The sequence below is a fragment of the Schistocerca gregaria genome, unplaced genomic scaffold, assembly GCF_023897955.1.
Source record: "Schistocerca gregaria isolate iqSchGreg1 unplaced genomic scaffold, iqSchGreg1.2 ptg000198l, whole genome shotgun sequence".
Lineage (NCBI taxonomy): Eukaryota > Metazoa > Arthropoda > Insecta > Orthoptera > Acrididae > Schistocerca > Schistocerca gregaria.
The window spans coordinates 398,394-470,482 of NW_026061736.1; positions in this window are offsets into that span (position 1 = coordinate 398,394).

The window sequence follows — 72,089 nt, forward strand, 5'->3', positions numbered from 1 at the left end:
AACACAGATGAAGCTTCTAAGTTGATGTAATAGCCAGTAAGAAGTAGTACAATTCAAGTTTTAGGTATCGATTATTGACTTTTTAGCTGGCTTTAGTGACTTGGACATGAGCTAGGGCCTTAACATTCTGCATGAAAGGAGGACTAGCAGCCGATTTGCACGGGAGAATGTGAAAAGTCTTTACATGTAGTAAAAACCCGAGAAATCCGTCCGTATTCGTCATTTTTTATCGAATCGACTTAAAGCCAGATCGTCATATTGGCCGCTCTTCTCTCTGAAACGGTTGTACTTATCGACTGCAAACCTATGTCGCATGCTGCGGTATGCGGAGACACTAAAAGCACCATAGTAGAACACAGATGAAGCTTCTAAGTTGATGTAATAGCCAGTAAGAAGTAGTACAATTCAAGTTTTAGGTATTGAATATTGAATTTTTAGCTGGCTTTGGTGCCTTGGACATGAGCTAGGACCTTAATATTCTGCATGAAAGGAGGACTAGCATCCGAGTTGCACGGGAGAATGAGAAAAGTGTTCAAATGTAGTAAAAACCTGAGAAATCCGTCCGTTTGCGTCATTTGTTATCGAGACGACTTAAAGCCTGATCGTCACATTGGCCGCTCTTCTCTCTGAAACGGTTGTACTTATCGTCTGCAAAGCTATGTCACGTGCTGCGGTATGCGGAGACACTAAAATCACCATAGTAGAACACAGATGAAGCTTCTAAGTTGATGTAATAGTCAGTAAGAAGTAGTACAATTCAAGTTTTAGGTATCGATTATTGACTTTTTAGCTATCTTTGGTGCCTTGCACATGAGCTAGGACCTTAAGAATCTGCATGAACGGAGGATTAGCAGCGGAGTTGCACGGGAGAATGTGAAAAGTGTTCATATGTAGTAAAAACCTGAGAAATCCGTCCGTTTTCGTCATTTGTTATCGAATCAACTTAAAGCTAGATCGTCACATTGGCCGCTCTTCTCTCTGAAAGGGTTGTACTTATCGTCTGCAAAGCTATGTCGCGTGCTGCGGTATGCTGAGACACTATGAGCACCATAGTAGAACACAGATGAAGCTTCTAAGTTGATGTAATTTTCAGTAAGAAGTAGTACAATTCAAGTTTTAGGTATTCAATATTGAATTTTTAGCTGGCTTTGGTGCCTTGGACATGAGCTAGGACGTTAAGATTCTGCATGAAAGGAGGACTAGCAGCCCTGTTGCACGGGAGAATGTGAAAAGTGTTCATATGTAGTAAAAACCTGAGAAGTCCGTCCGTTTTCGTCATTTGTTATCGAATCGACGTAAAGCCAGATCGTCACATTGGCCGCTCTTCTCTCTGAAACGGTTGTACTTATCGTCTGCAAAGCTATGTCGCGTGCTGCGGTATGCTGAGACACTAAAATCACCATAGTAGAACACAGATGAAGCTTCTAAGTTGATGTAATAGCCAGTAAGAAGTAGTACAATTCAAGTTTTAGGTATCGATTATTGACGTTTTAGCTGGCTTTGGTGCCTTGGCCATGAGCTGGGACCTTAACATTCTGCATGAAAGGAGGAGTAGCAGCCCTGTTGCACGGGAGAATGTGAAAAGTGTTCATATGTACTAAAAACCTGAGAAATCGGTCCGTTTTCGTCATTTGTTATCGAATCGACTTAAAGCCAGATCGTCACATTGGCCGCTCTTCTCTCTGAAACGGTTGTACTTATCGTCTGCAATGCTATGTCGCGTGCTGCGGTATGCTGAGACACTATGAGCACCATAGTAGGACACAGATGAAGCTTCTAAGTTGATGTAATAGCCAGTAAGAAGTAGTACAATACAAGTTTTAGTTATCGATTATTGACGTTTTAGCTGGCTTTGGTGCCTTGGACATGAGCTAGGACCTTAAGATTCTGCATGAAAGGAGGACTAGCAGCCGATTTGCACGAGAGAATGTGAAAAGTCTTCACATGTAGTAAAAACCCGAGAAATCCGTCCGTATTCGTCATTTGTTATCGAATCGACTTAAAGCCAGATCGTCACATTGGCCGCTCTTCTCTCTGAAACGGTTTAATTTATCGTCTGCAAAGCTATGTCGCGTGCTGCGGCATGCGGAGACACTAAAAGCACCATAGTAGAACACAGATGAAGCTTCTAAGTTGATGTAATAGCCAGTAAGAAGTAGTACAATTCAAATTTTAGGTATCGATTATTGACTTTTTACCCTTCTTTGGTGCCTTGGACATCAGCTAGGAAATTAAGATTTTGCATGAAAGGAGGACTAGCAGCCGAGTTGCACGGGAGAATGTGAATAGTGTTCATATGTAGTAAAAACCTGAGACATCCGTCCGTTTTCGTCATTTGTTATCGAATCGACTTAAAGCCAGATCGTCACATTGACCGCTCTTCTCTCTGAAACGCTCGTAGTTATCGTCTGCAAAGCTATGTCGCGTGCTGCGGTATGCGGAGACACTAAAAGCACCATAGTAGAACACAGATGAAGCTTCTAAGTTGATGTAATACAAAGGAAGAAGTAGTACAATTCAAGTTTTAGGTATCGATTAATGACTTTTTAGCTGGCTTTGGTGCCTTGGACATGAGCTAGGACCTTAACATTCTGCATGAAAGGAGGACTAGCAGCCGATTTGCACGAGAGAATGTGAAAAGTCTTCACATGTAGTAAAAACCCGAGAAATCCGTCCGTATTCGTCATTTGTTATCGAATCGACTTAAAGCCAGATCGTCACATTGGCCGCTCTTCTCTCTGAAACGGTTGTACTTATCGACTGCAAAACTATGTCGCATGCTGCGGTATGCGGAGACACTAAAAGCACCATAGTAGAACACAGATGAAGCTTCTAAGTTGATGTAATAGCCAGTAAGACGTAGTACAATTAAAGTTTTAGGTATTCAATATTGAATTTTTAGCTGGCTTTGGTGCCTTGGACATGAGCTAGGACCTTAAGATTCTGCATGAAAGGAGGACTAGCATCCGAGTTGCACGGGAGAATGTGAAAAGTGTTCAAATGTAGTAAAAACCTAAGAAATCCGTCCGTTTTCGTCATTTGTTATCGAATCGACTTAAAGCCTGATCGTCACATTGGCCGCTCTTCTCTCTGAAACGGTTGCACTTATCGTCTGCAAAGCTATGTCGCGTGCTGCGGTATGCGGAGACACTAAAAGCACCATAGTAGAACACAGATGAAGCTTCTAAGTTGATGTAATAGCCAGTAAGAAGAAGTACAATTCAAGTTTTAGGTATCGATTATTGACTTTTTAGCTATCTTTGGTGCCTTGCACATGAGCTAGGACCTTAAGATTCTGCACGAACGGAGGATTAGCAGCGGAGTTGCACGGGAGAATGTGAAAAGTGTTCATATGTAGTAAAAACCTGAGAAATCCGTCCGTTTTCGTCATTTGTTATCGAATCAACTTAAAGCTAGATCGTCACATTAGCCGCTCTTCTCTCTGAAACGGTTGTACTTATCGTCTGCAAAGCTATGTCGCGTGCTGCGGTATGCTGAGACACTATGAGCACCATAGTAGAGCACAGATGAAGCTTCTAAGTTGATGTAATTTTCAGTAAGAAGTAGTACAATTCAAGTTTTAGGTATTCAATATTGAATCTTTAGCTGGCTTTGGTGCCTTGGAGATGAGCTAGGACCTTAAGATTCTGCATGAAAGGAGGACTAGCAGCCCTGTTGCACGGGAGAATGTGAAAAGTGTTCATATGTAGTAAAAACCTGAGAAATCCGTCCGTTTTCGTCATTTGTTATCGAATCGACTTAAAGCCAGATCGTCACATTGGCCGCTCTTCTCTCTGAAACGGTTGTACTTATCGTCTGCAAAGCTATGTCGCGTGCTGCGGTATGCTGAGACACTAAAATCACCATAGTAGAACACAGATGAAGCTTCTAAGTTGATGTAATAGCCAGTAAGAAGTAGTACAATTCAAGTTTTAGGTATCGATTATTGACTTTTTAGCTGGCTTTGGTGCCTTGGACATGAGCTAGGACCTTAACATTCTGCATGAAAGGAGGACTAGCAGCCGATTTGCACGGGAGAATGTGAAAAGTCTTAACATGTAGTAAAAACCCGAGAAATCCGTCCGTTTTCGTCATTTGTTATCGAATCGACTTAAAGCCAGATCGTCAGATTGGCCGCTCTGCTCTCTGAAACGGTTGTACTTATCGATTGCAAAGCTATGTCGCGTGCTGCGGTATGCGGAGACACTAAAAGCACCATAGTAGAACACAGATGAAGCTTCTAAGTTGATGTAATAGCCAGTAAGAAGTAGTACAATTCAAGTTTTAGGTATTCGATATTGAATTTTTAGCTGGCTTTGGTGCCTTGGATATGAGCTAGGACCTTAAGATTCTGCATGAAAGGAGGACTAGCAGCCCTGTTGCACGGGAGAATGTGAAAAGTGTTCATATGTAGTAAAAACCTGAGAAATCGGTCCGTTTTCGTCATTTGTTATCGAATCGACTTAAAGCCAGATCGTCACATTGGCCGCTCTTCTCTCCGAAACACTTGTACTTATCGTCTGCAAAGCTATGTCGCGTGCTACGGTATGCTGATACACTAAACGCACCATAGTAGAACACAGATGAAGCTTCTATGTTGATGTAATAGCCAGGAAGAAGTAGTTCAATTCAAGTTTTAGGGATCGATTATTGACCTTTTAGCTGGCTTTGGTGCCTTGGACATGAGCTAGGAACTTAACATTCTGCATGAAAATAGGAATAGCAGCCGATTTGCACGGGAGAATGTGAAAAGTGTTCATATGTAGTAAAAACCTGAGAAATCCGTCCGTTTTCGTCATTTGTTATCAAATCGACTTAAAGCCAGATCGTCACATTGGCCGCTCTTCTCTCTGAAACGGTTGTACTTATCGATTGCAAAGCTATGTCGCGTGCTGCGGTATGCGGAGACACTAAAAGCACCATAGTAGAACACAGATGAAACTTCTAAGTTGATGTAATAGCCAGTAAGAAGTAGTACAATACAAGTTTTAGTTATCGATTATTGACGTTTTAGCTGGCTTTGGTGCCTTGGACATGAGCTAGGACCTTAAGATTCTGCATGAAAGGAGGACTAGCAGACGAGTTGCACGGGAAAATGTGAAAAGTGTTCAAATGTAGTAAAAACCTGAGAAATCCGTCCGTTTTCGTCATTTGTTATCGAATCGACTTAAAGTCATATCGTCACATTGGCCGCTCTTCTCTCTGAAACGGTTGTACTTATCGTCTGCAAAGATATGTCGCGTGCTGCGGTATGCGGAGACACTAAAAGCACCATAGTAGAACACAGATGAAGCTTCTAAGTTGATGTAATAGCCAGTAAGAAGTAGTACAATTCAAGTTTTAGGTATCGGTTATTGACTTTTTACCCTTCTTTGGTGCCTTGGACATCAGCTAGGAAATTAAGATTTTGCATGAAAGGAGGACTAGCAGCCGAGTTGCACGGGAGAATGTGAATAGTGTTCATATGTAGTAAAAACCTGAGACATCCGTCCGTTTTCGTCATTTGTTATCGAATCGACTTAAAGCCAGATCGTCACATTGACCGCTCTTCTCTCTGAAACGCTCGTACTTATCGTCTGCAAAGCTATGTCGCGTGCTGCGGTATGCGGAGACACTAAAAGCACCATAGCAGAACACAGATGAAGCTTCTAAGTTGATGTAATACAAAGGAAGAAGTAGTACAATTCAAGTTTTAGGTATCGATTATTGACTTTTTAGCTGGCTTTAGTGACTTGGACATGAGCTAGGGCCTTAACATTCTGCATGAAAGGAGGACTAGCAGCCGATTTGCACGGGAGAATGTGAAAAGTCTTTACATGTAGTAAAAACCCGAGAAATCCGTCCGTATTCGTCATTTTTTATCGAATCGACTTAAAGCCTGATCGTCACATTGGCCGCTCTTCTCTCTGAAACGGTTGTACTTATCGTCTGCAAAGCTATGTCACGTGCTGCGGTATGCGGAGACACTAAAATCACCATAGTAGAACACAGATGAAGCTTCTAAGTTGATGTAATAGTCAGTAAGAAGTAGTACAATTCAAGTTTTAGGTATCGATTATTGACTTTTTAGCTATCTTTGGTGCCTTGCACATGAGCTAGGACCTTAAGAATCTGCATGAACGGAGGATTAGCAGCGGAGTTGCACGGGAGAATGTGAAAAGTGTTCATATGTAGTAAAAACCTGAGAAATCCGTCCGTTTTCGTCATTTGTTATCGAATCAACTTAAAGCTAGATCGTCACATTGGCCGCTCTTCTCTCTGAAAGGGTTGTACTTATCGTCTGCAAAGCTATGTCGCGTGCTGCGGTATGCTGAGACACTATGAGCACCATAGTAGAACACAGATGAAGCTTCTAAGTTGATGTAATTTTCAGTAAGAAGTAGTACAATTCAAGTTTTAGGTATTCAATATTGAATTTTTAGCTGGCTTTGGTGCCTTGGACATGAGCTAGGACGTTAAGATTCTGCATGAAAGGAGGACTAGCAGCCCTGTTGCACGGGAGAATGTGAAAAGTGTTCATATGTAGTAAAAACCTGAGAAGTCCGTCCGTTTTCGTCATTTGTTATCGAATCGACGTAAAGCCAGATCGTCACATTGGCCGCTCTTCTCTCTGAAACGGTTGTACTTATCGTCTGCAAAGCTATGTCGCGTGCTGCGGTATGCTGAGACACTAAAATCACCATAGTAGAACACAGATGAAGCTTCTAAGTTGATGTAATAGCCAGTAAGAAGTAGTACAATTCAAGTTTTAGGTATCGATTATTGACGTTTTAGCTGGCTTTGGTGCCTTGGCCATGAGCTGGGACCTTAACATTCTGCATGAAAGGAGGACTAGCAGCCGATTTGCACGGGAGTATGTGAAAAGTCTTAACATGTAGTAAAAACCCGAGAAATCCGTCCGTTTTCGTCATTTGTCATCGAATCGACTTAAAGCCAGATCGTCACATTGGCCGCTCTTCTCTCTGAAACGGTTGTACTTATCGATTGCAAAGCTATGTCGCGTGCTGCGGTATGCGGAGACACTAAAAGCACCATAGTAGAACACAGATGAAGCTTCTAAGTTGATGTAATAGAAAGTAAGAAGTAGTACAATTCAAGTTTTAGGTATTCAATACTGAATTTTTAGCTGGCTTTGGTGCCTTGGACATGAGCTAGGACCTTAAGATTCTGCATGAAAGGAGGAGTAGCAGCCCTGTTGCACGGGAGAATGTGAAAAGTGTTCATATGTACTAAAAACCTGAGAAATCGGTCCGTTTTCGTCATTTGTTATCGAATCGACTTAAAGCCAGATCGTCACATTGGCCGCTCTTCTCTCTGAAACGGTTGTACTTATCGTCTGCAATGCTATGTCGCGTGCTGCGGTATGCTGAGACACTATGAGCACCATAGTAGGACACAGATGAAGCTTCTAAGTTGATGTAATAGCCAGTAAGAAGTAGTAAAATTCAAGTTTTAGGGATCGATTATTGACCTTTTAGCTGGCTTTGGTGCCTTGGACATGAGCTAGGAACTTAACATTCTGCATGAAAATAGGAATAGCAGCCGATTTGCACGGGAGAATGTGAAAAGTGTTCATATGTAGTAAAAACCTGAGAAATCCGTCCGTTTTCGTCATTTGTTATCAAATCGACTTAAAGCCAGATCGTCACATTGGCCGCTCTTCTCTCTGAAACGGTTGTACTTATCGATTGCAAAGCTATGTCGCGTGCTGCGGTATGCGGAGACACTAAAAGCACCATAGTAGAACACAGATGAAACTTCTAAGTTGATGTAATAGCCAGTAAGAAGTAGTACAATACAAGTTTTAGTTATCGATTATTGACGTTTTAGCTGGCTTTGGTGCCTTGGACATGAGCTAGGACCTTAAGATTCTGCATGAAAGGAGGACTAGCAGACGAGTTGCACGGGAAAATGTGAAAAGTGTTCAAATGTAGTAAAAACCTGAGAAATCCGTCCGTTTTCGTCATTTGTTATCGAATCGACTTAAAGTCATATCGTCACATTGGCCGCTCTTCTCTCTGAAACGGTTGTACTTATCGTCTGCAAAGATATGTCGCGTGCTGCGGTATGCGGAGACACTAAAAGCACCATAGTAGAACACAGAAGAAGCTTCTAAGTTGATGTAATAGCCAGTAAGAAGTAGTACAATTCAAGTTTTAGGTATCGGTTATTGACTTTTTACCCTTCTTTGGTGCCTTGGACATCAGCTAGGAAATTAAGATTTTGCATGAAAGGAGGACTAGCAGCCGAGTTGCACGGGAGAATGTGAATAGTGTTCATATGTAGTAAAAACCTGAGACATCCGTCCGTTTTCGTCATTTGTTATCGAATCGACTTAAAGCCAGATCGTCACATTGACCGCTCTTCTCTCTGAAACGCTCGTACTTATCGTCTGCAAAGCTATGTCGCGTGCTGCGGTATGCGGAGACACTAAAAGCACCATAGCAGAACACAGATGAAGCTTCTAAGTTGATGTAATACAAAGGAAGAAGTAGTACAATTCAAGTTTTAGGTATCGATTATTGACTTTTTAGCTGGCTTTAGTGACTTGGACATGAGCTAGGGCCTTAACATTCTGCATGAAAGGAGGACTAGCAGCCGATTTGCACGGGAGAATGTGAAAAGTCTTTACATGTAGTAAAAACCCGAGAAATCCGTCCGTATTCGTAATTTTTTATCGAATCGACTTAAAGCCAGATCGTCATATTGGCCGCTCTTCTCTCTGAAACGGTTGTACTTATCGACTGCAAACCTATGTCGCATGCTGCGGTATGCGGAGACACTAAAAGCACCATAGTAGAACACAGATGAAGCTTCTAAGTTGATGTAATAGCCAGTAAGAAGTAGTACAATTCAAGTTTTAGGTATTGAATATTGAATTTTTAGCTGGCTTTGGTGCCTTGGACATGAGCTAGGACCTTAATATTCTGCATGAAAGGAGGACTAGCATCCGAGTTGCACGGGAGAATGAGAAAAGTGTTCAAATGTAGTAAAAACCTGAGAAATCCGTCCGTTTGCGTCATTTGTTATCGAATCGACTTAAAGCCTGATCGTCACATTGGCCGCTCTTCTCTCTGAAACGGTTGTACTTATCGTCTGCAAAGCTATGTCACGTGCTGCGGTATGCGGAGACACTAAAATCACCATAGTAGAACACAGATGAAGCTTCTAAGTTGATGTAATAGTCAGTAAGAAGTAGTACAATTCAAGTTTTAGGTATCGATTATTGACTTTTTAGCTATCTTTGGTGCCTTGCACATGAGCTAGGACCTTAAGAATCTGCATGAACGGAGGATTAGCAGCGGAGTTGCACGGGAGAATGTGAAAAGTGTTCATATGTAGTAAAAACCTGAGAAATCCGTCCGTTTTCGTCATTTGTTATCGAATCGACTTAAAGCCAGATCGTCATATTGGCCGCTCTTCTCTCTGAAACGGTTGTACTTATCGACTGCAAACCTATGTCGCATGCTGCGGTATGCGGAGACACTAAAAGCACCATAGTAGAACACAGATGAAGCTTCTAAGTTGATGTAATAGAAAGTAAGAAGTAGTACAATTCAAGTTTTAGGTATTCAATATTGAATTTTTAGCTGGCTTTGGTGCCTTGGACATGAGCTAGGACCTTAAGATTCTGCATGAAAGGAGGAGTAGCAGCCCTGTTGCACGGGAGAATGTGAAAAGTGTTCATATGTAGTAAAAACCTGAGAAATCGGTCCGTTTTCGTCATTTGTTATCGAATCGACTTAAAGCCAGATCGTCACATTGGCCGCTCTTCTCTCTGAAACGGTTGTACTTATCGTCTGCAATGCTATGTCGCGTGCTGCGGTATGCTGAGACACTATGAGCACCATAGTAGGACACAGATGAAGCTTCTAAGTTGATGTAATAGCCAGTAAGAAGTAGTAAAATTCAAGTTTTAGGTATCGATTATTGACTTATTAGCTGGCTTTGGTGCCTTGGACATGAGCTAGGACCTTAACATTCTGCATGAAAGGAGGACTAGCAGCCGATTTGCACGGGAGAATGTGAAAAGTCTTCACATGTAGTAAAAACCCGAGAAATCCGTCCGTATTCGTCATTTGTTATCGAATCGACTTAAAGCCAGATCGTCACATTGGCCGCTCTTCTCTCTGAAACGGTTGTACTTATCGACTGCAAAACTATGTCGCGTGCTGCGGTATGCGGAGACACTAAAAGCACCATAGTAGAACACAGATGAAGCTTCTAAGTTGATGTAATAGCCAGTAAGAAGTAGTACAATTCAAGTTTTAGGTATTGAATATTGAATTTTTAGCTGGCTTTGGTGCCTTGGACATGAGCTAGGACCTTAAGATTCTGCATGAAAGGAGGACTAGCATCCGAGTTGCACGGGAGAATGTGAAAAGTCTTCAAATGTAGTAAAAACCTGAGAAATCCGTCCGTTTTAGTCATTTGTTATCGAATCGACTTAAAGCTAGATCGTCACATTGGCCGCTCTTCTCTCTGAAACGGTTGTACTTATCGTCTGCAAAGCTATGTCGCGTGCTGCGGTATGCTGAGACACTATGAGCACCATAGTAGAACACAGATGAAGCTTCAAAGTTGATGTAAATTCCAGTAAGAAGTAGTACAATTCAAGTTTTAGGTATTCAATATTGAATTTTTAGCTGGCTTTGGTGCTTTGGACATGAGCTAGGACCTTAATATTCTGCATGAGAGGAGGACTAGCAGCCGATTTGCACGGGAGAATGTGAAAAGTCTTAACATGTAGTAAAAACCCGAGAAGTACGTCCGTTTTCGTCATTTGTTATCGAATCGACTTAAAGCCAGATTGTAACATTGGCCGCACTTCTCTCTGAAACGTTTGTACTTATCGATTGCAAAGCTATGTCGCGTGCTGCGGTATGCGGAGACACTAAAAGCACCATAGTAGAACACAGATGTAGCTTCTAAGTTGATGTAATAGTCAGTAAGAAGTAGTACAATTCAAATTTTAGGTATTCAATATTGAATTTTTAGCTGGCTTTGGTGCCTTGGACATGAGCTAGGACCTTAATATTCTGCATGAAAGGAGGACTAGCAGCCCTGTTGCACGGGAGAATGTGAAAAGTGTTCAAATGTAGTAAAAACCTGAGAAATCGGTCCGTTTTCGTCATTTGTTATCGAATCTACTTAAAGCCAGATCGTCACATTGGCCGCTCTTCTCTCTGAAACGGTTGTACTTATCGTCTGCAATGCTATGTCGCGTGCTGCGGTATGCTGAGACACTATGAGCACCATAGTAGGACACAGATGAAGCTTCTAAGTTGATGTAATAGCCAGTAAGAAGTAGTAAAATTCAAGTTTTAGGTATCGATTATTGACTTTTTAGCTGGCTTTGGTGCCTTGGACATGAGCTAGGACCTTAACATTCTGCATGAAAGGAGGACTAGCAGCCGATTTGCACAGGAGAATGTGAAAAGTCTTCACATGTAGTAAAAACCCGAGAAATCCGTACGTATTCGTCATTTGTTATCGAATCGACTTAAAGCCAGATCGTCACATTGGCCGCTCTTCTCTCTGAAACGGTTGTACTTATCGACTGCAAAACTATTGCGTGCTGCGGTATGCGGAGACACTAAAAGCACCATAGTAGAACACAGATGAAGCTTCCAAGTTGATGTAATTGCCAGTAAGAAGTAGTACAATTCAAGTTTTAGGTATTGAATATTGAATTTTTAGCTGGCTTTGGTGCCTTGGACATGAGCTAGGACCTTAATATTCTGCATGAAAGGAGGACTAGCAGCCCTGTTGCACGGGAGAATGTGAAAAGTGTTCAAATGTAGTAAAAACCTGAGAAATACGTCCGTTTTCGTCATTTGTTATCGAATCGACTTAAAGCTAGATCGTCGCATTGGCCGCTCTTCTCTCTGAAACGGTTGTACTTATCGTCTGCAAAGCTATGTCGCGTGCTGCGGTATGCTGAGACACTATGAGCACCATAGTACAACACAGATGAAGCTTCTAAGTTGATGTAATTTCCAGTAAGAAGTAGTACAATTCAAGTTTTAGGTATTCAATATTGAATTTTTAGCTGGCTTTGGTGCTTTGGACATGAGCTAGGACCTTAATATTCTGCATGAAAGGAGGACTAGCATCCGAGTTGCACGGGAGAATGTGAAAAGTGTTCAAATGTAGTAAAAACCTGAGAAATCCGTCCGTTTTCGTCATTTGTTATTGAATCGACTTAAAGCCAGATCGTCACATTGGCCGCTCTTCTCTCTGAAACGCTTGTACTTATCGTCTGCAAAGCTATGTCGCGTGCTGCGGTATGCTGAGACACTAAAAGCACCATAGTAGAACACAGATGAAGCTTCTAAGTTGATGTAATAGAAAGGAAGAAGTAGTACAATTCAAGTTTTAGGTATCAATTACTGACTTTTTAGCTGACTTTCGTGCCTTGGACATGAGCTAGGACCTTAACATTCTGCATGAAAGGAGGACTAGCAGCCGATTTGCACGGGAGAATGTGAAAAGTTTTCACATGTAGTAAAAACCCGAGAAATCCGTCCGGTTTCGTCATTTGTTATCGAATCGACTTAAAGCCAGATCGTCTCATTGGCCGCTCTTCTCTCTGAAACGGTTGTACTTATCGTCTGCAAAGCTATGTCGCGTGCTGCGGTATGCGGAGACACAATAATCACCATAGTAGAACACAGATGAAGCTTCTAAGTTGATGTAATAGCCAGTAAGAAGTAGTACAATTCAAGTTTTAGGTATCGATTATTGACTTTTTAGCTGGCATTGGTGCTTTGGACATGAGCTAAGACCTTAACATTCTGCATGAAAGGAGGACTAGCAGCCGATTTGCACGGGAGAATGTGAAAAGTCTTCACATGTAGTAAAAACCCGAGAAATCCGTCCGTTTTCGTCATTTGTTATCGAATCGACTTAAAGCCAGATCGTCACATTGGCCGCTCTTCTCTCTGAAACGGTTGTACTTATCCATTGCAAAGCTATGTCGCGTGCTGCGGTATGCGGAGACACTAAAAGCACCATAGTAGAACACAGATGAAGCTTCTAAGTTGATGTAATAGCCAGAAAGAAGTAGTACAATTCTAGTTTTAGGTATTCAATATTGAATTTTTAGCTGGCTTTGGTGACTTGGACATGAGCTAGGACCTTAAGATTCTGCATGAAAGGAGGACTAGCAGCCCTGTTGCACGGGAGAATGTGAAAAATGTTCATATGTAGTAAAAACCTGAGAAATCTGTCCGTTTTCGTCATTTGTTACCGAATCGACTTAAAGCCAGATCGTCACATTGGCCGGTCTTCTCTCTGAAACACTTGTACTTATCGTCTGCAAAGCTATGTCGCGTGCTGTGGTATGCGGAGACACTCAAAGCACCATAGTAGAACACAGATGAAGCTTCTAAGTCGATGTAATAGCCAGTAAGAAGTAGTACAATTCAAGTTTTAGGTATCGATTATTGACTTTTTTGCTGGCTTTGGTGCCTTGGACATGAGCTAGGACCTTAACGTTCTGCATGAAAGGAGGACTAGCAGCCGATTTGCACGGGAGAATGTGAAAAGTCTTCACATGTAGTAAAAACCCGAGAAATCCGTCCGTTTTCGTCATTAGTTATCGAATCGACTTAAAGCCAGATCGTCACATTGGCCGCTTTTCTCTCTGAAACGGTGGTACTTATCGTCTGCAAAGGTATGTCGCGTGCTGCGGTATACTGAGACACTAAAAGCACCATAGTAGAACACAGATGAAGCTGCTAAGTTGATGTAATAGCCAGTAAGAAGTAGTACAATTCAAGTTTTAGGTATCGATTATTGACTTCTTAGCTGGCTTTGGTGCCTTGGACATGAGCTAGGACCTTAAGATTCTGCATGAAAGGAGGACTAGCAGCCCTGTTGCACGGGAGAATGTGAAAAATGTTCATATGTAGTAAAAACCTGAGAAATCTGTCCGTTTTCGTCATTTGTTACCGAATCGACTTAAAGCCAGATCGTCACATTGGCCGGTCTTCTCTCTGAAACACTTGTACTTATCGTCTGCAAAGCTATGTCGCGTGCTGTGGTATGCGGAGACACTAAAAGCACCATAGTAGAACACAGATCAAGCTTCTAAGTTGATGTAATAGCCAGTAAGAAGTAGTACAATTCAAGTTTTAGGTATTCAGTATTGAATTTTTAGCTGGCTTTGGTGCCTTGGACATGAGCTAGGACCTTAAGATTCTGCATGAAAGGAGGATTAGCAGCGGAGTTGCACGGGAGAATATGAAAAGTGTTCATATGTAGTAAAAACCTGAGGAATCCGTCCGTTTTCGTCATTTGTTATCGAATCGACTTAAAGCCAGATCGTCACATTGGCCGCTCTTATCTCTGAAACGCTTGTACTTATCGTCTGCAAAGCTATATCGCGTGCTGCGGTATGCGGAGACACTAAAAGCACCATAGTAGAACACAGATGAAGCTGCTAAGTTGATGTAATAGCCAGTAAGAAGTAGTACAATTCAAGTTTTAGGTATCGATTATTGACTTCTTAGCTGGCTTTGGTGCCTTGGACATGAGCTAGGACCTTAAGATTCTGCATGAAAGGAGGATTAGCAGCGGAGTTGCACGGGAGAATGTGAAAAGTGTTCATATGTAGTAAAAACCTGTGACATCCGTCCGTTTTCGTCATTTGTTATCGAATCGACTTAAAGCCAGATCGTCACATTGGCCGCTCTTCTCTCTGAAACGCTTGTACTTATCGTCTGCAAAGCTATGTCGCGTGCTGCGGTATGCGGAGACAGTAAAAGCACCATAGTAGAACACAGATGAAGCTTCTATATTGATGTAATAGCCAGTAAGATATAGTACAATTCAAGATTTATGTATCGATTATTGACTTTTTAGCTGGCATTGGTGCCTTGGACATGAGCTAGGACCTAAAGATTCTGCATGAAAGGAGGACTAGCAGCCGTGTTGCACGGGAGAATGTGAAAAGTGTTCATATGTAGTAAAAACCTGAGAAATCCGTCCGTTTTCGTCATTTGTTATCTAATCGACTTAAAGCCAGATCGTCACATTGGCCGCTCTTCTCTCTGAAACGGTTGTACTTATCGTCTGCAAAGCTATGTCGCGTGCTGCGGTATGCGGAGACACTAAAATCACCATAGTAGAACACAGATGAAGCTTCTAAGTTGATGTAATAGCCAGTAAGAAGTAGTACAATTCAAGTTTTAGGTATCGATTATTGACTTTTTAGCTGGCTTTGGTGCCTTGGACATGAGCTAGGACCTTAACATTCTGCATGAAAGGAGGACTAGCAGCCGATTTGCACGGGAGAATGTGAAAAGTCTTAACATGTAGTAAAAACCCGAGAAATCCGTCCGTTTTCGTCATTTGTTATCGAATCGACTTAAAGCCAGATCGTCAGATTGGCCGCTCTGCTCTATGAAACGGTTGTACTTATCGATTGCAAAGCTATGTCGCGTGCTGCGGTATGCGGAGACACTAAAAGCACCATAGTAGAACACAGATGAAGCTTCTAAGTTGATGTAATAGCCAGTAAGAAGTAGTACAATTCAAATTTTAGGTATTCAATATTGAATTTTTAGCTGGCTTTGGTGCCTTGGACATGAGCTAGGACCTTAAGATTCTGCATGAAAGGAGGACTAGCAGCCCTGTTGCACGGGAGAATGTGAAAAGTGTTCATATGTAGTAAAAACCTGAGAAATCGGTCCGTTTTCGTCATTTGTTATCGAATCGACTTAAAGCCAGATCGTCACATTGGCCGCTCCTCTCTCTGAAACGGTTGTACTTATCGTCTGCAAAGCTATGTCGCGTGCTGCGGTATGCGGAGACACTAAAATCAACATAGTAGAACACAGATGAAGCTTCTAAGTTGATGTAATAGCCAGTAAGAAGTAGTACAATTCAAGTTTTAGGTATCGATTATTGACTTTTTAGCTATCTTTGGTGCCTTGGACATGAGCTAGGACCTTAAGATTCTGCATGAACGGAGGATTAGCAGCGGAGTTGCACGGGAGAATGTGAAAGGTGTTCATATGTAGTAAAAACCTGAGACACCCGTCCGTTTTCGTCATTTGTTATCGAATCGACTAAAGCCAGATCGTCACATTGGCCGCTCTTCTCTCTGAAACGGTGGTACTTATCGTCTGCAAAGCTATGACGCGTGCTGCGGTATGCTGAGACACTAAAAGCACCATAGTAGAACACAGATGAAGCTTCTAAGTTGATGTAATAGCCAGTAAGAAGTAGTACAATTCAAGTTTTAGGTATTGAATATTGAATTTTTAGCTTGCTTTGGTGCCTTGGACATGAGCTAGGACCTTAATATTCTGCATGAAAGGAGGACTAGCAGCCGAGTTGCATGGGAGAATGTGAAAAGTCTTCAAATGTAGTAAAAACCTGAGAAACCCATCCGTTTTCGTCATTTGTTATCGAATCGACTTAAAGCCAGATCGTCACATTGGCCGCTCTTCTCTCTGAAACGGTTGTACTTATCGATTGCAAAGCTATGTCGCGTGCTGCGGTATGCGGAGACACTAAAAGCACCATAGTAGAACACAGATGAAGCTTCTAAGTTGATGTAATAGCCAGTAAGAAGTAGTACAATTCAAGTTTTAGGTATTCAATATTGAATTTTTAGCTGGCTTTGGTGCTTGGACATGAGCTAGGACGTTAAGATTCTGCATGAAAGGAGGACTAGCAGCCGAGTTGCCCAGGAGAATGTGAAAAGTGTTCATATGTAAAAAAATACCTGAGATATCCGTCCGTTTTCGTCATTTGTTATCGAATCGACTTAAAGCCAGATCGTCACATTGGCCGCTCTTCTCTCTGAAACGGTTGTACATATCGTCTGCAAAGCTATGTCGCGTGCTGCGGTATGCGGAGACAGTAAAAGCACCATAGTAGAACACAGATGAAGCTTCTAAGTTGATGTAATAGCCAGTAAGATATAGTACAATTCAAGTTTTGGGTATCGATTATTTACTTTTTAGCTGGCTTTGGTGCCTTGGACTTGAGCTAGGACCATAACATACTGCATAAAAGGAGGACGAGCAGCCGAGTTGCACGGGAGAATGTGAAAAGTGTTCATATGTAGTAAAAACCTGAGAAATCGGTCCGTTTTCGTCTTTTGTTATCGAACCGACTTAAAGCCAGATCGTCACATTGGCCGCTCATCTCTCTGAAACGGTTGTACTTATCGTCTACAAAGCAATGTCGCGTGCTGCGGTGTGCGGAGACACTAAAATCACCGTAGTAGAACACAGATGAGGCTTCTAAGTTGATGCAATATCCAGTAAGAAGTAGTAAAATTAAAGTTTTAGGTATCGATTATTGACTTTTTAGCTGGCTTTGGTGCCTTGGACACAAGCTAGGACCTTAACATTCTGCATGAAAGGAGGACTAGCAGCCGAGTTGCACGGGAGAATGTGAAAAGTGTTCATATGTAGTTATAACCTGAGAAATCCGTCCGTTTTCCTTATTTGTTATCGAATCGACATAAAGCCAGATCGTCACATTAGCCGCACTTCTGTCTGAAACGGTTACATTTATCGTCTGCAAAGCTATATCTCGTGCTGCGGTATGCGGAGACACTAAAAGCACCATCGTAGAACACAGATGAAGCTTCTAAGTTGATGTAATAGCCAGTAAGAAGTAGTACAATTCAAGTTTAAGGTATCGATTATTGACTTTTTAGCTGGCTTTGGTGCCTTGGACATGAGCTAGGTCCTTAAGATTCTGCATGAAAGGAGGATTAGCAGCGGAGTTGGACGGGAGAATATGAAAAGTGTTCATATGTGGTAAAAACCTAGCCATCCGTCCGTTTTCGTCATTTGGTATCGAATCGACTTAAAGCCAGATCGTCACATTGGCCGCTCTTCTCTCTGAAACGGTTGTACTTATCGTCTGCAAAGCTATGTCGCGTGCTGCGGTATGCTGATACACTAAAAGCACCATAGTAGAACACAGATGAAGCTTCTAAGTTGATGTAATAGCCAGTAAGAAGTAGTAAAATTCGAGTTTTAGTTATTGAATATTGAATTTTTTGCTGGATTTTGTGCCTTGGACATGAGCTAGGACCTTAATATTCAGCATGAAAGGAGGACTAGCAGCCGAGTTGCACGGGAGAATGTGAAAAGTGTTCAAATGTAGTAAAAACCTGAGAAATCCGTCCGTTTTCGTCATTTGTTATCGAATCGACTTAAAGCCAGATCGTCACATTGGCCGCTCTTCTCTCTGAAACACTTGTACTTATCGTCTGCAAAGCTATGTCGCGTGCTGCCGTATGCTGAGACACTAAAAGCACCATATTAGAACACAGATCAAGCTTCTAAGTTGATGTAATAGCCAGTAAGAAGTAATACAATTCGAGTTTTAGGTATTGAATATTGAATTTTTATCTGGATTTTGTGCCTTGGACATTAACCGGGAACTTAAGACTTTGCATGAAGGAGGACTAGCAGCCGAGTTGCACTGGAGAATGTGAAAAGTGTTCATATGTAGTAAAAACCCGAGAAATCCTTCCATTTTCGTCATTTGTTATCGAATCGACTTAAAGCCAGATCGTCACATTGGCCGCTCTTCTCTCTGAAACGGTTGTACTTATCGTCTGCAGAACTATGTCGCCTGCTGCGGTATGCGGAGAAACTAAAAGCACCGTAGTAGAACACAGATGAAGCTTCTAAGTTGATGTAATAGCCAGTAAGAAGTAGTACAATTCAAGTTTTAGGTATCGATTATTGACTTTTTAGCTGGCTTTGGTGCCTTGGACATGAGCTAGGACCTTATGATTCTGCATGAAAGGAGGACTAGCAGCCGAGTTGCACGGGAGAATGAGAAAAGTGTTCATATGTAGTAAAAACCTGAGAAATCCGTCCGCTTTCGTCATTTGTTATCGAAACGACTTAAAGCAAGATCGTCACATTGGCCGCTCTTCTCTCTGAAACGGTTGTACTTCTCGTGTGCAAAACTATGTCGCGTGCTGCGGTATGCGGAGACACTAAAAGCACAATAGTAGAACACAGATGAAGCTTCTAAGTTGATGTAATACCCAGTAATAAGTAGTACAATTCAAGTTTTAGGTATCGATTATTTACTTTTTAGCTGGCTTTGGTGCCTTGGACATGAGCTAGGACCTCAAGATTCTGCATGAAAGGAGGACTAGCAGCCGAGTTGCACGGGAGAATGTGAAAATTGTTCATATGTAGTAAAAACCTGAGAAATCCGTCCGTTTTCGTCATTTGTTATCGAATCGACTTAAAGCCAGATCGTCACATTGGCCGCTCTGCTCTCGGGAACGGTTGTACTTATCGTCTGCAAAGCTATGTCGCGTGTTGCCGTAGGCGGAAACAGGAAAAGCACCATAGTAGAACACACATGAAGCTTCTAAGTTGATGTAATAGCCAGTAAGAAGTAGTACAATTCAAGTTTTAGGTATCGATTAATGACTTTTTAGCTGGCTTTGGTGCTTTGGACATAAACTAGGACTTTAAGATTCTGCATAAGAGGAGGACTAGCAGCCCAGTTGCACGGGAGAATGTGAAAAGTGTTCATATGTAGTAAAAACCTGAGACATCCGTCCGTTTTCGTCATTTGTTATCGAATCGACTTAAAGCCAGATCGTCACATTGGCCGCTCTTCTCTCTGAAACGGTTGTACTTATCGTCTGCAAAGCTATGTCGCGTGCTGCGGTATGCGGAGACACTAAAAGCACCATAGTAGAACACAGATGAAGCTTCTAAGTTGATGTAATAGCCAGTAAGAAGTATTACAATTCAAGTTTTAGGTATCGATTATTGACTTTTTAACTGGCTTTGGTGCCTTGGACATGAGCTAGGACCTTACGATTCTGCATGAAAGGAGGACTAGCAGCCGAGTTGCACGGGAGAATGAGAAAAGTGTTCATATGTAGTAAAAACCTGAGAAATCCGTCCGCTTTCGTCATTTGTTATCGAATCGACTTAAAGCAAGATCGTCACATTGGCCGCTCTTCTCTCTGAAACGGTTGTACTTCTCGTGTGCAAAGCTATGTCGCGTGCTGCGGTATGCGGAGACACTAAAAGCACAATAGTAGAACACAGATGAATCTTCTAAGTTGATGTAATACCCAGTAATAAGTAGTACAATTCAAGTTTTAGGTATCGATTATTTACTTTTTAGCTGGCTTTGGTGCCTTGGACATGAGCTAGGACCTCAAGATTCTGCATGAAAGGAGGACTAGCAGCCGAGTTGCACGGGAGAATGTGAAAATTGTTCATATGTAGTAAAAACCTGAGAAATCCGTCCGTTTTCGTCATTTGTTATCGAATCGACTTAAAGCCAGATCGTCACATTGGCCGCTCTGCTCTCGGGAACGGTTGTACTTATCGTCTGCAAAGCTATGTCGCGTGTTGCCGTAGGCGGAAACAGGAAAAGCACCATAGTAGAACACACATGAAGCTTCTAAGTTGATGTAATAGCCAGTAAGAAGTAGTACAATTCAAGTTTTAGGTATCGATTATTGACTTTTTAGCTGGCTTTGGTGCTTTGGACATAAACTAGGACTTTAAGATTCTGCATAAGAGGAGGACTAGCAGCCCAGTTGCACGGGAGAATGTGAAAAGTGTTCATATGTAGTAAAAACCTGAGACATCCGTCCGTTTTCGTCATTTGTTATCGAATCGACTTAAAGCCAGATCGTCACATTGGCCGCTCTTCTCTCTGAAACGGTTGTACTTATCGTCTGCAAAGCTATGTCGCGTGCTGCGGTATGCGGAGACACTAAAAGCACCATAGTAGAACACAGATGAAGCTTCTAAGTTGATGTAATAGCCAGTAAGAAGTATTACAATTCAAGTTTTAGGTATCGATTATTGAATTTTTAGCTGGCTTTGGTGCCTTGGACATGAGCTAGGACCTTACGATTCTGCATGAAAGGAGGACTAGCAGCCCAGTTGCACGGGAGAATGTGAAAAGTGTTCATATGTAATAAAAACCTTAAAAATCCGTCCGTTTTCGTCATTTGTTATCGAATCGACTTAAAGCCAGATCTTCACATTGGCCGCTCTTCTCTCTGAAACGGTTGTACTTATCGTCTGCAAAGCTATGTCGCGTGCTGCGGTATGTGGAGACACTAAAAGCACCATAGTAGAACACAGATGAAACTTCTAAGTTGATGTAATAGCCAGTAAGAAGTAGTACAATTCAAGTTTTAGGTATCGATTATTGACTTTTTAGCTGGCTTTGGTGCCTTGGACATGAGCTAGGACCTTAGGATTCTGCATGAAAGGAGGGCTAGCAGCCGAGTTGCACGGGAGAATGTGAAAAGTGTTCATATGTAGTAAAAACCTTAGAAATCCGTCCGTTTTCGTCATTTGTTATCGAATCGACTTAAAACCAGATCGTCACATTGGCCGCTCTTCTCTCTGAAACGCTTGTACTTATCGTCTGCAAAGCTATGTCGCGTGCTGCGGTATGCAGAGACACTAAAGCAGCATAGTGGAACACAGATGAAGCTTCTAAGTTGATGTAATAGCCAGTAAGAAGTGGTACAATTCAAGTTTTAGGTATTGAATATTGATCTTTAGCTGGCTTTGGTGCCTTGGACAAGAGCTAGGACCTTAAGATTCAGCATGAAAGGAGGACTAGCATCCGAGTTGCACGGGAGAAAGTGTAAAGTGTTCATATGTAGTAAAAACCTGAGAAATCCGTCCATTTTCGTCATTTGTTATCGAATCGACTTAAAGCCAGATCGTCACATTGGCCGCTCTTCTCTCTGAAACGGTTGTACTTATCGTCTGCTAAGCTATGTCGCGTGCTGCGGTATGCGGAGACACTAAAAGCACCATAGTAGAACACAGATGAAGCTTCTAAGTTGATGTAATACCCAGTAAGACGTAGTACAATTCAAGTTTTAGGTATCGATTATTGACTTTATAGCTGGCTTTGGTGCCTTGGACATGACCTAGGACTTTAACATTCTGCACGAAAGGAGGACTAGCAGCCGAGTTGCACGGGAGAATGTGAAAAGTGTTCATATGTAGTAAAAACCTGAGAAATACGTCCGTTTTCGTCATTTGTTATCGAATCGACTTAAAGCCAGATCGTCAGATTGGCCGCTCTCCTCTCTGAATCGGTTGTACTTATCGTCTGCAAAGCTATGTCACGTGCTGCGGGATCTGGAGACACTAAAATCACCACAGTAGAACACAGATGAAGCTTCTAAGTTGATGTAATAACCAGTAAGAAGTAGTCCAATTCAAGTTTTAGGTATCGATTATTGACTTTTTAGCTGGCTTTGGTGCCTTGGACATGAGCTAGGACCTTAACATTCTGTATGAAAGGAGGACTAGCAGCCGAGTTGCACGGGAGAATGTGAAAAGTGTTCATATGTAGTAAAAACCTGAGAAATCCGTCCGTTTTCGTCATTTGTTATCGAATCGACTTAAAGCCAAATCGTCACATTGGACGCTCTTCTCTCTGAAACGGTTGTACTTATCGTCTGCAAAACTATGTCGCGTGCTGCTGTATGCGGAGACACTAAAAGCACCATAGTAGAACACAGATGAAGCTTCTAAGTTGATGTAATAGCCAGTAAGAAGTAGTACAATTCAAGTTTTAGGTATCGATTATTGAATTTTAGCTGGCTTTGGTGCATTGGACATGAGCTAGGACCTTATGATTCTGCATGAAAGGAGGACTAGCAGCCGAGTTGCACGGGAGAATGAGAAAAGTGTTCATATGTAGTAAAAACCTGACAAATCCGTCCGCTTTCGTCATTTGTTATCGAATCGACTTAAAGCCAGATCGTCACATTGGCCGCTCTTCTCTCTGAAACGGTTGTACTTATCGTCTGCAAAGCTATGTCGCGTTCTGCGATTTGCGGAGACACTAAAAGCACCATAGTAGAACACAGATGAAGCTTCTAAGTTGATGGAATGGCCAGTAAGAGGTAGTACAATTCAAGTTTTAGGTATCGATTATTGACTTTTTAGCTGGCTTTGGTGCCTTGGACATGAGCTAGGACCTTAAGATTCTGCATGAAAGGAGGACTAGCAGCCGAGTTGCACATGAGAATGTGAAAAGTGTTCAAATGTAGTTAAAACTTGAGAAATCCGTCCGTTTTCGTCATTTGTTATCGAATCGACTTATAGCCAGATCGTCACAATGGCCGCTCTTCTCTCTGAAACGCTTGTACTTATCGTCTGCTAAGCTATGTCGCGTGCTGCGGTATGCGGAGACACTAAAACACAATAGTAGAACACAGATGAATCTTCTAAGTTGATGTAATACCCAGTAAGAAGTAGTACAATTCAAGTTTTAGGTATCGATTATTTACTTTTTAGCTGGCTTTGGTGCCTTGGACATGAGCTAGGACCTTAAGATTCTGCATGAAAGGAGGACTAGCAGCCGAGTTGCACGGGAGAATGTGAAAATTGTTCATATGTAGTAAAAACCTGAGAAATCCGTCCGTTTTCGTCATTTGTTATCGAATCGACTTAAAGGCAGATCGTCACATTGGCCGCTCTGCTCTCGGGAACGGTTGTACTTATCGTCTGCAAAGCTATGTCGCGTGTTGCCGTAGGCGGAAACAGGAAAAGCACCATAGTAGAACACACATGAAGCTTCAAAGTTGATGTAATAGCCAGTAAGAAGTAGTACAATTCAAGTTTTAGGTATCGATTATTGACTTTTTAGCTGGCTTTGGTGCTTTGGACATGAACTAGGACTTTAAGATTCTGCATAAAAGGAGGACTAGCAGCCCAGTTGCACGGGAGAATGTGAAAAGTGTTCATATGTAGTAAAAACCTGAGACATCCGTCCGTTTTCGTCATTTGTTATCGAATCGACTTAAAGCCAGATCGTCACATTGGCCGCTCTTCTCTCTGAAACGGTTGTACTTATCGTCTCCAAAGCTATGTCGCGTGCTGCGGTATGCGGAGACACTAAAAGCACCATAGTAGAACACAGATGAAGCTTCTAAGTTGATGTACTAGCCAGTAAGAAGTAGTACAATTCACGTTTTAGGTATCGATTATTGACTTTTTAGCTGGCTTTGGTGCCTTGGACATGAGCTAGGACCTTACGATTCTGCATGAAAGGAGGACTAGCAGCCAAGTTGCACGGGAGAATGTGAAAAGTGTTCATATGTAATAAAAACCTTAAAAATCCGTCCGTTTTCGTCATTTGTTATCGAATCGACTTAAAGCCCGATCGTCACATTGGCCGCTCTTCTCTCTGAAACGGTTGTACTTATCGTCTGCAAAGCTATGTCGCGTGCTGCGGTATGCTGAGACACTAAAAGCACCGTAGTAGAACACAGATGAAGCTTCTAAGTTGATGTAATAGCCAGTAAGAAGTGGTACAATTCAAGTTTTAGGTATTGAATATTGATCTTTAGCTGGCTTTGGTGCCTTGGACAAGAGCTAGGACCTTAAGATTCAGCATGAAAGGAGGACTAGCATCCGAGTTGCACGGGAGAAAGTGTAAAGTGTTCATATGTAGTAAAAACCTGAGAAATCCGTCCATTTTCGTCATTTGTTATCGAATCGACTTAAAGCCAGATCGTCACATTGGCCGCTCTTCTCTCTGAAACGGTTGTACTTATCGTCTGCTAAGCTATGTCGCGTGCTGCGGTATGCGGAGACACTAAAAGCACCATAGTAGAACACAGATGAAGCTTCTAAGTTGATGTAATACCCAGTAAGACGTAGTACAATTCAAGTTTTAGGTATCGATTATTGACTTTATAGCTGGCTTTGGTGCCTTGGACATGACCTAGGACTTTAACATTCTGCATGAAAGGAGGACTAGCAGCCGAGTTGCACGGAGAATGTGAAAAGTGTTCATATGTAGTAAAAACCTGAGAAATACGTCCGTTTTCGTCATTTGTTATCGAATCGACTTAAAGCCAGATCGTCAGATTGGCCGCTCTCCTCTCTAAATCGGTTGTACTTATCGTCTGCAAAGCTATGTCACGTGCTGCGGGATCTGGAGACACTAAAATCACCACAGTAGAACACAGATGAAGCTTCTAAGTTGATGTAATAACCAGTAAGAAGTAGTCCAATTCAAGTTTAAGGTATCGATTATTGAATTTTAGCTGGCTTTGGTGCATTGGACATGAGCTAGGACCTTATGATTCTGCATGAAAGGAGGACTAGCAGCCGAGTTGCACGGGAGAATAAGAAAAGTGTTCATATGTAGTAAAAACCTGACAAATCCGTCCGCGTTCGTCATTTGTTATCGAATCGACTTAAAGCCAGATCGTCACATTGGCCGCTCTTCTCTCTGAAACGGTTGTACTTATCGTCTGCAAAGCTATGTCGCGTTCTGCGATTTGCGGAGACACTAAAAGCACCATAGTAGAACACAGATGAAGCTTCTAAGTTGATGGAGTGGCCAGTAAGAAGTAGTACAATTCAAGTTTTAGGTATCGATTATTGACTTTTTAGCTGGCTTTGGTGCCTTGGACATGAGGTAGGACCTTAAGATTCTGCATGAAAGGAGGACTAGCAGCCGAGTTGCACATGAGAATGTGAAAAGTGTTCAAATGTAGTTAAAACTTGAGAAATCCGTCCGTTTTCGTCATTTGTTATCGAATCGACTTATAGCCAGATCGTCACAATGGCCGCTCTTCTCTCTGAAACGCTTGTACTTATCGTCTGCTAAGCTATGTCGCGTGCTGCGGTATGCGGAGACACTAAAAGCACAATAGTATAACACAGATGAATCTTCTAAGTTGATGTTATACCCAGTAAGAAGTAGTACAATTCAAGTCTTTGGTATCGATTATTGACTTTTTAGCTGGCTTTGGTGCCTTGGACATGCGCTAGGACCACAAGATTCTGCATGAAAGGAGGACTAGCAGCCGAGTTGCACGGGAGAATGTGAAAATTGTTCATATGTAGTAAAAACCTGAGAAATCCGTCCGTTTTCGTCATTTGTTATCGAATCGACTTAAAGCCAGATCGTCACATTGGCCGCTCTGCTCTCGGGAACGGTTGTACTTATCGTCTGCAAAGCTATGTCGCGTGTTGCCGTAGGCGGAAACAGGAAAAGCACCATAGTAGAACACACATGAAGCTTCAAAGTTGATGTAATAGCCAGTAAGAAGTAGTACAATTCAAGTTTTAGGTATCGATTATTGACTTTTTAGCTGGCTTTGGTGCTTTGGACATGAACTAGGACTTTAAGATTCTGCATAAAAGGAGGACTAGCAGCCCAGTTGCACGGGAGAATGTGAAAAGTGTTCATATGTAGTAAAAACCTGAGACATCCGTCCGTTTTCGTCATTTGTTATCGAATCGACTTAAAGCCAGATCGTCACATTGGGCGCTCTTCTCTCTGAAACGGTTGTACTTATCGTCTGCAAAGCTATGTGGCGTTCTGCGGTATGCGGAGACAGTAAAAGCACCATAGTAGAACACAGATGAAGCTTCTAAGTTGATGTAATAGCCAGTAAGAAGTAGTACAATTCAAGTTTTAGGTATCGATTATTGACTTTTTAGCTGGCTTCGGTGCCTTGGACATGAGCTAGGACCTTACGATTCTGCATGAAAGGAGGGCTAGCAGCCGAGTTGCACGGGAGAATGTGAAAAGTGTTTATATGTAGTAAAAACCTTAGAAATCCGTCCGTTTTCGTCATTTGTTATCGAATCGACTTAAAGCCAGATCGTCACATTGGCCGCTCTTCTCTCTGAGACGGTTGTACTTATCGTCTGCAAAGCTATGTCGCGTGCTGCGGTATGCGGAGACACTAAAATCACCATAGTAGAACACAGATGAAGCATCTAAGTTGATGTAATAGCCAGTAAGAAGTAATCCAATTCAAGTTTTAGCTATCGATTATTGACTTTTTAGCTGGCTTTGGTGACTTGGACATGAGCTAGGACCTTAAGATTCTGCATGAAAGGAGGACTAGCAGCCGAGTTGCATGGGAGAATGTGAAAAGTGTTCATATGCAGTAAAAACCTGAGACATCCGTCCGTTTTCGTCATTTGTTATGGAATCGAATTAAAGCCAGATCGTCACATTGGCCGCTCTTCTCCCTGAAACGGTTGTACTTATCGTCGGCAAAGCTATGTCACGTGCTGCGGTATGCGGACACACTAAAAGCACAATAGTAGAACAAAGATGAAGCTTCTAAGTTGATGTAATAGCCAGTAAGAAGTAGTAAAATTCAAGTTTTAGGTATCGGTTATTGACTTTTTAACCTTCTTTGGTGCCTTAGACACGAGCTAGGAAGTTAAAACTTTTCATGAAAGAGGACTAGCAGCCGAGTTGCACGGGAGAATGTGAAAAGTGTTCATATGTAGTAAAAACCTGAGAAATCCGTCCGTTTTCGTCATTTGTTATCGAATCGACTTAAAGCCAGATCGTCACATTGGCCGCTCTTCTCTCTGAAACGGTTGTACTTCTCGTCTGCAAAGCTATGTCGCGTGCTGCGGTATGCGGAGACATTGAAATCACCATAGTAGAACACAGATGAAGCATCTAAGTTGATGTAATAGCCAGTAAGAAGTAGTCCAATTCAAGTTTTAGGTATCGATTATTGACTTTTTAGCTGGCTTTGGTGACTTGGACATGAGCTAGGACCTTAAGATTCTGCATGAAAGGAGGACTAGCAGCCGAGTTGGACGGGAGAATGTGAAAAGTGTTCATATCTAAAAAAAAAAAACCTGAGAAATCCGTCCGTTTTCGTCATTTGTTATCGAATCGACTTAAAGCCAGATCGTCACATTGGTCGCTCTTCTCTCTGAAACGGTTGTACTTATCGTCTACAAAGCAATGTCGCGTGCTGCGGTATGCGGAGACACTAAAATCACCATAGTAGAACACAGATGAAGCTTCTAAGTTGATGTAATAGAAGGTAAGAAGTAGTACAATTCAAGTTGTAGGTATCGAATATTGACTTTTTAGCTGGCTTTGGTGCCTTGGACATGAGCTAGGACCTTACGATTCTGCATGAAAGGAGGACTAGCAGCCGAGTTGCACGGGAGAATGTGAAAAGTGTTCATACGTAGTAAAAACCTTAGAAATCCGTCCGTTTTCGTCATTTGTTATCGAATGGACTTGAAGCCAGATCGTCACATTATCCGCTCTTCTCTCTGAAACGGTTGTACTTATCGTCTGCAAAGCTATGTCGCGTGCTGCGGTATGCAGAGACACTAAAAGCACCATAGTAGAACACAGATGAAGCTTCTAAGTTGACGTAATAGCCAGTAAGAAGTAGTACAATTCATGTTTTAGGTATTGATTATTGACTTTTTAGCTGGCTTTGGTGACTTGGACATGAGCTAGGACCTTAAGACTCTGCATGAAAGGAGGAATAGCAGCCGAGTTGCACGGGAGAATGTGAAAAGTGTTCATATGTTGTAAAAACCTGAGAAATCCGTCCGTTTTCGTCATTTGTTATCGAATCGACTTACAGCCAGATCGTCAAATTGGCCGCTCTTTTCTCTGAAATGGTTGTACTTATCGTCTGCAAAGCTATGTCGCGTGCTGCGGTATGCGGAGACACTAAAATCACCACAGTAGAACACAGATGACGCTTCTAAGTTGATGTAATATCCAGTAAGAAGTAGTACAATTCGAGTTTTAGGTATCGATTATTGACTTCTTAGCTGGCTTTGGTGCCTCGGACATGAGCTAGGACCTTAAGATTCTGCATGAAAGGAGGACTAGCAGCCGAGTTGCACGGGAGAATGTGAAAAGTGTTCATATGTAGTTAAAACCTGAGAAATCCGTCCGTTTTCGTCATTTGTTATCGAATCGACTTAAAGCCAGATCGTCACATTGGCCGCTCTTCTCTCTGAAACGGTTGTACTTATCGTCTTCAAAGGTATGTCGCGTGTTGCCGTAGGCGGAAACAGGAAAAGCACCATAGTAGAACACAGATGAAGCATCTACGTTGATGTAATAGCCAGTAAGAAGTAGTCCAATTCAAGATTTAGGTATCGATTATTGACTTTTTAGCTGGCTTTGGTGCCTTGGACATGAGCTAGGACCTTAAGATTCTGCATTAAAGGAGGACTAGCAGCCGAGTTGCATGGGAGAATGTGAAAAGTGTTCAAATGTAGTAAAAACCTGAGAAATACGTCCGTTTTCGTCATTTGTTATCGAATCGACTTAAAGCCAGATCGTCACATTGGCCGCTCTTCTCTCTGAAACGCTTGTACCTATCGTCTGCAAAGCTATGTCACGTGCTGCGGTATGCGGAGACACTAAAATCACCATAGTAGAACACAGATGAAGCATCTAAGTTGATGTAATAGCCAGTAAGAAGTAATCCAATTCAAGTTTTAGGTATCGATTATTGACTTTTTAGCTGGCTTTGGTGCCTTGGACATGAGCTAAGACCTTAAGATTCTGCATTAAAGGAGGACTATCAGCCGAGTTGCATGGGAGAATGTGAAAAGTGTTCATATGTAGTAAAAACCTGACAAATCCGTCCGTTTTCGTCAATTGTTATCGAATCGACTTAAAGCCAGTTCATCACATTGGCTGCTCTTCTCTCTGAAACGGTTGCACTTATCGTCTGCAAAGCTATGTCGCGTGCTGCGGTATGCTGAGACACTAAAATCACCATAGTAGAACACAGATGAAGCATCTAAGTTGATGTAATAGCCAGTAAGAAGTAATCCAATTCAAGTTTTAGGTATCGATTATTGACTTTTTAGCTGGCTTTGGTGCACTGGACATGAGCTAGGACCTTAAGATTCTGCATGAAAGGAGGACTAGCAGCCGAGTTGCACGGGAGAATGTGAAAAGTGTTCATATGCAGTAAAAACCTGAGACATCCGTCCGTTTTCGTCATTTGTTATCGAATCGGCTTAAAGCCAGATCGTCACATTGGCCGCTCTTCTCTCTGAAACGGTTGTACTTATCGTCTGCAAAGCTATGTCGCGTGTTGCCGTACGCGGAAACAGGAAAAGCACCATAGTAGAACACAGATGAAGCTTCTAAGTTGATGTAATAGCCAGTAAGAAGTAGTACAATTCAAGTTTTAGGTATCGATTATTGACTTTTTAGCTGGCTTTGGTGCCTTGGACATGAGCTAGGACTTTAAGATTATGCATAAAAGGAGGACTAGCAGCCGAGTTGCAGGGGAAAATGTGAAAAGTGTTCATATGTAGAAAAAACCTGAGAAATCCGTACGTTTTCGTCATTTGTTATCGAATCGACTTAAGGCCTGTTCGTCACATTGGCCGCTCTTCTCTCTGAAACGGTTGTACTTATCGTCTGCAAAGCTATGTCGCGTGTTGCCGTAGGCGGAAACAGGAAAAGCACCATAGTAGAACACAGATGAAGCTTCTAAGTTGATGTAATAGCCAGTAAGAAGTAGTACAATTCAAGTTTTAGGTATCGATTATTGACTTTTTAGCTGGCTTTGGTGCTTTGGACATGAGCTAGGACTGTAAGATTCTGCATAAAAGGAGGACTAGCAGCCCAGTTGCACGGGAGAATGTGAAAAGTGTTCATATGTAGTAAAAACCTGAGACATCCGTCCGTTTTCGTCATTTGTTATCGAATCGACTTAAAGCCAGATCGTCACATTGGCCGCTCTTTTCTCTGAAACGGTTGTACTTATCGTCTGCAAAGCTATGTCGCGTGCTGCGGTATGTGCAGAGAGTAAAAGCACCATAGTTGAACACAGATGAAGCTTCTAAGTTGATGTAATAGCCAGTAAGAAGTAGTACAATTCAAGTTTTAGGTATCGATTATTGACTTTTTAGCTGGGTTTGGTGCCTTGGACATGAGCTAGGACCTTACGATTCTGCATGAAAGGAGGACTCGCAGCCGAGATGCACGGGAGAATGTGAAAAGTGTTCATATGTAATAAAAACCTTAAAAATCCGTTCGTTTTCGTCATTTGTTATCGAATCGACTTAAAGCCAGATCGTCACATTGGCCGCTCTTCTCTCTGAAACGGTTGTACTTACCGTCTGCAAAGCTATGTCGCGTGCTGCGGTATGTGGAGACACTAAAAGCACCATAGTAGAACACAGATGAAGCTTCTAAGTTGATGTAATAGCCAGTAAGATGTTGTACAATTCAAGTTTTAGGTATCGATTATTGACATTTTAGCTGGCTTTGGTGCCTTGGACATGAGCTAGGACCTTAAGATTCTGCATGAAAGGAGGACTAGCAGCCGAGTTGCATGGGAGAATATGAAAAGTGTTCATATGTAGTAAAAACCTAAGAAATCCGTCCGTTTTCGTCATTTGTTATCGAATCGACTTAAAGCCAGATCGTCACATTGGCCGCTCTTCTCTCTGAAACGGTTGTACTTATCGTCTGCAAAGCTATGTCGCGTACTGCGGTATGCGGAGACACTAAAATCACCATAGTAGAACACAGATGAAGCTTCTAAGTTGATGTAATAGCCAGTAAGAAGTAATCCAATTCAAGTTTTAGGTATTGAATATAGACCTTTTAGCTGGCTTTGGTGCCTTGGACATGAGCTAGGACCTTAAGATTCTGCATTAAAGGAGGACTAGCAGCCGAGTTGCACGGGTGAATGTGAAAAAGTGTTCATATGTAGTAAAAACCTGAGAAATCCGTCCGTTTTCGTCATTTGTTATCGAATCGACTTAAAGCCAGATCGTCACATTGGCCGCTCTTCTCTCTGAAATGGTTGTACTTCTCGTCTGCAAAGCTATGTCGCGTGTTGCCGTAGGCGGAAACAGGAAAAGCACCATAGTAGAACACACATGAAGCTTCTAAGTTGATGTAATAGCCAGTAAGAAGTAGTACAATTCAAGTTTTAGGTATCGATTATTGACTTTATAGCTGGCTTTGGTGCCTTGGACATGAGCTAATACTTTAAGATTCTGCATAAAAGGTGGACTAGCAGCCCAGTTGCACGGGAGAATGTGAAAAGTGTTCATATCTAGTAAAAATCTGAGACATCCGTCCGTTTTCGTCATTTGTTATCGAATCGACTTAAAGCCAGATCGTCACATTGGCCGCTCTTCTCTCTGAAACGGTTGTACTTATCGTCTGCAAAGCTATGTCGCGTGCTGCGGTATGCGGAGACACTAAAAGCACCATAGTAGAACACAGATGAAGCTTCTAAGTTGATGTAATAGCCAGTAAGAAGTAGTCCAATTCAAGTTTTAGGTATCGATTATTGACTTTTTAGCTGGCTTTGGTGCCTTGGACATAAGCTAGGACCTTAAGATTCTGCATGAAAGGAGGACTAGTGCCGAGGTGCATGGGAGAATGTGAAAAGTTTTCATATGTAGTAAAAACCTAAGAAATTCGTCCGTTTTCGTCATTTGTTATCGAATCGACTTAAAGCCAGATCGTCACATTGGCCGCTCTTCTCTCTGAAACGCTTGTACTTACCGTCTGCAAAGCTATGTCGCGTACTGCGGTATGCGGAGACACTAAAATCACCATAGTAGAACACAGATGAAGCTTCTAAGTTGATGTAATAGCCAGTAAGAAGTAGTACAATTCAAGTTTTAGGTATCGATTATTGACTTTTTAGCTGGCTTTGGTGCCTTGAATATGAGCTAGGACCTTAACATTCTGCATGAAAGGAGGACCAGCAGCCGAGTTACACGGGAGAATGTGAAAACTGTTCATATGTAATAAAAACCTTAGAAATCCGTCCGTTTTCGTCATTAGTTATCGAATCGACTTAAAGCCAGATCGTCACATTGGCCGCTCTTCTCACTGAAACGGTTGTACTTATCGTCTGCAAAGGTATGTCGCGTGCTGCGGTATGTGGAGAGAGTAAAAGCACCATAGTAGAACACAGATGAAGCTTCTAAGTTGATGTAATAGCCAGTAAGAAGTAGTACAATTCAAGTTTTAGGTATCGATTATTGACTTTTTAGCTGGCTTTGGTGCCTTGGACATGAGCTAGGACCATAAGATTGTGCATGAAAGGAGGACTAGCAGCCGAGTTGCACGGGAGAATGTGAAATGTGTTCATATGTAGTAAAAACCTGAGAAATCCGTCCGTTTTCGTCATTTGTTATCGAATCGACTTAAAGCAAGATCGTCACATTGGCCGCTCTTCTCTCTGAAACGCTTGTACTTATCATCTGCAAAGCTATGTCGCGTGCTGCGGTATGCGGAGACACTAAAATCACCATAGTAGAACACAGATGAAGCTTCTAAGTTGATGTAATAGCCAGTAAGATGTAGTAAAATTCAAGTTTTAGGTATCTGTTATTGACTTTTTAGCATTCTTTGGTGCCTTGGACACGAGCTAGGAACTTAAGACTTTGCATGAAGGAGGACTAGCAGCCGAGTTGCACGGGAGAATGTGAAAAGTGTTCATATGTAGTAAAAACCTGAGAAATCCGTCCGTTTTCGTCATTTGTTATCGAATTGACTTAAAGCCAGATCGTCACATTGGCCGCTCTTCTCTCTGAAACGGTTGTACTTCTCGTCTGCAAAGCTATGTCGCGTGCTGCGGTATGCTGAGACACTGAAATCACCATAGTAGAACACAGATGAATCATCTAAGTTGATGTAATAGCCAGTAAGAAGTAGTACAATTCAAGTTTTAGGTATTGAATATGGAACTTTTACCTGGCTTTGGTGCCTTGGACATGAGCTAGGACCTTAAGATTCTGCATGAAAGGAGGACTAGCAGCTGAGTTGCACGGGAGAATGTGAAAAGTGTTCATATGTAGTTAAAACTTGAGAAATCCGTCCGTTTTCGTCATTTGTTATCGAATCGACTTAAAGCCAGATCGTCACATTGGCCGCTCTTCTCTCTGAAACGGTTGTACTTATCGTCTTCAAAGGTATGTCGCGTGTTGCCGTAGGCGGAAACAGGAAAAGCACCATAGTAGAACACAGATGAAGCTTCTAAGTTGATGTAATAGCCAGTAAGAAGTAGTCCAATTCAAGATTTAGGTACCGATTATTGACTTTTTAGCTGGCTTTGGTGCCTTGGACATGAGCTAGGACCTTAAGATTCTGCATGAAAGGAGGACTAGCAGCCGAGTTGCACGGGAGAATGTGAAAAGTGTTCAAATGTAGCAAAAACCTGAGAAATACGTCCGTTTTCGTCATTTGTTATCGAATCGACTTAAAGCCAGATCGTCACATTGGCCGCTCTTCTCTCTGAAACGGTTGTACTTATCGTCTGCAAAGCTATGTCGCGTGCTGCGGTATGCGGAGACACTAAAAGCACCATAGTAGAACACAGATCAAGCTTCTAAGTTGATGTAATACCCAGTAAGAAGTAGTAAAATTAAAGTTTTAGTTATCGATTATTGACCTTTTAGCTGGCTTTGGTGCCTTGGACATGAGCTAGGACCTTAACATTCTGCATGAAAGGAGGACTAGCAGCCGAGTTGCACGGGAGAACGTGAAAAGTGTTCATATGTAGTAAAAACCTTAGAAATCCGTCCGTTTTCGTCATTTGTTATCGAATCGACTTAAAGCCAGATTGTCACATTGGCCTCTCTTCTCTCAGAAACGCTTGTACCTATCGTCTGCAAAGCTATGTCGCGTGCTGCGGTATGCGGAGACACTAAAATCACCATAGTAGAACACAGATGAAGAATCTATGTTGATGTAATAGCCAGTAAGAAGTAATCCTATTCAAGTTTTAGGTATCGATTATTGACTTTTTAGCTGGCTTTGGTGACTTGGACATGAGCTAGGACCTTAACATTCTGCATTAAAGGACGACTAGCAGCCGAGTTGCACGGGAGAATGTGAAAAGTGTTCACATGTAGTAAAAACCTGAGAAATCCGTCCGTTTTCGTCATTTGTTATCGAATCGACTTAAAGCTAGATCGTCACATTGGCCGCTCTTCTCTCTGAAACGGTTGTACTTATCGTCTGCAAAGCTATGCCGCGTGCTGCGGTATGCGGAGACACTAAAATCACCATAGTAGAACACAGATCAAGCTTCTAAGTTGATGTAATAGCCATTAAGAAGTAGTTGAATTCAAGTTTTAGGTATCGATTATTGACTTTTTAGCTGGCTTTGGTGCCTTGGACATGAGCTAGGACCTTAAGATTCTACATGAAAGGCGGACTAGCAGCTGAGTTGCACGGGAGAATGTGAAAAGTGTTCATATGTAGTAAAAACCAGAGAAATCCGTCCGTTTCCGTCATTTGTTATCGAATCGACTTAAAGCCAGATCGTCACATTGGCCGCTCTTCTCTCTGAAATGGTTGTACTTATCGTCTGCAAAGCTATGTCGCGTGCTGCGGCATGCGGAGACACTAAAATCACAATAGTAGAACACAGATGAAACATCTACGTTGATGTAATAGCCAGTAAGAAGTAATCCAATTCAAGTTTTAGCTATCGATTATTGACTTTTTAGCTGGCTTTGGTGACTTGGACATGAGCTAGGACCTTACGATTCTGCATGAAAGGAGGACTAGCAGCCGAGTTGCATGGGAGAATGTGAAAAGTGTTCATATGCAGTAAAAACCTGAGACATCCGTCCGTTTTCGTCATTTGTTATCGAATCGACTTAAAGCCAGATCGTCACATTGGCCGCTCTTCTCTCTGAAACGCTAGTACTTATCATCTGCACAGCTATGTCGCGTGCTGCGGTATGCAGAGACACTAAAAGCACCATAGTAGAACACAGATGAAGCTTCTAAGTTGATGTAATAGCCAGTAAGAAGTAGTAAAATTCATGTTTTAGGTATCGATTATTGACATTTTAGCTGGCTTTCGTGCCTTGGACATGAGCTAGGAACTGAAGACTCTGCATGAAAGGAGGACTAGCAGCCGAGTTCCATGGGAGAATGTGAAAAGTGTTCATATGTAGTAAAAACCTGAGAAATCCGTCCGTTTTCGTCATTTGTTATCGAATCGACTTAAAGCCAGATCGTCACATTGGCTGCTCTTCTCACTGAAACGGTTGCACTTATCGTCTGCAAAGCTATGTCGCGTGCTGCGGTATGCGGAGACACTAAAATCACCATAGTAGAACACAGATGAAGCATCTAAGTTGATTTAATAGCCAGTAAGAAGTAATCCAATTCAAGTTTTAGGTATCGATTATTGACTTTTTAGCTGGCTTTGGTGCCTTGGACATGAGCTAGGACCTTAAGATTCTGCATGAATGGAGGACTAGCAGCCGAGTTGCACGGGAGAATGTGAAAAGTGTTCATATGCAGTAAAAACCTGAGACATCCGTCCGTTTTCGTCATTTGTTATCGAATCGACTTAAAGCCAGATCGTCACATTGGCCGCTCTTCTCTCTGAAACGGTTGTACTTATCGTCTGCAAAGCTATGTCGCGTGCTGCGGTATGCGGACACACTAAAAGCACCATAGTAGAACACAGATGAAGCATCTAAGTATGTAATAGCCAGTAAGAAGTAATCCAATTCAAGTTTTAGGTATTGAATATTGACCTTTTAGCTGGCTTTGGTGCCTTGGATATGAGCTAGGACCTTAAGATTCTGCATTAAAGGAGAACTAGCAGCAGAGTTGCATGGGAGAATGTGAAAAGTGTTCATATGTAGTAAAAACCTGAGAAATCCGTCCGTTTTCGTCATTTGTTATCGAATCGAATTAAAGCCAGATCGTCACATTGGCTGCTCTTCTCTCTGAAACGGTTGCACTTATCGTCTGCAAAGCTATTTCGCGTGCTGCGGTATGCGGAGACACTAAAATCACCATAGTAGAACACAGATGAAGCATCTAAGTTGATGTAATAGCCAGTAAGAAGTAATCCAATTCAAGTTTTAGGTATCGATTATTGACTTTTTAGCTGGCTTTGGTGCCTTGGACATGAGCTAGGACCTTAAGATTCTGCATGAAAGGAGGACTAGCAGCCGAGTTGCACGGGAGAATGTGAAAAGTGTTCATATGCAGTAAAAACCTGAGACATCCGTCCGTTTTCGTCATTTGTTATCGAATCGACTTAAAGCCAGATCGTCACATTGGCCGCTCTTCTCTCTGAAACGGTTGTACTTATCGTCTGCAAAGCTATGTCGCGTGCTGCGGTATGCGGACACACTAAAAGCACCATAGTAGAACACAGATGAAGCTTCTAAGTTGATGTAATAGCCAGTAAGAAGTAGTTCAATTCAAGTTTTAGGTATTGAATATGGAACTTTTAGCTGGCTTTGGTGCCTTGGACATGAGCTAGGACCTTAAGATTCTGCATGAAAGGAGGACTAGCAGCCGAGTTGCACGGGAGAATGTGAAAAGTGTTCATATGTAGTTAAAACCTTAGAAATCCGTCCGTTTTCGTCATTTGTTATCGAATCGACTTAAAGCCAGATCGTCACATTGGCCGCTCTTCTCTCTGAAACAGTTGTACTTATCGTCTTCAAAGGTATGTCGCATGTTGCCGTAGGCGGAAACAGGAAAAGCACCATAGTAGAACACAGATGAAGCTTCTAAGTTGATGTAATAGCCAATAAGAAGTAGTCCAATTCAAGATTTAGGTATCGATTATTGACTTTTTAGCTGGGTTTTGGTGCCTTGGACATGAGCTAGGACCTTAATATTCTGCATGAAAGGAGGACTAACAGCCGAGTTGCAGGGGGGAATGTGAAAAGTGTTCAAATGTAGTAAAAACCTGAGAAATACGTCCGTTTTCGTCATTTGTTATCGAATCGACTTAAAGCCAGATCGTGACATTGGCCGCTCTTCTCTCTGAAACGGTTGTACTTATCGTCTGCAAAGCTATGTCGCGTGCTGCGGTATGCGGAGACACTAAAAGCACCATAGTAGAACACCCATTAAGCTTCTAAGTTGATGTAATACCCAGTAAGAAGTAGTAAAATTCAAGTTTTAGGTATCGATTATTGACTTTTTAGCTGGCTTTGGTGCCTTGGACATGAGATAGGAACTTAACATTCTGCATGAAAGGAGGACTAGCAGCCGAGATGCACGGGAGAATGCGAAAAGTGTTCATGTGTAGTAAAAACCTTAGAAATCCGTCCGTTTTCGTCATTTGTTATCGAATCGACTTAAAGCCAGATCGTCACATTGGCTGCTCTTCTCTCTGAAACGGTTGTACTTATCGTCTGCAAAGCTATGTCGCGTGCTGCGGTATGCGGACACACTAAAAGCACATTAGTAGAACACAGATGAAGCTTCTAAGTTGATGTAATAGTTAATAAGAAGAAGTAAAATTCAAGTTTTATGTATCGGTTATTGACTTTTTACACTTCTTTGGTGCCTTGGACACGAGCTAGGAACTTAAGATTTCGCATGAAGGAGGACTAGCAGCCGAGTTGCACGGGAGAATGTGAAAAGTGTTCATATGTAGTAAAAACCTGAGAAATCCGTCCGTTTTCGTCATTTGTTATCGAATCGACTTAAAGCCAGATCGTCACATTGGCCGCTCTTCTCTCTGAAACGCTAGTACTTATCGTCTGCACAGCTATGTCGCGTGCTGCGGTATGCAGAGACACTAAAAGCACCATAGTAGAACACAGATGAAGCTTCTAAGTTGATGTCATAGCCAGTAAGAAGTAGTACAATTCATGTTTTAGGTATCGATTATTGACTTTTTAGCTGGCTTTCCTGCCTTGGACATGAGCTAGGACCTTAAGACTCTGCATGAAAGGAGGACTAGCAGCCGAGTTGCATGGAAGAATGTGAAAAGTGTTCATATGTAGTAAAAACCTGAGAAATCCGTCCGTTTTCGTCATTTGTTATCGAATCGACTTAAAGCCAGATCGACACATTGGCCGCTCTTCTCTCTGAAACGGTTGTACTTATCGTCTGCAAAGCTATGTCGCGTGCTGCGGTATGCTGAGACACTAAAAGCACCATAATAGAACACAGATGAAGCTTCTAAGTTGATGTAATAGCCAGTAAGAAGTAGTACAATTCAAGTTTTAGGTATTGAATATGGAACTTTTAGCTGGCTTTGGTGCCTTGGACAATAGCTAGGACTTTACGATTCTGCATGAAAGGAGGACTAGCAGCCGAGTTGCACGGGAGAATGTGAAAAGTGTTCATATGTAGTTAAAACTTGAGAAATCCGTCCGTTTTCGTCATTTGTTATCGAATCGACTTAAAGCCAGATCGTCACATTGGCCGCTCTTCTCTCTGAAACGGTTATACTTATCGTCTTCAAAGGTATGTCGCGTGTTGCCGTAGGCGGAAACAGGAGAAGCACCATAGTAGAACACAGATGAAGCTTCTAAGTTGATGTAATAGCCAGGAAGAAGTAGTACAATTCAAGATTTAGGTATCGATTATTGACTTTTTAGATGGCTTTGGTGCCTTGGACATGAGCTAGGACTTTAAGATTCTGCATGAAAGGAGGACTAACAGCCGAGTTGCATGGGGGAATGTGAAAAGTGTTTAAATGTAGTAAAAACCTGAGAAATCCGTCCGTTTTCGTCATTTGTTATCGAATCGACTTAAAGCCAGATCGTCACATTGGCTGCTCTTCTCTCTGAAACGGTTGCACTTATCGTCTCCAAAGCTATGTCGTGTGCTGCGGTATGCGGAGACACTAAAATCACCATAGTAGAACACAGATGAAGCATCTAAGTTGATTTAATAGCCAGTAAGAAGTAATCCAATTCAAGTTTTAGGTATCGATTACTGACTTTTTAGCTGGCTTTGGTGCCTTGGACATGAGCTAGGACCTTAAGATTCTGCATGAAAGGAGGACTAGCAGCCGAGTTGCACGGGAGAATGTGAAAAGTGTTCATATGCAGTAAAAACCTAAGACATCCGTTCGTTTTCGTCATTTGTTATCGAATCGACTTAAAGCCAGATCGTCACATTGGCCGCTCTTCTCTCTGAAACGGTTGTACTTATCGTCTTCAAAGGTATGTCGCATGTTGCCGTAGGCGGAAACAGGAAAAGCACCATAGTAGAACACAGATGAAGCTTCTAAGTTGATGTAATAGCCAGTAAGAAGTAGTCCAATTCATGATTTAGATATCGATTATTGACTTTTTAGCTGGGTTTTGGTGCCTTGGACATGAGCTAGGACCTTAATATTCTGCATGAGGGGAGGACTAACAGCCGAGTTGCAGGGGGGAATGTGAAAAGTGTTCAAATGTAGTAAAAACCTGAGAAATACGTCCGTTTTCGTCATTTGTTATCGAATCGACTTAAAGCCAGATCGTCACATTGGCCGCTCTTCTCTCTAAAACGGTTGTACTTATCGTCTGCAAAGCTATGTCGCGTGCTGCGGTATGCGGAGACACTAAAAGCACCATAGTAGAACACCCATTAAGCTTCTAAGTTGATGTAATACCCAGTAAGAAGTAGTAAAATTCAAGTTTTAGGTATCGATTATTGACTTTTTAGCTGGCTTTGGTGCCTTGGACATGAGCTAGGACCTTAAGATTCTGCATGAATGGAGGACTAGCAGCCGAGTTGCATGGGAGAATGTGAAAAGTGTTCATATGTAGTAAAAACCTGAGAAATCCGTCCGTTTTCGTCATTTGTTATCGAATCGACTTAAAGCCAGATCGTCACATTGGCCGCTCTTCTCTCTGAAACGGTTGTACTTATCGTCTGCAAAGCTATGTCGCGTGGTGCGGTATGCGGATACACTAAAAGCACCTTAGTAGAACACAGATGAAGCTTCTAAGTTGATGTAATAGCTAGTAAGAAGAAGTAAAATTCAAGTTTTATGTATCGGTTATTGACTTTTTACACTTCTATGGTGCCTTGGACACGAGCTAGGAACTTAAGATTTCGCATGAAGGAGGACTAGCAGCCGAGTTGCACGGGAGAATTTGAAAAGTGTTCATATGTAGTAAAAACCTGAGAAATCCGTCCGTTTTCGTAATTTGTTATCGAATCGACTTAAAGCCAGATCGTCACATTGGCCGCTCTTCTCTCTGAAACGCTAGTACTTATCGTCTGCACAGCTATGTCGCGTGCTGCGGTATGCAGAGACACTAAAAGCACCATAGTAGAACACAGATGAAGCTTCTAAGTTGATGTAATAGCCAGTAAGAAGTAGTACAATTCATGTTTTAGGTATCGATTATTGACTTTTTAGCTGGCTTTCCTGCCTTGGACATGAGCTAGGACCTTAAGACTCTGCATGAAAGGAGGACTAGCAGCCGAGTTGCGTGGGAGAATGTGAAAAGTGTTCATATGTAGTAAAAACCTGAGAAATCCGTCCGTTTTCGTCATTTGTTATCGAATCGACTAAAACCCAGATCGTCAAATTGGCCGCTCTTTTCTCTGAAACGGTTGCACTTATCGTCTTCAAAGGTATGTCGCGTGTTGCCGTAGGCGGAAACAGGAAAAGCACCATAGTAGAACACAGATGAAGCTTCTAAGTTGATGTAATAGCCAGTAAGAAGTAGTCCAATTCAAGATTTAGGTATCGATTATTGACTTTTTAGCTGGCTTTGGTGCCTTGGACATGAGCTAGGACCTTAAGATTCTGCATGAAAGGAGGACTAGCAGCCGAGTTGCACGGGAGAATGTGAAAAGTGTTCATATGCAGTAAAAACCTGAGACATCCGTCCGTTTTCGTCATTTGTTATCGAATCGACTTAAAGCCAGATCGTCACATTGGCCGCTCTTCTCTCTGAAACGGTTGTATTTATCGTCTGCAAAGCTATGTCGCGTGCTGCGCTATGCGGAGACACTAAAAGCACCATAGTAGAACACAGATGAAGCTTCTAAGTTGATGTAATAGCCAGTAAGAAGTAGTACAATTCATGTTTTAGGTATCGATTATTGACATTTTAGCTGGCTTTCGTGCCTTGGACATGAGCTAGGAACTGAAGACTCTGCACAAAAGGAGGACTAGCAGCCGAGTTCCATGGGAGAATGTGAAAAGTGTTCATATGTAGTAAAAACCTGAGAAATCCGTCCGTTTTCGTCATTTGTTATCGAATCGACTTAAAGCCAGATCGTCAAATTGGCCGCTCTTTTCTCTGAAACGGTTGTACTTATCGTCTGCAAAGCTATGTCACGTGCTGCGGTATGCGGAGACACTAAAATTACCACAGTAGAACACAGATGAAGCTTCTAAGTTGATGTAATATCCAGTAAGAAGTAGTAAATTTCGAGTTTTAGGTATCGATTATTGACTTTTTAGCTGGCTTTGGTGCCTTGGACATGAGCTGGGACCTTAAGACTCTGCATGAAAGGAGGACTAGCAGCCGAGTTCCACGGGAGAATGTGAAAAGTGTTCATATGTAGTAAAAACCTGAGAAATCCGTCCGTTTTCGTCATTTGTTAACGAATCGACTTAAAGCCAGATCGACACATTGGCCGCTCTTCTCTCTGAAACGGTTGTACTTATCGTCTGCAAAGCTATGTCGCATGCTGCGGTATGCTGAGACACTAAAAGCACCATAATAGAACACAGATGAAGCTTCTAAGTTGATGTAATAGCCAGTAAGAAGTAGTACAATTCAAGTTTTAGGTATTGAACATGGAACTTTAAGCTGGCTTTGGTTTATTGGACATGAGCTAGGACCTTAAGATTCTGCATGAAAGGAGGACTAGCAGCCGAGTTGCACGGGAGAATGTGAAAAGTGTTCATATGTAGTTAAAACTTGAGAAATCCGTCCGTTTTCGTCATTTGTTATCGAATCGACTTAAAGCCAGATCGTCACATTGGCCGCTCTTCTCTCTGAAACGGTTGTACTTATCGTCTTCAAAGGTATGTCGCGTGTTGCCGTAGGCGGAAACAGGAAAAGCACCATAGTAGAACACAGATGAAGCTTCTAAGTTGATGTAATAGCCAGTAAGAAGTAGTCCAATTCAAGATTTAGGTATCGATTATTGACTTTTTAGCTGGCTTTGGTGACTTGGACATGAGCTAGGACCTTAAGATTCTGCATGAAAGGAGGACTAGCAGCCGAGTTGCATGGGGGAATGTGAAAAGTGTTCAAATGTAGTAAAAACCTGAGAAATCCGTCCGTTTTCGTCATTTGTTATCGAATCGACTTAAAGCCAGATCGTCACATTGGCTGCTCTTCTCTCTGAAACGGTTGCACTTATCGTCTGCAAAGCTATGTCGCGTGCTGCGGTATGCGGAGACACTAAAATCACCATAGTAGAACACAGATGAAGCATCTAAGTTGATGTAATAGCCAGTAAGAAGTAATACCATTCAAGTTTTAGGTATCGATTATTGACTTTTTAGCTGGCTTTGGTGCCTTGGACATGAGCTAGGACCTTAAGATTCTGCATTAAAGGAGAACTAGCAGCAGAGTTGCATGGGAGAATGTGAAAAGTGTTCATATGTAGTAAAAACCTGAGAAATCCGTCCGTTTTCGTCATTTGTTATCGAATCGACTTAAAGCCAGATCGTCACATTGGCTGCTCTTCTCTCTGAAACGGTTGCACTTATCGTCTGCAAAGCTATGTCGCGTGCTGCGGTATGCGGAGACACTAAAATCACCATAGTAGAACACAGATGAAGCATCTAAGTTGATTTAATAGCCAGTAAGAAGTAATCCAATTCAAGTTTTAGGTATCGATTATTGACTTTTTAGCTGGCTTTGGTGCCTTGGACATGAGCTAGGACCTTAAGATTCTGCATGAAAGGAGGACTAGCAGCCGAGTTGCACGGGAGAATGTGAAAAGTGTTCATATGCAGTAAAAACCTGAGACATCCGTCCGTTTTCGTCATTTGTTATCGAATCGACTTAAAGCCAGATCGTCACATTGGCCGCTCTTCTCTCTGAAACGGTTGTACTTATCGTCTGCAAAGCTATGTCGCGTGCTGCGGTATGCGGACACACTAAAAGCACCATAGTAGAACACAGATGAAGCATCTAAGTATGTAATAGCCAGTAAGAAGTAATCCAATTCAAGTTTTAGGTATTGAATATTGACCTTTTAGCTGGCTTTGGTGCCTTGGACATGAGCTAGGACCTTAAGATTCTGCATTAAAGGAGAACTAGCAGCAGAGTTGCATGGGAGAATGTGAAAAGTGTTCATATGTAGTAAAAATCTGAGATATCCGTCCGTTTTCGTCATTTGTTATCGAATCGACTTAAAGCCAGATCGTCACATTGGCTGCTCTTCTCTCTGAAACGGTTGCACTTATCGTCTGCAAAGCTATGTCGCGTGCTGCGGTATGCGGAGACACTAAAATCACCATAGTAGAACACAGATGAAGCATCTAAGTTGATGTAATAGCCAGTAAGAAGTAATCCAATTCAAGTTTTAGGTATCGATTATTGACTTTTTAGCTGGCTTTGGTGCCTTGGACATGAGCTAGGACCTTAAGATTCTGCATGAAAGGAGGACTAGCAGCCGAGTTGCACGGGAGAATGTGAAAAGTGTTCATATGCAGTAAAAACCTGAGACATCCGTCCGTTTTCGTCATTTGTTATCGAATCGACTTAAAGCCAGATCGTCACATTGGCTGCTCTTCTCTCTGAAACGGTTGCACTTATCGTCTGCAAAGCTATGTCGCGTGCTGCGGTATGCGGAGACACTAAAATCACCATAGTAGAACACAGATGAAGCATCTAAGTTGATGTAATAGCCAGTAAGAAGTAATACCATTCAAGTTTTAGGTATCGATTATTGACTTTTTAGCTGGCTTTGGTGCCTTGGACATGAGCTAGGACCTTAAGATTCTGCATTAAAGGAGAACTAGCAGCAGAGTTGCATGGGAGAATGTGAAAAGTGTTCATATGTAGTAAAAACCTGAGAAATCCGTCCGTTTTCGTCATTTGTTATCGAATCGACTTAAAGCCAGATCGTCACATTGGCTGCTCTTCTCTCTGAAACGGTTGCACTTATCGTCTGCAAAGCTATGTCGCGTGCTGCGGTATGCGGAGACACTAAAATCACCATAGTAGAACACAGATGAAGCATCTAAGTTGATTTAATAGCCAGTAAGAAGTAATCCAATTCAAGTTTTAGGTATCGATTATTGACTTTTTAGCTGGCTTTGGTGCCTTGGACATGAGCTAGGACCTTAAGATTCTGCATGAAAGGAGGACTAGCAGCCGAGTTGCACGGGAGAATGTGAAAAGTGTTCATATGCAGTAAAAACCTGAGACATCCGTCCGTTTTCGTCATTTGTTATCGAATCGACTTAAAGCCAGATCGTCACATTGGCCGCTCTTCTCTCTGAAACGGTTGTACTTATCGTCTGCAAAGCTATGTCGCGTGCTGCGGTATGCGGACACACTAAAAGCACCATAGTAGAACACAGATGAAGCATCTAAGTATGTAATAGCCAGTAAGAAGTAATCCAATTCAAGTTTTAGGTATTGAATATTGACCTTTTAGCTGGCTTTGGTGCCTTGGACATGAGCTAGGACCTTAAGATTCTGCATTAAAGGAGAACTAGCAGCAGAGTTGCATGGGAGAATGTGAAAAGTGTTCATATGTAGTAAAAACCTGAGATATCCGTCCGTTTTCGTCATTTGTTATCGAATCGACTTAAAGCCAGATCGTCACATTGGCTGCTCTTCTCTCTGAAACGGTTGCACTTATCGTCTGCAAAGCTATGTCGCGTGCTGCGGTATGCGGAGACACTAAAATCACCATAGTAGAACACAGATGAAGCATCTAAGTTGATGTATTAGCCAGTAAGAAGTAATCCAATTCAAGTTTTAGGTATCGATTATTGACTTTTTAGCTGGCTTTGGTGCCTTGGACATGAGCTAGGACCTTAAGATTCTGCATGAAAGGAGGACTAGCAGCCGAGTTGCACGGGAGAATGTGAAAAGTGTTCATATGCAGTAAAAACCTGAGACATCCGTCCGTTTTCGTCATTTGTTATCGAATCGACTTAAAGCCAGATCGTCACATTGGCCGCTCTTCTCTCTGAAACGGTTGTACTTATCGTCTGCAAAGCTATGTCGCGTGCTGCGGTATGCGGACACACTAAAAGCACCATAGTAGAACACAGATGAAGCTTCTAAGTTGATGTAATAGCCAGTAAGAAGTAGTTCAATTCAAGTTTTAGGTATTGAATATGGAACTTTTAGCTGGCTTTGGTGCCTTGGACATGAGCTAGGACCTTAAGATTCTGCATGAAAGGAGGACTAGCAGCCGAGTTGCACGGGAGAATGTGAAAAGTGTTCATATGTAGTTAAAACCTTAGAAATCCGTCCGTTTTCGTCATTTGTTATCGAATCGACTTAAAGCCAGATCGTCACATTGGCCGCTCTTCTCTCTGAAACAGTTGTACTTATCGTCTTCAAAGGTATGTCGCATGTTGCCGTAGGCGGAAACAGGAAAAGCACCATAGTAGAACACAGATGAAGCTTCTAAGTTGATGTAATAGCCAGTAAGAAGTAGTCCAATTCAAGATTTAGGTATCGATTATTGACTTTTTAGCTGGGTTTTGGTGCCTTGGACATGAGCTAGGACCTTAATATTCTGCATGAAAGGAGGACTAACAGCCGAGTTGCAGGGGGGAATGTGAAAAGTGTTCAAATGTAGTAAAAACCTGAGAAATACGTCCGTTTTCGTCATTTGTTATCGAATCGACTTAAAGCCAGATCGTCACATTGGCTGCTCTTCTCTCTGAAACGGTTGTACTTATCGTCTGCAAAGCTATGTCGCGTGCTGCGGTATGCGGACACACTAAAAGCACATTAGTAGAACACAGATGAAGCTTCTAAGTTGATGTAATAGCCAATAAGAAGAAGTAAAATTCAAGTTTTATGTATCGGTTATTGACTTTTTACACTTCTTTGGTGCCTTGGACACGAGCTAGGAACTTAAGATTTCGCATGAAGGAGGACTAGCAGCCGAGTTGCGCGGGAGAATGTGAAAAGTGTTCATATGTAGTAAAAACCTGAGAAATCCGTCCGTTTTCGTCATTTGTTATCGAATCGACTTAAAGCCAGATCGTCACATTGGCCGCTCTTCTCTCTGAAACGGTTGTACTTATCGTCTGCAAAGCTATGTCGCGTGCTGCGGTATGCTAGGACACTAAAAGCACCATAATAGAACACAGATGAAGCTTCTAAGTTGATGTAATAGCCAGTAAGAAGTAGTACAATTCAAGTTTTAGGTATTGAATATGGAACTTTTAGCTGGCTTTGGTGCCTTGGACAATAGCTAGGACTTTAAGATTCTGCATGAAAGGAGGACTAGCAGCCGAGTTGCACGGGAGAATGTGAAAAGTGTTCATATGTAGTTAAAACTTGAGAAATCCGTCCGTTTTCGTCATTTGTTATCGAATCGACTTAAAGCCAGATCGTCACATTGGCCGCTCTTCTCTCTGAAACGGTTATACTTATCGTCTTCAAAGGTATGTCGCGTGTTGCCGTAGGCGGAAACAGGAGAAGCACCATAGTAGAACACAGATGAAGCTTCTAAGTTGATGTAATAGCCAGGAAGAAGTAGTACAATTCAAGATTTAGGTATCGATTATTGACTTTTTAGATGGCTTTGGTGCCTTGGACATGAGCTAGGACCTTAAGATTCTGCATGAAAGGAGGACTAGCAGCCGAGTTGCATGGGGGAATGTGAAAAGTGTTCATATGCAGTAAAAACCTGAGACATCCGTCCGTTTTCGTCATTTGTTATCGAATCGACTTAAAGCCAGATCGTCACATTGGCTGCTCTTCTCTCTGAAACGGTTGCACTTATCGTCTCCAAAGCTATGTCGTGTGCTGCGGTATGCGGAGACACTAAAATCACCATAGTAGAACACAGATGAAGCAACTAAGTTGATTTAATAGCCAGTAAGAAGTAATCCAATTCAAGTTTTAGGTATCGATTATTGACTTTTTAGCTGGCTTTGGTGCCTTGGACATGAGCTAGGACCTTAAGATTCTGCATGAAAGGAGGACTAGCAGCCGAGTTGCACGGGAGAATGTGAAAAGTGTTCATATGCAGTAAAAACCTAAGACATCCGTCCGTTTTCGTCATTTGTTATCGAATCGACTTAAAGCCAGATCGTCACATTGGCCGCTCTTCTCTCTGAAACGGTTGTACTTATCGTCTTCAAAGGTATGTCGCATGTTGCCGTAGGCGGAAACAGGAAAAGCACCATAGTAGAACACAGATGAAGCTTCTAAGTTGATGTAATAGCCAGTAAGAAGTAGTCCAATTCATGATTTAGATATCGATTATTGACTTTTTAGCTGGGTTTTGGTGCCTTGGACATGAGCTAGGACCTTAATATTCTGCATGAGGGGAGGACTAACAGCCGAGTTGCAGGGGGGAATGTGAAAAGTGTTCAAATGTAGTAAAAACCTGAGAAATACGTCCGTTTTCGTCATTTGTTATCGAATCGACTTAAAGCCAGATCGTCACATTGGCCGCTCTTCTCTCTAAAACGGTTGTACTTATCGTCTGCAAAGCTATGTCGCGTGCTGCGGTATGCGGAGACACTAAAAGCACCATAGTAGAACACCCATTAAGCTTCTAAGTTGATGTAATACCCAGTAAGAAGTAGTAAAATTCAAGTTTTAGGTATCGATTATTGACTTTTTAGCTGGCTTTGGTGCCTTGGACATGAGATAGGAACTTAACATTCTGCATGAAAGGAGGACTAGCAGCCGAGATGCACGGGAGAATGCGAAAAGTGTTCATGTGTAGTAAAAACCTTAGAAATCCGTCCGTTTTCGTCATTTGTTATCGAATCGACTTAAAGCCAGATCGTCACATTGGCTGCTCTTCTCTCTGAAACGGTTGCACTTATCGTCTGCAAAGCTATGTCGCGTGCTGCGGTATGCGGAGACACTAAAATCACCATAGTAGAACACAGATGAAGCATCTAAGTTGATGTAATAGCCAGTAAGAAGTAATCCAATTCAAGTTTTAGGTATCGATTATTGACTTTTTAGCTGGCTTTGGTGCCTTGGACATGAGCTAGGACCTTAAGATTCTGCATGAAAGGAGGACTAGCAGCCGAGTTGCGCGGGAGAATGTGAAAAGTGTTCATATGCAGTAAAAACCTGAGACATCCGTCCGTTTTCGTCATTTGTTATCGAATGGACTTAAAGCCAGATCGTCACATTGGCCGCTCTTCTCTCTGAAACGGTTGTACTTATCGTCTGCAAAGCTATGTCGCGTGCTGCGGTATGCGGATACACTAAAAGCACCTTAGTAGAACACAGATGAAGCTTCTAAGTTGATGTAATAGCCAGTAAGAAGAAGTAAAATTCAAGTTTTATGTATCGGTTATTGACTTTTTACACTTCTATGGTGCCTTGGACACGAGCTAGGAACTTAAGATTTCGCATGAAGGAGGACTAGCAGCCGAGTTGCACGGGAGAATGTGAAAAGTGTTCATATGTAGTAAAAACCTGAGAAATCCGTCCGTTTTCGTAATTTGTTATCGAATCGACTTAAAGCCAGATCGTCACATTGGCCGCTCTTCTCTCTGAAATGCTAGTACTTATCGTCTGCACAGCTATGTCGCGTGCTGCGGTATGCAGAGACACTAAAAGCACCATAGTAGAACACAGATGAAGCTTCTAAGTTGATGTAATAGCCAGTAAGAAGTAGTACAATTCATGTTTTAGGTATCGATTATTGACTTTTTAGCTGGCTTTCCTGCCTTGGACATGAGCTAGGACCTTAAGACTCTGCATGAAAGGAGGACTAGCAGCCGAGTTGCATGGGAGAATGTGAAAAGTGTTCATATGTAGTAAAAACCTGAGAAATCCGTCCGTTTTCGTCATTTGTTATCGAATCGACTAAAACCCAGATCGTCAAATTGGCCGCTCTTTTCTCTGAAACGGTTGCTCTTATCGTCTTCAAAGGTATGTCGCGTGTTGCCGTAGGCGGAAACAGGAAAAGCACCATAGTAGAACACAGATGAAGCTTCTAAGTTGATGTAATAGCCAGTAAGAAGTAGTCCAATTCAAGATTTAGGTATCGATTATTGACTTTTTAGCTGGCTTTGGTGCCTTGGATATGAGCTAGGACCTTAAGATTCTGCATGAAAGGAGGACTAGCAGCCGAGTTGAACGGGAGAATGTGAAAAGTGTTCATATGCAGTAAAAACCTGAGACATCCGTCCGTTTTCGTCATTTGTTATCGAATCGACTTAAAGCCAGATCGTCACATTGGCCGCTCTTCTCTCTGAAACGGTTGTACTTATCGTCTGCAAAGCTATGTCGCGTCCTGCGGTATGCGGACACACTAAAAGCACCATAGTAGAACACAGACGAAGCATCTAAGTTAATGTAATAGCCAGTAAGAAGTAATCCAATTCAAGTTTTAGGTATTGAATATTCCCCTTATCTGTCTTTGGTGCCTTGGACATGAGCTAGGACCTTAAGATTCTGCATTAAAGGAGGACTAGCAGCCGAGTTGCATGGGAGAATGTGAAAAGTGTTCATATGTAGTAAAAACCTGAGAAATCCGTCCGTTTTCGTCATTTGTTATCGAATCGACTTAAAGCCAGATCGTCACATTGGCTGCTCTTCTCTCTGAAACGGTTGCACTTATCGTCTGCAAAGCTATGTCGCGTGCTGCGGTATGCGGAGACACTAAAATCACCATCGTAGAACACAGATGAAGCATCTAAGTTGATGTAATAGCCAGTAAGAAGTAATCCAATTCAAGTTTTAGGTATCGATTATTGACTTTTTAGCTGGCTTTGGTGCCTTGGACATGAGCTAGGACCTTAAGATTCTGCATGAAAGGAGGACTAGCAGCCGAGTTGCACGGGAGAATGTGAAAAGTGTTCATATGCAGTAAAAACCTGAGACATCCGTCTGTTTTCGTCATTTGTTATCGAATCGACTTAAAGCCAGATCGTCACATTGGCCGCTCTTCTCTCTGAAACGGTTGTACTTATCGTCTGCAAAGCTATGTCGCGTGCTGCGGTATGCGGACACACTAAAAGCACCGTAGTAGAACACAGATGAAGCTTCTAAGTTGATGTAATTGCCAGTAAGAAGTAGTACAATTCAAGTTTTAGGTATCGATTATTGACTTTTTAGCTGGCTTTGGTGCCTTGGACATGAGATAGGACCTTAAGATTCTGCATGAAAGGAGGACTAGCAGCCGAGTTGCACGGGAGAATGTGAAACGTGTTCATATGCAGTAAAAACCTGAGACATCCGTCCGTTTTCGTCATTTGTTATCGAATCGACTTAAAGCCAGATCGACACATTGGCCGCTCTTCTCTCTGAAACGGTTGTACTTATCGTCTGCAAAGCTTTGTCGCGTGCTGCGGTATGCTGAGACACTAAAAGCACCATAATAGAACACAGATGAAGCTTCTAAGTTAATGTAATAGCCAGTAAGAAGTAGTACAATTCAAGTTTTAGGTATTGAATATGGAACTTTTAGCTGGCTTAGGTGCCTTGGACATGAGCTAGGACCTTAAGATTCTGCATGAAAGGAGGACTAGCAGCCGAGTTGCACGGGAGAATGTGAAAAGTGTTCATATGTAGTTAAAACTTGAGAAATCCGTCCGTTTTCGTCATTTGTTATCGAATCGACTTAAAGCCAGATCGTCACATTGGCCGCTCTTCTCTCTGAAACGCTTGTACTTATCGTCTGCAAAGCTATGTCGCGTGCTGCGGTATGCGGAGACACTAAAAGCACCATAGTAGAACACAGATTAAGCTTCTAAGTTGATGTAATACCCAGTAAGAAGTAGTAAAATTCAAGTTTTTCTTATCGATTATTGACTTTTTAGCTGGCTTTGGTGCCTTGGACATGAGCTAGGACCTTAAGATTCTGCATGAAAGGAGGACTAGCAGCCGAGTTGCACGGGAGAATGTGAAAAGTGTTCATATGCAGTAAAAACCTGAGACATCCGTCCGTTTTCGTCATTTGTTATCGAATCGACTTAAAGCCAGATCGTCACATTGGCCGCTCTTCTCTCTGAAACGGTTGTACTTATCGTCTGCAAAGCTATGTCGCGTCCTGCGGTATGCGGACACACTAAAAGCACCATAGTAGAACACAGACGAAGCACCTAAGTTGATGTAATAGCCAGTAAGAAGTAATCCAATTCAAGTTTTAGGTATTGAATATTCCCCTTATCTGTCTTTGGTGCCTTGGACATGAGCTAGGACCTTAAGATTCTGCATTAAAGGAGGACTAGCAGCCGAGTTGCATGGGAGAATGTGAAAAGTGTTCATATGTAGTAAAAACCTGAGAAATCCGTCCGTTTTCGTCATTTGTTATCGAATCGACTTAAAGCCAGATCGTCACATTGGCTGCTCTTCTCTCTGAAAAGGTTGCACTTATCGTCTGCAAAGCTATGTCGCGTGCTGCGGTATGCGGAGACACTAAAATCACCATAGTAGAACACAGATGAAGCATCTAAGTTGATGTAATAGCCAGTAAGAAGTAATCCAATTCACGTTTTAGGTATCGATTATTGACTTTTTAGCTGGCTTTGGTGCCTTGGACATGAGCTAGGACCTTAAGATTCTGCATGAATGGAGGACTAGCAGCCGAGTTGCAGGGGGGAATGTGAAAAGTGTTCAAATGTAGTAAAAACCTGAGAAATACGTCCGTTTTCGTCATTTGTTATCGAATCGACTTAAAGCCAGATCGTCACATTGGCCGCTCTTCTCTCTAAAACGGTTGTACTTATCGTCTGCAAAGCTATGTCGCGTGCTGCGGTATGCGGAGACACTAAAAGCACCATAGTAGAACACCCATTAAGCTTCTAAGTTGATGTAATACCCAGTAAGAAGTAGTAAAATTCAAGTTTTAGGTATCGATTATTGACTTTTTAGCTGGCTTTGGTGCCTTGGACATGAGATAGGAACTTAACAATCTGCATGAAAGGAGGACTAGCAGCCGAGATGCACGGGAGAATGCGAAAAGTGTTCATGTGTAGTAAAAACCTAGGAAATCCGTCCGTTTTCGTCATTTGTTATCGAATCGACTTAAAGCCAGATCGTCACATTGGCTGCTCTTCTCTCTGAAACGGTTGCACTTATCGTCTGCAAAGCTATGTCGCGTGCTGCGGTATGCGGAGACACTAAAAGCACCTTAGTAGAACACAGATGAAGCTTCTAAGTTGATGTAATAGCCAGTAAGAAGAAGTAAAATTCTAGTTTTATGTATCGGTTATTGACTTTTTACACTTCTTTGGTGCCTTGGACACGAGCTAGGAACTTAAGATTTCGCATGAAGGAGGACTAGCAGCCGAGGTGCACGGGAGAATGTGAAAAGTGTTCATATGTAGTAAAAACCTGAGAAATCCGTCCGTTTTCGTCATTTGTTATCGAATCGACTTAAAGCCAGATCGTCACATTGGCCGCTCTTCTCTCTGAAACGCTAGTACTTATCGTCTGCACAGCTATGTCGCGTGCTGCGGTATGCAGAGACACTAAAAGCACCATAGTAGAACACAGATGAAGCTTCTAAGTTGATGTAATAGCCAGTAAGAAGTAGTACAATTCATGTTTTAGGTATCGATTATTGACTTTTTAGCTGGCTTTCCTGCCTTGGACATGAGCTAGGACCTTAAGACTCTGCATGAAAGGAGGACTAGCAGCCGAGTTGCATGGGAGAATGTGAAAAGTGTTCATATGTAGTAAAAACCTGAGAAATCCGTCCGTTTTCGTCATTTGTTATCGAATCGACTAAAACCCAGATCGTCAAATTGGCCGCTCTTTTCTCTGAAACGGTTGTACTTATCGTCTGCAAAGCTATGTCACGTGCTGCGGTATGCGGAGACACTAAAATCACCACAGTAGAACACAGATGAAGCTTCTAAGTTGATGTAATATCCAGTAAGAAGTAGTACAATTCGAGTTTTAGGTATTGATTATTGACTTTTTAGCTGGCTTTGGTGCCTTGGACATGAGCTAGGACCTTAAGATTCTGCATGAAAGGAGGACTAACAGCCGAGTTCCACGGGAGAATGTGAAAAGTGTTCATATGTAGTTAAAACTTGAGAAATCCGTCCGTTTTCGTCATTTGTTATCGAATCTCCTTAAAGCCAGATCGTCACATTGGCCGCTCTTCTCTCTGAAACGGTTGCACTTATCGTCTTCAAAGGTATGTCGCGTGTTGCCGTAGGCGGAAACAGGAAAAGCACCATAGTAGAACACAGATAAAGCTTATAAGTTGATGTAATAGCCAGTAAGAAGTAGTCCAATTCAAGATTTAGGTATCGATTATTGACTTTTTAGATGGCTTTGGTGCCTTGGACATGAGCTAGGACCTTAAGACTCTGCATGAAAGGAGGACTAGCAGCCGAGTTGCATGGGGGAATGTGAAAAGTGTTTAAATGTAGTAAAAACCTGAGAAATACGTCCGTTTTCGTCATTTGTTATCGAATCGACTTAAAGCCAGATCGTCACATTGGCCGCTCTTCTCTCTGAAACGGTTGTACTTATCGTCTGCAAAGCAATGTCGCGTGCTGCGGTATGCGGAGACACTAAAAGCACCATAGTAGAACACAGATTAAGCTTCTAAGTTGATGTAATACCCACTAAGAAGTAGTAAAATTCAAGTTTTAGTTATCGATTATTGACTTTTTAGCTGGCTTTGGTGCCTTGGACATGAGCTAGGACCTTAAGATTCTGCATGAAAGGAGGACTAGCAGCCGAGTTGCACGGGAGAATGTGAAAAGTGTTCATATGCAGTAAAAACCTGAGACATCCGTCCGTTTTCGTCATTTGTTATCGAATCGACTTAAAGCCAGATCGTCACATTGGCCGCTCTTCTCTCTGAAACGGTTGTACTTATCGTCTGCAAAGCTATGTCGCGTCCTGCGGTATGCGGACACACTAAGAGCACCATAGTAGAACACAGACGAAGCATCTAAGTTGATGTAATAGCCAGTAAGAAGTAATCCAATTCAAGTTTTAGGTATTGAATATTCACCTTTTAGCTGGCTTTGGTGCCTTGGACATGAGCTAGGACCTTAAGATTCTGCATTAAAGGAGGACTAGCAGCCGAGTTGCATGGGAGAATGTGAAAAGTGTTCATATGTAGTAAAAACCTGAGAAATCCGTCCGTTTTCGTCATTTGTTATCGAATCGACTTAAAGCCAGATCGTCACATTGGCTGCTCTTCTCTCTGAAACGGTTGCACTTATCGTCTGAAAAGCTATGTCGCGTGCTGCGGTATGCGGAGACACTAAAATCACCATAGTAGAACACAGATGAAGCATCTAAGTTGATGTAATAGCCAGTAAGAAGTAATCCAATTCAAGTTTTAGGTATCGATTATTGACTTTTTAGCTGGCTTTGGTGCCTTGGACATGAGCTAGGACCTTAAGATTCTGCATGAAAGGAGGACTAGCAGCCGAGTTGCACGGGAGAATGTGAAAAGTGTTCATATGCAGTAAAAACCTGAGACATCCGTCTGTTTTCGTCATTTGTTATCGAATCGACTTAAAGCCAGATCGTCACATTGGCCGCTCTTCTCTCTGAAACGGTTGTACTTATCGTCTGCAAAGCTATGTCGCGTGCTGCGGTATGCGGACACACTAAAAGCACCATAGTAGAACACAGATGAAGCTTCTAAGTTGATGTAATTGCCAGTAAGAAGTAGTACAATTCAAGTTTTAGGTATCGATTATTGACTTTTTAGCTGGCTTTGGTGCCTAGGACATGAGATAGGACCTTAAGATTCTGCATGAAAGGAGGACTAGCAGCCGAGTTGCACGGGAGAATGTGAAACGTGTTCATATGCAGTAAAAACCTGAGACATCCGTCCGTTTTCGTCATTTGTTATCGAATCGACTTAAAGCCAGATCGACACATTGGCCGCTCTTCTCTCTGAAACGGTTGTACTTATCGTCTGCAAAGCTATGTCGCGTGCTGCGGTATGCTGAGACACTAAAAGCTCCATAATAGAACACAGATGAAGCTTCTAAGTTGATGTAATAGCCAGTAAGAAGTAGTACAATTCAAGTTTTAGGTATTGAACATGGAACTTTTAGCTGGCTTTGGTGCCTTGGACATGAGCTAGGACCTTAAGACTCTGCATGAAAGGAGGACTAGCAGCCGAGTTGCACGGGAGAATGTGAAAAGTGTTCATATGTAGTTAAAACTTGAGAAATCCGTCCGTTTTCGTCATTTGTTATCGAATCGACTTAAAGCCAGATCGTCACATTGGCCGCTCTTCTCTCTGAAACGCTTGTACTTATCGTCTGCAAAGCTATGTCGCGTGCTGCGGTATGCGGAGACACTAAAAGCACCATAGTAGAACACAGATTAAGCTTCTAAGTTGATGTAATACCCAGTAAGAAGTAGTAAAATTCAAGTTTTAGTTATCGATTATTGACTTTTTAGCTGGCTTTGGTGCCTTGGACATGAGCTAGGACCTTAAGATTCTGCATGAAAGGAGGACTAGCAGCCGAGTTGCACGGGAGAATGTGAAAAGTGTTCATATGCAGTAAAAACCTGAGACATCCGTCCGTTTTCGTCATTTGTTATCGAATCGACTTAAAGCCAGATCGTCACATTGGCCGCTCTTCTCTCTGAAACGGTTGTACTTATCGTCTGCAAAGCTATGTCGCGTCCTGCGGTATGCGGACACACTAAAAGCACCATAGTAGAACACAGACGAAGCATCTAAGTTGATGTAATAGCCAGTAAGCAGTAATCCAATTCAAGTTTTAGGTATTGAATATTCACCTTTTAGCTGGCTTTGGTGCCTTGGACATGAGCTAGGACCTTACGATTCTGCATTAAAGGAGGACTAGCAGCCGAGTTGCATGGGAGAATGTGAAAAGTGTTCATATGTAGTAAAAACCTGAGAAATCCGTCCGTTTTCGTCATTTGTTATCGAATCGACTTAAAGCCAGATCGTCACATTGGCTGCTCTTCTCTCTGAAACGGTTGCACTTATCGTCTGCAAAGCTATGTCGCGTGCTGCGGTATGCGGAGACACTAAAATCACCATAGTAGAACACAGATGAAGCATCTAAGTTGATGTAATAGCCAGTAAGAAGTAATCCAATTCAAGTTTTAGGTATCGATTATTGACTTTTTAGCTGGCTTTGGTGCCTTGGACATGAGCTAGGACCTTAACATTCTGAATGAAAGGAGGACTAGCAGCCGAGTTGCACGGGAGAATGTGAAAAGTGTTCATATGCAGTAAAAACCTGAGACATCCGTCTGTTTTCGTCATTTGTTATCGAATCGACTTAAAGCCAGATCGTCACATTGGCCGCTCTTCTCTCTGAAACGGTTGTACTTATCGTCTGCAAAGCTATGTCGCGTGCTGCGGTATGCGGACACACTAAAAGCACCATAGTAGAACACAGATGAAGCTTCTAAGTTGATGTAATTGCCAGTAAGAAGTAGTACAATTCAAGTTTTAGGTATCGATTATTGACTTTTTAGCTGGCTTTGGTGCCTTGGACATGAGATAGGACCTTAAGATTCTGCAGGAAAGGAGGACTAGCAGCCGAGTTGCACGGGAGAATGTGAAACGTGTTCATATGCAGTAAAAACCTGAGACATCCGTCCGTTTTCGTCATTTGTTATCGAATCGACTTAAAGCCAGATCGACACATTGGCCGCTCTTCTCTCTGAAACGGTTGTACTTATCGTCTGCAAAGCTATGTCGCGTGCTGCGGTATGCTGAGACACTAAAAGCACCATAATAGAACACAGATGAAGCTTCTAAGTTGATGTAATAGCCAGTAAGAAGTAGTACAATTCAAGTTTTAGGTATTGAATATGGAACTTTTAGCTGGCTTTGGTGCCTTGGACATGAGCTAGGACCTTAAGATTCTGCATGAAAGGAGGACTAGCAGCCGAGTTGCACGGGAGAATGTGAAAAGTGTTCATATGTAGTTAAAACTTGAGAAATCCGTCCGTTTTCGTCATTTGTTATCGAATCGACTTAAAGCCAGATCGACACATTGGCCGCTCTTCTCTCTGAAACGGTTGTACTTATCGTCTGCAAAGCTATGACGCGTGCTGCGGTATGCTGAGACACTAGAATCACCATAGTAGAACACAGATGAAGCATCTAAGTTGATGTAATAGCCAGTAAGAAGTAATCCAATTCAAGTTTTAGGTATCGATTATTGACTTTTTAGCTGGCTTTGGTGCCTTGGACATGAGCTATTACCTTAAGATTCTGCATTAAAGGAGGACTAGCAGGCGAGTTGCATGGGAGAATGTGAAAAGTGTTCATATGCAGTAAAAACCTGAGACATCCGTCTGCTTTCGTCATTTGTTATCGAATCGACTTAAAGCCAGATCGTCACATTGTCCGCTCTTCCCTCTGAAACGGTTGTACTTATCGTCTGCAAAGCTATGTCGCGTGCTGCGGTATGCGGACACACTAAAAGCACCATAGTAGAACACAGATGAAGCTTCTAAGTTGATGTAATTGCCAGTAAGAAGTAGTACAATTCAAGTTTTAGGTATCGATTATTGACTTTTTAGCTGGCTTTGGTGCCTTGGACATGAGCTAGGACCTTAAGATTCTGCATGAAAGGAGGACTAGCAGCCGAGTTGCACGGGAGAATGTGAAACGTGTTCATATGTAGTAAAAACCTGAGACATCCGTCCGTTTTCGTCATTTGTTATCGAATCGACTCAAAGCCAGATCGACACATTGGCCGCTCTTCTCTCTGAAGCGGTTGTATTTATCGTCTGCAAAGCTATGTCGCGTGCTGCGGTATGCTGAGACACTAAAAGCACCATAATAGAACACAGATGAAGGTTCTAAGTTGATGTAATAGCCAGTAAGAAGTAGTACAATTCTAGTTTTAGGTATTGAATATGGAACTTTTAGCTGGCTTTGGTGCCTTGGACATGAGCTAGGACCTTAAGATTCTGCATGAAAGGAGGACTAGCAGCCGAGTTGCACGGGAGAATGTAAAAAGTGTTCATATGTAGTTAAAACCTGAGAAATCCGTCCGTTTTCGTCATTTGTTATCGAATCGACTTAAAGCCAGATCGTCACATTGGCCGCTCTTCTCTCTGAAACGGTTGTACTTATCGTCTTCAAAGGTATGTCGCATGTTGCCGTAGGTGGAAACAGGAAAAGCACAATAGTAGAACACAGATGAAGCTTCTAAGTTGATGTAATAGCCAGTAAGAAGTAGTCCAATTCAAGATTTAGGTTTAGATTATTGACTTTTTAGCTGGGTTTTGGTGCCTTGGACATGAGGTGGGACCTTAATATTCTGCATGAAAGGAGGACTAGCAGCCGAGTTGCACGGGAGAATGTGAAACGTGTTCATATGTAGTAAAAACCTGAGACATCCGTCCGTTTTCGTCATTTGTTATCGAATCGACTCAAAGCCAGATCGACACATTGGCCGCTCTTCTCTCTGAAACGGTTGTACTTATCGTCTGCAAAGCTATGTCGCATGATGCGGTATGCGGAGACACTAAAAGCAACATAGTAGAACACCCATTAAGCTTCTAAGTTGATGTAATACCCAGTAAGAAGTAGTAAAATTAGAGTTTTAGGTATCGATTATTGACTTTTTAGCTGGCTTTGGTGCCTTGGACATGAGATAGGACCTTAACATTCTGCATGAAGGGAGGACTAGCAGCCGAGATGCACGGGAGAATGCGAAAAGTGATCATATGTAGTAAAAACCTTAGAAATCCGTCCGTTTTCGTCATTTGTTATCGAATCGACTTAAAGCCAGATCGTCACATTGGCCGCTCTTCTCTCTGAAACGGTTGTACTTATCGTCTGCAAAGCTATGTCGCGTCCTGCGGTATGCGGACACACTAAAAGCACCATAGTAGAACACAGACGAAGCATCTAAGTTGATGTAATAGCCAGTAAGAAGTAATCCAATTCAAGTTTTAGGTATTGAATATTCACCTTTTAGCTGGCTTTGGTGCCTTGGACATGAGCTAGGACCTTAAGATTCTGCATTAAAGGAGGACTAGCAGCCGAGTTGCATGGGAGAATGTGAAAAGTGTTCATATGTAGTAAAAACCTGAGAAATCCGTCCGTTTTCGTCATTTGTTATCGAATCGACTTAAAGCCAGATCGTCACATTGGCTGCTCTTCTCTCTGAAACGGTTGCACTTATCGTCTGCAAAGCTATGTCGCGTGCTACGGTATGCGGAGACACTAAAATCACCATAGTAGAACACAGATGAAGCATCTAAGTTGATGTAATAGCCAGTAAGAAGTAATCCAATTCAAGTTTTAGGTATCGATTATTGACTTTTTAGCTGGCTTTGGTGCCTTGGACATGAGCTAGGACCTTAAGATTCTGCATGAAAGGAGGACTAGCAGCCGAGTTGCACGGGAGAATGTGAAAAGTGTTCATATGCAGTAAAAACCTGAGACATCCGTCTGTTTTCGTCATTTGTTATCGAATCGACTTAAAGCCAGATCGTCACATTGGCCGCTCTTCTCTCTGAAACGGTTGTACTTATCGTCTGCAAAGCTATGTCGCGTGCTGCGGTATGCGGACACACTAAAAGAACCATAGTGGAACACAGATGAAGCTTCTAAGTTGATGTAATTGCCAGTAAGAAGTAGTACAATTCAAGTTTTAGGTATCGATTATTGACTTTTTAGCTGGCTTTGGTGCCTTGGACATGAGATAGGACCTTAAGATTCTGCATGAAAGGAGGACTAGCAGCAGAGTTGCAGGGGAGAATGTGAAACGTGTTCATATGCAGTAAAAACCTGAGACATCCGTCCGTTTTCGTCATTTGTTATCGAATCGACTTAAAGCCAGATCGACACATTGGCCGCTCTTCTCTCTGAAACGGTTGTACTTATCGTCTGCAAAGCTATGTCGCGTGCTGCGGTATGCTGAGACACTAAAAGCACCATAACAGAACACAGATGAAGCTTCTAAGTTGATGTAATAGCCAGTAAGAAGTAGTACAATTCAAGTTTTAGGTATTGAATATGGAACTTTTAGCTGGCTTTGGTGCCTTGGACATGAGCTAGGACCTTAAGACTCTGCATGAAAGGAGGACTAGCAGCCGAGTTGCACGGGAGAATGTGAAAAGTGTTCATATGTAGTTAAAACTTGAGAAATCCGTCCGTTTTCGTCATTTGTTATCGAATCGACTTAAAGCCAGATCGTCACATTGGCCGCTCTTCTCTCTGAAACGCTTGTACTTATCGTCTGCAAAGCTATGTCGCGTGCTGCGGTATGCGGAGACACTAAAAGCACCATAGTAGAACACAGATTAAGCTTCTAAGTTGATGTAATACCCAGTAAGAAGTAGTAAAATTCAAGTTTTAGTTATCGATTATTGATTTTTTAGCTGGCTTTGATGCCTTGGACATGAGCTAGGACCTTAAGATTCTGCATGAAAGGAGGACTAGCAGCCGAGTTGCACGGGAGAATGTGAAAAGTGCTCATATGCAGTAAAAACCTGAGACATCCGTCCGTTTTCGTCATTTGTTATCGAATCGACTTAAAGCCAGATCGTCACATTGGCCGCTCTTCTCTCTGAAACGGTTGTACTTATCGTCTGCAAAGCTATGTCGCGTCCTGCGGTATGCGGACACACTAAAAGCACCATAGTAGAACACAGACGAAGCATCTAAGTTGATGTAATAGCCAGTAAGCAGTAATCCAATTCAAGTTTTAGGTTTTGAATATTCACCTTTTAGCTGGCTTTGGTGCCTTGGACATGAGCTAGGACCTTAAGATTCTGCATTAAAGGAGGACTAGCAGCCGAGTTGCATTGGAGAATGTGAAAAGTGTTCATATGTAGTAAAAACCTGAGAAATCCGTCCGTTTTCGTCATTTGTTATCGAATCGACTTAAAGCCAGATCGTCACATTGGCTGCTCTTCTCTCTGAAACGGTTGCACTTATCGTCTGCAAAGCTATGTCGCGTGCTGCGGTATGCGCAGACACTAAAATCACCATAGTAGAACACAGATGAAGCATCTAAGTTGATGTAATAGCCAGTAAGAAGTAATCCAATTCAAGTTTTAGGTATCGATTATTGACTTTTTAGCTGGCTTTGGTGCCTTGGACATGAGCTAGGACCTTAAGATTCTGCATGAAAGGAGGACTAGCAGCCGAGTTGCACGGGAGAATGTGAAAAGTGTTCATATGCAGTAAAAACCTGAGACATCCGTCTGTTTTCGTCATTTGTTATCGAATCGACTTAAAGCCAGTTCGTCACATTGGCCGCTCTTCTCTCTGAAACGGTTGTACTTATCGTCTGCAAAGCTATGTCGCGTGCTGCGGTATGCGGACACACTAAAAGCACCATAGTAGAACACAGATGAAGCTTCTAAGTTGATGTAATTGCCAGTAAGAAGTAGTACAATTCAAGTTTTAGGTATCGATTATTGACTTTTTAGCTGGCTTTGGTGCCTTGGACATGAGATAGGACCTTAAGATTCTGCACGAAAGGAGGACTAGCAGCCGAGTTGCACGGGAGAATGTGAAACGTGTTCATATGCAGTAAAAACCTGAGACATCCGTCCGTTTTCGTCATTTGTTATCGAATCGACTTAAAGCCAGATCGACACATTGGCCGCTCTTCTCTCTGAAACGGTTGTACTTATCGTCTGCAAAGCTATGTCGCGTGCTGCGGTATGCTGAGACACTAAAAGCACCATAATAGAACACAGATGAAGCTTCTATGTTGATGTAATAGCCAGTAAGAAGTAGTACAATTCAAGTTTTAGGTATTTAATATTGGAACTTTTAGCTGGCTTTGGTGCCTTGGACATGAGCTAGGACCTTAAGATTCTGCATGAAAGGAGGACTAGCAGCCGAGTTGCACGGGAGAATGTGAAAAGTGTTCATATGTAGTTAAAACTAGAGAAATCCGTCCGTTTTCGTCATTTGTTATCGAATCGACTTAAAGCCAGATCGTCACATTGGCCGCTCTTCTCTCTGAAACGGTTGTACTTATCGTCTGCAAAGCTATGTCGCGTGCTGTGGTATGCGGAGACACTAAAAGCACCATAGTAGAACACAGATTAAGCTTCTAAGTTGATGTAATACCCAGTAAGAAGTAGTAAAATTCAAGTTTCAGTTATCGATTATTGACTTTTTAGCTGGCTTTTGTGCCTTGGACATGAGCTAGGACCTTAACATTCTGCATGAAAGGAGGACTAGCAGCCGAGTTGCACGGGAGAACGTGAAAAGTGTTAATATGTAGTAAAAACCTTAGAAATCCGTCCGTTTTCGTCATTTGTTATCGAATCGACTTAAAGCCAGATTGTCACATTGGCCGCTCTTCTCTCTGAAACGCTTGTACCTATCGTATGCTAAGCTATGTCGCGTGCTGCGGTATGCTGAGACACTAGAATCACCATAGTAGAACACAGATGAAGCATCTAAGTTGATGTAATAGCCAGTAAGAAGTAATCCAATTCAAGTTTTAGGTATCGATTATTGACTTTTTAGCTGGCTTTGGTGCCTTGGACATGAGCTAGGACCTTAAGATTCTGCATTAAAGGAGGACTAGCAGGCGAGTTGCATGGGAGAATGTGAAAAGTGTTCATATGCAGTAAAAACCTGAGACATCCGTCTGCTTTCGTCATTTGTTATCGAATCGACTTAAAGCCAGATCGTCACATTGTCCACTCTTCCCTCTGAAACGGTTGTACTTATCGTCTGCAAAGCTATGTCGCGTGCTGCGGTATACGGACACACTAAAAGCACCATAGTAGAACACAGATGAAGCTTCTAAGTTGATGTAATAGCCAGTAAGAAGTAGTACAATTCAAGTTTTAGGTATCGATTATTGACTTTTTAGCTGGCTTTGGTGCCTTGGACATGAGCTAGGACCTTAAGATTCTGCATGAAAGGAGGACTAGCAGCCGAGTTGCACGGGAGAATGTGAAACGTGTTCATATGTAGTAAAAACCTGAGACATCCGTCCGTTTTCGTCATTTGTTATCGAATCGACTCAAAGCCAGATCGACACATTGGCCGCTCTTCTCTCTGAAACGGTTGTACTTATCGTCTGCAAAGCTATGTCGCGTGCTGCGGTATGCTGAGACACTAAAAGCACCATAATAGAACACAGATGAAGGTTCTAAGTTGATGTAATAGCCAGTAAGAAGTAGTACAATTCAAGTTTTAGGTATTGAATATGGAACTTTTAGCTGGCTTTGGTGCCTTGGACATGAGCTAGGACCTTAAGATTCTGCATGAAAGGAGGACTAGCAGCCGAGTTGCACGGGAGAATGTAAAAAGTGTTCATATGTAGTTAAAACCTGAGAAATCCGTCCGTTTTCGTCATTTGTTATCGAATCGACTTAAAGCCAGATCGTCACATTGGCCGCTCTTCTCTCTGAAACGGTTGTACTTATCGTCTTCAAAGGTATGTCGCATGTTGCCGTAGGTGGAAACAGGAAAAGCACCATAGTAGAACACAGATGAAGCTTCTAAGTTGATGTAATAGCCAGTAAGAAGTAGTCCAATTCAAGATTTAGGTTTCGATTATTGACTTTTTAGCTGGGTTTTGGTGCCTTGGACATGAGGTAGGACCTTAATATTCTGCATGAAAGGAGGACTAGCAGCCGAGTTGCATGGGGGAATGTGAAAAGTGTTCAAATGTAGTAAAAACCTGAGAAATCCGTCCGTTTTCGTCATTTGTTATCGAATCGACTTAAAGCCAGATCGTCACATTGGCCGCTCTTCTCTCTGAAACGGTTGTACTTATCGTCTGCAAAGCTATGTCGCATGATGCGGTATGCGGAGACACTAAAAGCAACATAGTAGAACACCCATTAAGCTTCTAAGTTGATGTAATACCCAGTAAGAAGTAGTAAAATTAGAGTTTTAGGTATCGATTATTGACTTTTTAGCTGGCTTTGGTGCCTTGGACATGAGATAGGACCTTAACATTCTGCATGAAGGGAGGACTAGCAGCCGAGATGCACGGGAGAATGTGAAAAGTGTTCATATGTAGTAAAAACCTTAGAAATCCGTCCGTTTTCGTCATTTGTTATCGAATCGACTTAAAGCCAGATCGTCACATTGGCTGCTCTTCTCTCTGAAACGGTTGCACTTATCGTCTGCAAAGCTATGTCGCGTGCTGCGGTATGCGGAGACACTAAAATCACCATAGTAGAACACAGATGAAGCATCTAAGTTGATGTAATAGCCAGTAAGAAGTAATCCAATTCAAGTTTTAGGTATCGATTATTGACCTTTTAGCTGGCTTTGGTGCCTTTGACATGAGCTATGACCTTTAGATTCTGCATTAAAGGAGGACTAGCAGCCGAGTTGCATGGGAGAATGTGAAAAGTGTTCATATGTAGTAAAAACCTGAGAAATCCGTCCGTTTTCGTCATTTGTTATCGAATCGACTTAAAGCCAGATCGTCACATTGGCCGCTCTTCTCTCTGAAACGGTTGTACTTATCGTCTTCACAGGTATGTCGCATGTTGCCGTAGGCGGAAACAGGAAAAGCACCATAGTAGAACACAGATGAAGCTTCTAAGTTGATGTAATAGCCAGTAAGAAGTAGTCCAATTCAAGATTTAGGTTTCGATTATTGACTTTTTAGCTGGGTTTTGGTGCCTTGGACATGAGGTAGGACCTTAATATTCTGCATGAAAGGAGGACTAGCAGCCGAGTTGCATGGGGGAATGTGAAAAGTGTTCAAATGTAGTAAAAACCTGAGAAATCCGTCCGTTTTCGTCATTTGTTATCGAATCGACTTAAAGCCAGATCGTCACATTGGCCGCTCTTCTCTCTGAAACGGTTGTACTTATCGTCTGCAAAGCTATGTCGCATGATGCGGTATGCGGAGACACTAAAAGCAACATAGTAGAACACCCATTAAGCTTCTAAGTTGATGTAATACCCAGTAAGAAGTAGTAAAATTAGAGTTTTAGGTATCGATTATTGACTTTTTAGCAGGCTTTGGTGCCTTGGACATGAGATAGGACCTTAACATTCTGCATGAAAGGAGGACTAGCAGCCGAGATGCACGGGAGAATGCGAAAAGTGTTCATATGTAGTAAAAACCTTAGAAATCCGTCCGTTTTCGTCATTTGTTATCGAATCGACTTAAAGCCAGATCGTCACATTGGCTGCTCTTCTCTCTAAAACGGTTGCACTTATCGTCTGCAAATCTATGTCGCGTGCTGCGGTATGCGGAGACACTAAAATCACCATAGTAGAACACAGATTAAGCATCTAAGTTGATGTAATAGCCAGTAAGAAGTAATCCAATTCAAGTTTTAGGTATCGATTATTGACTTTTTAGCTGGCTTTGGTGCATTTGACATGAGCTATGACCTTAAGATTCTGCATTAAAGGAGGACTAGCAGCCGAGTTGCATGGGAGAATGTGAAAAGTGTTCATATGTAGTAAAAACCTGAGAAATCCGTCCGTTTTCGTCATTTGTTATCGAATCGACTTAAAGCCAGATCGTCACATTGGCTGCTCTTCTCTCTGAAACGGTTGCACTTATCGTCTGCAAAGCTATGTCGCGTGCTGCGGTATGCGGAGACACTAAAATCACCATAGTAGAACACAGATGAAGCATCTAAGTTGATGTAATAGCCAGTAAGAAGTAATCCAATTCAAGTTTTAGGTATCGATTATTGACTTTTTAGCTGGTATTGGTGCCTTGGACATGAGCTAGGACCTTAAGATTCTGCATGAAAGGAGGACTAGCAGCCGAGTTGCACGGGAGAAAGTGAAAAGTGTTCATATGTAGTAAAAACCTGAGAAATCCGTCCGTTTTCGTCATTTGTTATCGAATCGACTTAAAGCCAGATCGTCACATTGGCTGCTCTTCTCTCTGAAACGGTTGCACTTATCGTCTGCAAAGCTATGTCGCGTGCTGCGGTATGCGGAGACACTAAAATCACCATAGTAGAACACAGATGAAGCATCTAAGTTGATTTAATAGCCAGTAAGAAGTAATCCAATTCAAGTTTTAGGTATCGATTATTGACTTTTTAGCTGGCTTTGGTGCCTTGGACATGAGCTAGGACCTTAATATTCTGCATGAAAGGAGGACTATCAGCCGAGTTGCACGGGAGAATGTGAAAAGTGTTCATATGCAGTAAAAAGCTGAGACATCCGTCAGTTTTCGTCATTTGTTATCGAATCGACTTAAAGCCAGATCGTCACATTGGCCGCTCTTCTGTCTGAAACGGTTGTACTTATCGTCTGCAAAGCTATGTCGCGTCCTGCGGTATGCGGACACACTAAAAGCACCATAGTAGAACACAGACGAAGCATCTAAGTTGATGTAATAGCCAGTAAGAAGTAATCCAATTCAAGTTTTAGGTATTGAATATTCACCTTTTAGCTGGCATTGGTGCCTTGGACATGAGCTAGGACCTTAAGATTCAGCATGAAAGGAGGACTAGCAGCCGAGTTGCACGGGAGAATGTGAAAAGTGTTCATATGCAGTAAAAACCTGAGACATCCGTCTGTTTTCGTCATTTGTTATCGAATCGACTTTAAGCCAGATCGTCACATTGGCCGCTCTCCTCTCTGAAACGGTTGTACTTATCGTCTGCAAAGCTATGTCGCGTGCTGCGGTATGTGGACACACTTAAAGCACCATAGTAGAACACAGATGAAGCTTCTATGTTGATGTAATAGCCAGTAAGAAGTAGTACAATTCAAGTTTTAGGTATTGAATATGGAACTTTTAGCTGGCTTTGGTGCCTTGGACATGAGCTAGGACCTTAAGATTCTGCATGAAAGGAGGACTAGCAGCCGAGTTGCATGGGGGAATGTGAAAAGTGTTCAAATGTAGTAAAAACCTGAGAAATCCGTCCGTTTTCGTCATTTGTTATCGAATCGACTTAAAGCCAGATCGTCACATTGGCCGCTCTTCTCTCTGAAACGGTTGTACTTATCGTCTGCAAAGCTATGTCGCATGATGCGGTATGCGGAGACACTAAAAGCAACATAGTAGAACACCCATTAAGCTTCTAAGTTGATGTAATACCCAGTAAGAAGTAGTAAAATTCAAGTTTTAGGTATCGATTATTGACTTTTTAGCTGGCTTTGGTGCCTTGGACATGAGATAGGACTTTAACATTCTGCATGAAAGGAGGACTAGCAGCCGAGATGCACGGGAGAATGCGAAAAGTGTTCATATGTAGTAAAAACCTTAGAAATCCGTCCGTTTTCGTCATTTGTTATCGAATCGACTTAAAGCCAGATCGTCACATTGGCTGCTCTTCTCTCTGAAACGGTTGCACTTATCGTCTGCAAATCTATGTCGCGTGCTGCGGTATGCGGAGACACTAAAATCACCATAGTAGAACACAGATGAAGCATCTAAGTTGATGTAATAGCCAGTAAGAAGTAATCCAATTCAAGTTTTAGGTATCGATTATTGACTTTTTAGCTGGCTTTGGTGCATTTGACATGAGCTATGACCTTAAGATTCTGCATTAAAGGAGGACTAGCAGCCGAGTTGCATGGGAGAATGTGAAAAGTGTTCATATGTAGTAAAAACCTGAGAAATCCGTCCGTTTTCGTCATTTGTTATCGAATCGACTTAAAGCCAGATCGTCACATTGGCTGCTCTTCTCTCTGAAACGGTTGCACTTATCGTCTGCAAAGCTATGTCGCGTGCTGCGGTATGCGGAGACACTAAAATCACCATAGTAGAACACAGATGAAGCATCTAAGTTGATGTAATAGCCAGTAAGAAGTAATCCAATTCAAGTTTTAGGTATCGATTATTGACTTTTTAGCTGGCTTTGGTGCCTTGGACATGAGCTAGGACCTTAAGTTTCTGCATGAAAGGAGGACTAGCAGCCGAGTTGCACGGGAGAAAGTGAAAAGTGTTCATATGTAGTAAAAACCTGAGAAATCCGTCCGTTTTCGTCATTTGTTATCGAATCGACTTAAAGCCAGATCGTCACATTGGCTGCTCTTCTCTCTGAAACGGTTGCACTTATCGTCTGCAAAGCTATGTCGCGTGCTGCGGTATGCGGAGACACTAAAATCACCATAGTAGAACACAGATGAAGCATCTAAGTTGATTTAATAGCCAGTAAGAAGTAATCCAATTCAAGTTTTAGGTATCGATTATTGACTTTTTAGCTGGCTTTGGTGCCTTGGACATGAGCTAGGACCTTAAGATTCTGCATGAAAGGAGGACTATCAGCCGAGTTGCACGGGAGAATGTGAAAAGTGTTCATATGCAGTAAAAAGCTGAGACATCCGTCAGTTTTCGTCATTTGTTATCGATTTGACTTAAAGCCAGATCGTCACATTGGCCGCTCTTCTGTCTGAAACGGTTGTACTTATCGTCTGCAAAGCTATGTCGCGTCCTGCGGTATGCGGACACACTAAAAGCACCATAGTAGAACACAGACGAAGCATCTAAGTTGATGTAATAGCCAGTAAGAAGTAATCCAATTCAAGTTTTAGGTATTGAATATTCACCTTTTAGCTGGCTTTGGTGCCTTGGACATGAGCAAGGACCTTAAGATTCAGCATGAAAGGAGGACTAGCAGCCGAGTTGCACGGGAGAATGTGAAAAGTGTTCATATGCAGTAAAAACCTGAGACATCCGTCTGTTTTCGTCATTTGTTATCGAATCGACTTAAAGCCAGATCGTCACATTGGCCGCTCTCCTCTCTGAAACGGTTGTACTTATCGTCTGCAAAGCTATGTCGCGTGCTGCGGTATGTGGACACACTAAAAGCACCATAGTAGAACACAGATGAAGCTTCTAAGTTGATGTAATGGCCAGTAAGAAGTAGTACAATTCAAGTTTTAGGTATCGATTATTGACTTTTTAGCTGGCTTTGGTGCCTTGGACATGAGCTAGGACCTTAAGATTCTGCATGAAAGGAGGACTAGCAGCCGAGTTGCACGGGAGAATGTGAAACGTGTTCATATGTAGTAAAAACCTGAGACATCCGTCCGTTTTCGTCATTTGTTATCGAATCGACTTAAAGCCAGATCGACACATTGGCCGCTCTTCTCTCTGAAACGGTTGTACTTATCGTCTGCAAAGCTATGTCGCATGATGCGGTATGCGGAGACACTAAAAGCAACATAGTAGAACACCCATTAAGCTTCTAAGTTGATGTAATACCCAGTAAAAAGTAGTAAAATTCAAGTTTTAGGTATCGATTATTGACTTTTTAGCTGGCTTTGGTGCCTTGGACATGAGATAGGACCTTAACATTCTGCATGAAAGGAGGACTAGCAGCCGAGATGCACGGGAGAATGCGAAAATTGTTCAAATGTAGTAAAAACCTTAGAAATCCGTCCGTTTTCGTCATTTGTTATCGAATCGACTTAAAGCCAGATCGTCACATTGGCTGCTCTTCTCTCTGAAACGGTTGCACTTATCGTCTGCAAAGCTATGTCGCGTGCTGCGGTATGCTGAGACACTAAAAGCACCATAATAGAACACAGATGAAGCTTCTAAGTTGATGTAATAGCCAGTAAGAAGTAGTACAATTCAAGTTTTAGGTATTGAATATGGAACTTTTAGCTGGCTTTGGTGCCTTGGACATGAGCTAGGACCTTAAGATTCTGCATGAAAGGAGGACTAGCAGCCGAGTTGCATGGGGGAATGTGAAAAGTGTTCAAATGTAGTAAAAACCTGAGAAATCCGTCCGTTTTCGTCATTTGTTATCGAATCGACTTAAAGCCAGATCGTCACATTGGCCGCTCTTCTCTCTGAAACGGTTGTACTTATCGTCTGCAAAGCTATGTCGCATGATGCGGTATGCGGAGACACTAAAAGCAACATAGTAGAACACCCATTAAGCTTCTAAGTTGATGTAATACCCAGTAAGAAGTAGTAAAATTCAAGTTTTAGGTATCGATTATTGACTTTTTAGCTGGCTTTGGTGCCTTGGACATGAGATAGGACCTTAACATTCTGCATGAAAGGAGGACTAGCAGCCGAGATGCACGGGAGAATGCGAAAATTGTTCAAATGTAGTAAAAACCTTAGAAATCCGTCCGTTTTCGTCATTTGTTATCGAATCGACTTAAAGCCAGATCGTCACATTGGCTGCTCTTCTCTCTGAAACGGTTGCACTTATCGTCTGCAAAGCTATGTCGCGTGCTGCGGTATGCGGAGACACTAAAATCACCATAGTAGAACACAGATGAAGCATCTAAGTTGATGTAATAGCCAGTAAGAAGTAATCCTATTCAAGTTTTAGGTATCGATTATTGACTTTTTAGCTGGCTTTGGTGCCTTTGACATGAGCTATGACCTTAAGATTCTGCATTAAAGGAGGACTAGCAGCCGAGTTGCACGGGAGAAAGTGAAAAGTGTTCATATGCAGTAAAAACCTGAGACATCCGTCCGTTTTCGTCATTTGTTATCGAATCGACTTAAAGCCAGATCGTCACATTGGCCGCTCTTCTGTCTGAAACGGTTGTACTTATCGTCTGCAAAGCTATGTCGCGTGCTGCGGTATGCGGACACAGTAAAATCACCATAGTAGAACACAGATGAAGCTTCTAAGTTGATGTAATTGCCAGTAAGAAAAAGTAAAATTCAAGTTTTATGTATCGGTTATTGACTTTTTACACTTCTTTGGTGCCTTGGACACGAGCTAGGAACTTAAGATTTCGCATGAAGGAGGACTAGCAGCCGAGTTGCACGGGAGAATGTGAAAAGTGTTCATATGTAGTAAAAACCTGAGACATCCGTCCGTTTTCGTCATTTGTTATCGAATCGACTTAAAGCCAGATCGTCACATTGGCCGCTCTTCTGTCTGAAACGGTTGTACTTATCGTCTGCAAAGCTATGTCGCGTGCTGCGGTATGCGGACACAGTAAAAGCACCATAGTAGAACACAGATGAAGCTTCTAAGTTGATGTAATTGCCAGTAAGAAAAAGTAAAATTCAAGTTTTATGTATCGGTTATTGACTTTTTACACTTCTTTGGTGCCTTGGACACGAGCTAGGAACTTAAGATTTCGCATGAAGGAGGACTAGCAGCCGAGTTGCACGGGAGAATGTGAAAAGTGTTCAAATGTAGTAAAAACCTGAGAAATCCGTCCGTTTTCGTCATTTGTTATCGAATCGACTTAAAGCCAGATCGTCACATTGGCTGCTCTTCTCTCTGAAACGGTTGCACTTATCGTCTGCAAAGCTATGTCGCGTGCTGCGGTATGCGGAGACACTAAAATCACCATAGTAGAACACAGATGAAGCATCTAAGTTGATGTAATAGCCAGTAAGAAGTAATCCAATTCAAGTTTTAGGTATCGATTATTGACTTTTTAGCTGGCTTTGGTGCCTTGGACATGAGCTAGGACCTTAAGATTCTGCATGAAAGGAGGACTAGCAGCCGAGTTGCACGGGAGAAAGTGAAAAGTGTTCATATGTAGTAAAAACCTGAGAAATCCGTCCGTTTTCGTCATTTGTTATCGAATCGACTTAAAGCCAGATCGTCACATTGGCTGCTCTTCTCTCTGAAACGGTTGCACTTATCGTCTGC